Below are 67,492 nucleotides of genomic sequence, written 5' to 3' on the forward strand. Positions count from 1 at the left end.
CCTAGGCTGATGATAACAAATAAATCAATAGATAAATAAATGAATGGGTGATGTGATCGATTGCTCCCTGAGTGCCCAGTATATTCTGACCTTCTTTGCATGTATTCAGTTCTTTAATCCCGAGAGCCAGACACTATTATTTTCCCTTTAGAGCAGAGCAGACGGAGCCACAGAGAGGTTATGTCCCACGGCCGTACGTGGCACAGATGGGACTGGCCCTCCTGCAGGCTGACTGCAGCCCCGCGCCCAACCGGACACCATGTCATCCCACGAAGGGTGAGAACACTGAACACCTGGCACAGAGGCAGCAGTGGGAGAGCCCTGAGCCGGCAGCCAGAACCCTCCGCACAGCTCTGTGACCTCTCTGGGCTTCGGCCTCCCACCTCTGCAGCCAGGAGCACAGCTGGACTGTCTCCGAAGACCCTGCAGCCCTGAAAAAGGAGAGGCCGGATTCAGCCTCCAGTGAGGTCATAACCGGCACCGTGTGGCCGGGAGGTGAGAGACAGCTGCAGTGTAGGTTTAGTCCTCTGAGTATAGGCTGTGTGCCCTTGGGTAGGTTGCTTAACCTCTCTGGAACTGGCACCATCACGCCAGACCATGCAGGTGCACCGAGTCTGTCCAAACGCTGTGGCGGTGACTCGTTCCACGGGGCTTGTTGGAGGACATCCCCACGCCCTCTGGCACTGGATAAGCAAGGTTCCTATCCATCTCTGCCCTCACCATGAGCTTGCTTGCAAACCAGGGAGCCTTTCTCCAGGAGCTTGTCGGGAGCTCAAGGATTCTCTGTGCACAGATGTCAGTGTGGAGAGAGCGATCGTACGGGACACCTTGCGGGAAGCCCGAGCTGGGAGCCAGGCCACTATCTCGCTCATTCCCCCTCATTGAAATTAATCTTTTGTATCGAAAGGAGGAAATGAAATCTCAGAGAGTATCAGTGACTTGCCAGGTCAGGAAGTGGCACGGTGGCTGTGAACCTGAGTGCCTGACGCCGACGCCCACGCACGCAGCACGGGCCGGCTCCCGAAATGCCCTGTGCACTCGGGGCACCTGTGGCCCATCTTGGTCCTGACTTCTGAGCCACGTGTCTCCTCTTTCTCTCGGAGTGCCCATCAAATAGGAGTTCCCTCCCCAGACCGCCAGGGGGCCCAACACCTGAAATAGACTACCCGTTCCCTCAGCACACACTTGTTGCTAATAAACCCCACCAGGCCCCCGCCCCCCCCGCCCCGCCACGCACTGCAGCACCACCATCACTCTGCAGAGGAACACGTGAAGTCCTTCTTCTGAAACCACGTCTCGGGGAAACAGCCGGGAAATTCCCACCAAATCCAAATCACTTTCTTTCGGGGTGTCAGGGAGCCACGGGCTGGTTTTTGAGGGAAGGGAAGATGTCAGCCTGACCTAGGGAGGTACTTGCGAAGATTCAGAGCCAAGCCCCCGCAGGGAGCTGTCACGGGTGGCGAGTGTCCTGTCCGTAGCCCTGGGCAAGCCAAGACTGATGTTCCCTGTGGGGAGGCAGGGGGCAGAGCTGCTCCAGGCGTGTGTGGCCCACACAGTGGGGCATCTGTGAAGTGTTCCCAGGACTCGGGCACACTTTCAACGTACGTGCAGCATATGAGAGCGTCCAGTTTCCAGAATTGCTCCTCCACGTGTGAAGGTGGTTTTACGTGTTGAAGGGAAAACTGGGTGTCACATATCGTGTCCTTTGACGTGTTTTCTTCGCGATCCGTTTTCCTGACCAGGGTGAAAACTGTGGCAGAAAATACAAAGAGGTCTTTCCAGGGTGTTTTAGACGCAAGCCCCGTGCAGAAGTCACACGAGAGGGGTGTGGGATTCCATCCCCTCTGGGTACTTTTCTAGGCTCTCATCACCGAGCGCTGAGTTTGGCAGGGGCCCCCAGAGAAGGAAAATGAGAAATGGGCAACTTTCTCTGCAATCCGTACTCCTAAGGGGAATAGAGGGAGTGTGTCCTCTGTGTGTCCAATGCCCTATGTCATCGGGCGAGGGTATCCTTTGGAGCTGAGAAACGGAAGCTCAAATTAACCTAGGCGGCTAAGACGCTCAGTGTGCGTGTTTTGGGGGTGTGGGGTGTGTGGGGGGGTACTCTTTGGTCCAGAGCCGAGGTCTCTGCACGTCCAGTCCAGTTCCCCACGCCAGCCCTGATGGGCACGGAGTCTCTTTGTCCAAGACACACCAAGGAAGACAGAGCCAGAATAAAGTCAACAGCTTTTATTACAAGTCACAGATTTCATAGAAAAAGGAATGTAGCGTCAGGTCCGGTTGTATGAAAAACGGTAAAATGCAGGTTTGTCCTGGTTGCTCTGTTGACACCCGGGGCAGGCTCTCCGCGACATCAGGCACAGCAGCTGCACTTGTCCGAGGCCCCTTTGCAGACGCAGCCCTGGGCACACTTGGCGCAGCCCACGGGGCAGCAGGAGCAGCAGCCTGGGGAGGCAAGGGCAGCGTGCGGTCGGACCACGCGTTGTCCGGAACCACCCTTCCCAGCAGCAGGCCTGGCCCCAGCCGCCCTCGGGCCCAGACCCTGAGTTTACGATGGTGTCCTCTGTCCTGAGGTAATTGCTCTCAGACACTAGGTTCAGGTTGCCCGGCCCATCTGTGCCCAGGACAGGGCACAGCGCCTTGGAGAGACAGTGAGCAGGGCCTCTGGGGACAGGAGAAAGCCAGCCCCCAGCACCACCAGTGATGTGAGCCAAGTCCTCAGGATCAAAGTGGAGGCAAAGCCCGCACAGAGCAGCTCCCGCTCGGGATAGGGAAGCTCTGGGCTGCTTCGACAGGAAGGGGCTGCACCGGGTCCGAGAAGCCACGCACGGCCACTGGTTCCTGTCCCTAAAGTGCTTCAGTCCCTGAGAGGATTCGGAAGCGGGTCTCAGGAGGCGGGAGGACTAGTTCTAGTGACAGGTCTGAGGTTGTTTGTCGGTGACCCGTCTGGGCCTCAGTCTCCCTGTTCTCTAGTGCGCGCCTGGGTCTCGGTCACGCCGAAGGCGATTCCAGCTCTGACTGTGAATCCCTTCCTGGTGAGGGGGGTGCCGGGAAGTCTGGTCACTGTCCTGCTCCTGCCTGCCTGCTGAGCCCTGGGCCCCCTCCTCGCACTCAGCCCAGACCCCGCATTCCCAGAGAAGGCCCCGCACACTCACTCTTCTTGCAGGAGGCGCATCTGCAGGCTTTGCAGGTGCAGGAGCCAGCGCAGCCGCAGGAGCCGCCTGCCGGGAAGGGAAAGGAGGCCAGCGGTGAGCAGGGACGGGGATGCAGGAGCTACAGCAGACGGTCAGCAATGCCTCCCTGAGCCCTCCTCCTCTGTCAGGACCCAGCCCCGGGAGCTCGTGTCCACTCGGGCGGATAGAGAAGCCCCAGCTCCTCTCTTCTGGTCCAAGGAGAGTAGGTCCCCTCCTGATGGGACTCCACAGGGAAGGTCCCGGGCTCCAGACGCAGCCCAGGCCGACTGGGGCCGGGGGCCGGGGCCCATGGCCTGAACCCCAAAGAGGCAGCGTCCCCTCCTCCCATCAAATCGTGGCAGGTCCGAGGCCTCCTCCAAACGCTGGGTCCCGGTCTAGCAATCCCCTGACCTGCCGGGTGACCTCAAGAAGGACAGCCTGGAGCCTCCGTGCCCTCAGTGTCAACGGAGAGGCAAAGGGAGACTGACGTGCCCTCAGGAGCCTGGCTACCAAGAAAGCCCTGGACCCGTGACAGGAGTCCTCCTGAGCTCAAAACTCAAAGCCCTCCCTTCTCGTCCTGTGCCCGGGAAGGGGGCATCCTAAGGCTCAAAGGCAGGGCTCCCTTACCAGTGGGGCAGGAGCACTTGGGGTCCATCTGGAGGAGGAGTGAGGCCCGAGGTCCAAAGCAAGGGGCGAAGCCGCTTCACGGGTCCGGTGGGGGCCGTGTGGGAGCGAGGAGCCCGGGGGCTCAGTTATAGGCCGAGGAGGCGGCCCGGGCGCAGAGGCCCCGCCCCCGCCTTGCACCCGCCCCGCGGCTCCGCGCCCGCGCCGCCCGCAGCGCCCTGGGCCGGGCTGTGAGCAACAGGCGGGGCCGAGCGCACGATTCCACGTCGGTGCCGGCTGGAGCGGAGGAACCGGGTGCCGTGCGGTAAGCGGTGTCCCAGGCCCCTGGCCGCCCCTTCCCAATGTGCCCGACGGGAGCAGCCACCGTGTTGGCGGCTTGTGCAGGAATCCGGCTCCCGCGTCCTCCGGTCTTCCCCGCCCCAGGCCCCAGGCCCCAGGCCCCAGGCCCCGCGCCGCCGGCCTCCGGGTGGCCGTTTCCTGCAGCCTGAGAACAGCCCCCGCCTCCCGCTCGTGTCCCTGGCTTGGCTGGAGCCGGGGAGCGGTGTCAGAGAGCGCAGGCGGATGTGACCCTCACCACCGTTTGGCCGACCCCATGTGTCCCCGGGCGTTGCCAGCCCCGGTCCCCACCACGGTCCTTTGGAAGCATTTTTCCGGTACCGCCTCCTGTAACCGCAGCGCGGTGAACATTGCCTTCAGCCGCGAGGCGTCACTTGTGTGTTCCTTTCCTGGGGGGATCCTGGCTCATTTGTCCGGGGGCTTCTTTGCCTAAACTTTCCAGGGGCGCTCCTCACTGTAGCCGGTCCACCCCCACGCCAGGGTGGAGGTTCCCTCATCATGGGATGCTTCCCCAGGGGCGGCATCATTGTAGGTGATAGGCAGACCTGGCGGTAAATAACAAAGCGAGACAAGTGGATAGAGTTCCCTTTGAGTAGTCCTGACAGTTACTCACCATGGAGTCCATGCCAAGCCTTGTTAGTCACTTTTGCTCTTTGAGTTGTCACACCAACCGGGAAGGGAGACAGCAGTCAGGAGCCCGCTTCCCAAAGTCCAAAGTCCCTACAGTACAGGGAGGCTACTGAGGCAGGCACACAGGGCTGGGGAGTGGTGCCCTGCTTCTGTGTTTTTGTCGCTTCGCAGCTGAAAGAGGGAGTCAGTGAGCAAGCTCCCCTTTGGCCCAGAGCTGTGTCCTCGGCCCGTCTCTACCATGTCCAGCTCAATCCTGGGGGCGACCAAGGTGACACAGTAGGAATGTATTTATGATTTTGTGGCTACCTTCTGACTCTCTCCTTCAGTAGCGTTCAAGAGGTTTCTTTTGGTATAACGTATTTCAGAAAATCACTGAAAAGAAAATGGTAAGGAAATCCTGATGCAGGTGACAGCAGAAGTGGCAGGACCCTTCTGTGTCTGTGAGGAGGACACCGACTGTGCTCCTCACGGCTTTCTATCTGTAGTGTCGACGGCTCTTTGCGTGAAGGCAGGATAACCCTCTCGGGGGTACTGGTCCCACGCTCACAGGGTCGATGGGGACGGCCCAGAGCACAGAGCTAAACACACCGTCCTTGCTTGCGTGTCTGGAAGGAGAACAGTGTCTCCTAGGCTGATGATAACAAATAAATCAATAGATAAATAAATGAATGGGTGATGTGATCGATTGCTCCCTGAGTGCCCAGTATATTCTGACCTTCTTTGCATGTATTCAGTTCTTTAATCCCGAGAGCCAGACACTATTATTTTCCCTTTAGAGCAGAGCAGACGGAGCCACAGAGAGGTTATGTCCCACGGCCGTACGTGGCACAGATGGGACTGGCCCTCCTGCAGGCTGACTGCAGCCCCGCGCCCAACCGGACACCATGTCATCCCACGAAGGGTGAGAACACTGAACACCTGGCACAGAGGCAGCAGTGGGAGAGCCCTGAGCCGGCAGCCAGAACCCTCCGCACAGCTCTGTGACCTCTCTGGGCTTCGGCCTCCCACCTCTGCAGCCAGGAGCACAGCTGGACTGTCTCCGAAGACCCTGCAGCCCTGAAAAAGGAGAGGCCGGATTCAGCCTCCAGTGAGGTCATAACCGGCACCGTGTGGCCGGGAGGTGAGAGACAGCTGCAGTGTAGGTTTAGTCCTCTGAGTATAGGCTGTGTGCCCTTGGGTAGGTTGCTTAACCTCTCTGGAACTGGCACCATCACGCCAGACCATGCAGGTGCACCGAGTCTGTCCAAACGCTGTGGCGGTGACTCGTTCCACGGGGCTTGTTGGAGGACATCCCCACGCCCTCTGGCACTGGATAAGCAAGGTTCCTATCCATCTCTGCCCTCACCATGAGCTTGCTTGCAAACCAGGGAGCCTTTCTCCAGGAGCTTGTCGGGAGCTCAAGGATTCTCTGTGCACAGATGTCAGTGTGGAGAGAGCGATCGTACGGGACACCTTGCGGGAAGCCCGAGCTGGGAGCCAGGCCACTATCTCGCTCATTCCCCCTCATTGAAATTAATCTTTTGTATCGAAAGGAGGAAATGAAATCTCAGAGAGTATCAGTGACTTGCCAGGTCAGGAAGTGGCACGGTGGCTGTGAACCTGAGTGCCTGACGCCGACGCCCACGCACGCAGCACGGGCCGGCTCCCGAAATGCCCTGTGCACTCGGGGCACCTGTGGCCCATCTTGGTCCTGACTTCTGAGCCACGTGTCTCCTCTTTCTCTCGGAGTGCCCATCAAATAGGAGTTCCCTCCCCAGACCGCCAGGGGGCCCAACACCTGAAATAGACTACCCGTTCCCTCAGCACACACTTGTTGCTAATAAACCCCACCAGGCCCCCGCCCCCCCCGCCCCGCCACGCACTGCAGCACCACCATCACTCTGCAGAGGAACACGTGAAGTCCTTCTTCTGAAACCACGTCTCGGGGAAACAGCCGGGAAATTCCCACCAAATCCAAATCACTTTCTTTCGGGGTGTCAGGGAGCCACGGGCTGGTTTTTGAGGGAAGGGAAGATGTCAGCCTGACCTAGGGAGGTACTTGCGAAGATTCAGAGCCAAGCCCCCGCAGGGAGCTGTCACGGGTGGCGAGTGTCCTGTCCGTAGCCCTGGGCAAGCCAAGACTGATGTTCCCTGTGGGGAGGCAGGGGGCAGAGCTGCTCCAGGCGTGTGTGGCCCACACAGTGGGGCATCTGTGAAGTGTTCCCAGGACTCGGGCACACTTTCAACGTACGTGCAGCATATGAGAGCGTCCAGTTTCCAGAATTGCTCCTCCACGTGTGAAGGTGGTTTTACGTGTTGAAGGGAAAACTGGGTGTCACATATCGTGTCCTTTGACGTGTTTTCTTCGCGATCCGTTTTCCTGACCAGGGTGAAAACTGTGGCAGAAAATACAAAGAGGTCTTTCCAGGGTGTTTTAGACGCAAGCCCCGTGCAGAAGTCACACGAGAGGGGTGTGGGATTCCATCCCCTCTGGGTACTTTTCTAGGCTCTCATCACCGAGCGCTGAGTTTGGCAGGGGCCCCCAGAGAAGGAAAATGAGAAATGGGCAACTTTCTCTGCAATCCGTACTCCTAAGGGGAATAGAGGGAGTGTGTCCTCTGTGTGTCCAATGCCCTATGTCATCGGGCGAGGGTATCCTTTGGAGCTGAGAAACGGAAGCTCAAATTAACCTAGGCGGCTAAGACGCTCAGTGTGCGTGTTTTGGGGGTGTGGGGTGTGTGGGGGGGTACTCTTTGGTCCAGAGCCGAGGTCTCTGCACGTCCAGTCCAGTTCCCCACGCCAGCCCTGATGGGCACGGAGTCTCTTTGTCCAAGACACACCAAGGAAGACAGAGCCAGAATAAAGTCAACAGCTTTTATTACAAGTCACAGATTTCATAGAAAAAGGAATGTAGCGTCAGGTCCGGTTGTATGAAAAACGGTAAAATGCAGGTTTGTCCTGGTTGCTCTGTTGACACCCGGGGCAGGCTCTCCGCGACATCAGGCACAGCAGCTGCACTTGTCCGAGGCCCCTTTGCAGACGCAGCCCTGGGCACACTTGGCGCAGCCCACGGGGCAGCAGGAGCAGCAGCCTGGGGAGGCAAGGGCAGCGTGCGGTCGGACCACGCGTTGTCCGGAACCACCCTTCCCAGCAGCAGGCCTGGCCCCAGCCGCCCTCGGGCCCAGACCCTGAGTTTACGATGGTGTCCTCTGTCCTGAGGTAATTGCTCTCAGACACTAGGTTCAGGTTGCCCGGCCCATCTGTGCCCAGGACAGGGCACAGCGCCTTGGAGAGACAGTGAGCAGGGCCTCTGGGGACAGGAGAAAGCCAGCCCCCAGCACCACCAGTGATGTGAGCCAAGTCCTCAGGATCAAAGTGGAGGCAAAGCCCGCACAGAGCAGCTCCCGCTCGGGATAGGGAAGCTCTGGGCTGCTTCGACAGGAAGGGGCTGCACCGGGTCCGAGAAGCCACGCACGGCCACTGGTTCCTGTCCCTAAAGTGCTTCAGTCCCTGAGAGGATTCGGAAGCGGGTCTCAGGAGGCGGGAGGACTAGTTCTAGTGACAGGTCTGAGGTTGTTTGTCGGTGACCCGTCTGGGCCTCAGTCTCCCTGTTCTCTAGTGCGCGCCTGGGTCTCGGTCACGCCGAAGGCGATTCCAGCTCTGACTGTGAATCCCTTCCTGGTGAGGGGGGTGCCGGGAAGTCTGGTCACTGTCCTGCTCCTGCCTGCCTGCTGAGCCCTGGGCCCCCTCCTCGCACTCAGCCCAGACCCCGCATTCCCAGAGAAGGCCCCGCACACTCACTCTTCTTGCAGGAGGCGCATCTGCAGGCTTTGCAGGTGCAGGAGCCAGCGCAGCCGCAGGAGCCGCCTGCCGGGAAGGGAAAGGAGGCCAGCGGTGAGCAGGGACGGGGATGCAGGAGCTACAGCAGACGGTCAGCAATGCCTCCCTGAGCCCTCCTCCTCTGTCAGGACCCAGCCCCGGGAGCTCGTGTCCACTCGGGCGGATAGAGAAGCCCCAGCTCCTCTCTTCTGGTCCAAGGAGAGTAGGTCCCCTCCTGATGGGACTCCACAGGGAAGGTCCCGGGCTCCAGACGCAGCCCAGGCCGACTGGGGCCGGGGGCCGGGGCCCATGGCCTGAACCCCAAAGAGGCAGCGTCCCCTCCTCCCATCAAATCGTGGCAGGTCCGAGGCCTCCTCCAAACGCTGGGTCCCGGTCTAGCAATCCCCTGACCTGCCGGGTGACCTCAAGAAGGACAGCCTGGAGCCTCCGTGCCCTCAGTGTCAACGGAGAGGCAAAGGGAGACTGACGTGCCCTCAGGAGCCTGGCTACCAAGAAAGCCCTGGACCCGTGACAGGAGTCCTCCTGAGCTCAAAACTCAAAGCCCTCCCTTCTCGTCCTGTGCCCGGGAAGGGGGCATCCTAAGGCTCAAAGGCAGGGCTCCCTTACCAGTGGGGCAGGAGCACTTGGGGTCCATCTGGAGGAGGAGTGAGGCCCGAGGTCCAAAGCAAGGGGCGAAGCCGCTTCACGGGTCCGGTGGGGGCCGTGTGGGAGCGAGGAGCCCGGGGGCTCAGTTATAGGCCGAGGAGGCGGCCCGGGCGCAGAGGCCCCGCCCCCGCCTTGCACCCGCCCCGCGGCTCCGCGCCCGCGCCGCCCGCAGCGCCCTGGGCCGGGCTGTGAGCAACAGGCGGGGCCGAGCGCACGATTCCACGTCGGTGCCGGCTGGAGCGGAGGAACCGGGTGCCGTGCGGTAAGCGGTGTCCCAGGCCCCTGGCCGCCCCTTCCCAATGTGCCCGACGGGAGCAGCCACCGTGTTGGCGGCTTGTGCAGGAATCCGGCTCCCGCGTCCTCCGGTCTTCCCCGCCCCAGGCCCCAGGCCCCAGGCCCCAGGCCCCGCGCCGCCGGCCTCCGGGTGGCCGTTTCCTGCAGCCTGAGAACAGCCCCCGCCTCCCGCTCGTGTCCCTGGCTTGGCTGGAGCCGGGGAGCGGTGTCAGAGAGCGCAGGCGGATGTGACCCTCACCACCGTTTGGCCGACCCCATGTGTCCCCGGGCGTTGCCAGCCCCGGTCCCCACCACGGTCCTTTGGAAGCATTTTTCCGGTACCGCCTCCTGTAACCGCAGCGCGGTGAACATTGCCTTCAGCCGCGAGGCGTCACTTGTGTGTTCCTTTCCTGGGGGGATCCTGGCTCATTTGTCCGGGGGCTTCTTTGCCTAAACTTTCCAGGGGCGCTCCTCACTGTAGCCGGTCCACCCCCACGCCAGGGTGGAGGTTCCCTCATCATGGGATGCTTCCCCAGGGGCGGCATCATTGTAGGTGATAGGCAGACCTGGCGGTAAATAACAAAGCGAGACAAGTGGATAGAGTTCCCTTTGAGTAGTCCTGACAGTTACTCACCATGGAGTCCATGCCAAGCCTTGTTAGTCACTTTTGCTCTTTGAGTTGTCACACCAACCGGGAAGGGAGACAGCAGTCAGGAGCCCGCTTCCCAAAGTCCAAAGTCCCTACAGTACAGGGAGGCTACTGAGGCAGGCACACAGGGCTGGGGAGTGGTGCCCTGCTTCTGTGTTTTTGTCGCTTCGCAGCTGAAAGAGGGAGTCAGTGAGCAAGCTCCCCTTTGGCCCAGAGCTGTGTCCTCGGCCCGTCTCTACCATGTCCAGCTCAATCCTGGGGGCGACCAAGGTGACACAGTAGGAATGTATTTATGATTTTGTGGCTACCTTCTGACTCTCTCCTTCAGTAGCGTTCAAGAGGTTTCTTTTGGTATAACGTATTTCAGAAAATCACTGAAAAGAAAATGGTAAGGAAATCCTGATGCAGGTGACAGCAGAAGTGGCAGGACCCTTCTGTGTCTGTGAGGAGGACACCGACTGTGCTCCTCACGGCTTTCTATCTGTAGTGTCGACGGCTCTTTGCGTGAAGGCAGGATAACCCTCTCGGGGGTACTGGTCCCACGCTCACAGGGTCGATGGGGACGGCCCAGAGCACAGAGCTAAACACACCGTCCTTGCTTGCGTGTCTGGAAGGAGAACAGTGTCTCCTAGGCTGATGATAACAAATAAATCAATAGATAAATAAATGAATGGGTGATGTGATCGATTGCTCCCTGAGTGCCCAGTATATTCTGACCTTCTTTGCATGTATTCAGTTCTTTAATCCCGAGAGCCAGACACTATTATTTTCCCTTTAGAGCAGAGCAGACGGAGCCACAGAGAGGTTATGTCCCACGGCCGTACGTGGCACAGATGGGACTGGCCCTCCTGCAGGCTGACTGCAGCCCCGCGCCCAACCGGACACCATGTCATCCCACGAAGGGTGAGAACACTGAACACCTGGCACAGAGGCAGCAGTGGGAGAGCCCTGAGCCGGCAGCCAGAACCCTCCGCACAGCTCTGTGACCTCTCTGGGCTTCGGCCTCCCACCTCTGCAGCCAGGAGCACAGCTGGACTGTCTCCGAAGACCCTGCAGCCCTGAAAAAGGAGAGGCCGGATTCAGCCTCCAGTGAGGTCATAACCGGCACCGTGTGGCCGGGAGGTGAGAGACAGCTGCAGTGTAGGTTTAGTCCTCTGAGTATAGGCTGTGTGCCCTTGGGTAGGTTGCTTAACCTCTCTGGAACTGGCACCATCACGCCAGACCATGCAGGTGCACCGAGTCTGTCCAAACGCTGTGGCGGTGACTCGTTCCACGGGGCTTGTTGGAGGACATCCCCACGCCCTCTGGCACTGGATAAGCAAGGTTCCTATCCATCTCTGCCCTCACCATGAGCTTGCTTGCAAACCAGGGAGCCTTTCTCCAGGAGCTTGTCGGGAGCTCAAGGATTCTCTGTGCACAGATGTCAGTGTGGAGAGAGCGATCGTACGGGACACCTTGCGGGAAGCCCGAGCTGGGAGCCAGGCCACTATCTCGCTCATTCCCCCTCATTGAAATTAATCTTTTGTATCGAAAGGAGGAAATGAAATCTCAGAGAGTATCAGTGACTTGCCAGGTCAGGAAGTGGCACGGTGGCTGTGAACCTGAGTGCCTGACGCCGACGCCCACGCACGCAGCACGGGCCGGCTCCCGAAATGCCCTGTGCACTCGGGGCACCTGTGGCCCATCTTGGTCCTGACTTCTGAGCCACGTGTCTCCTCTTTCTCTCGGAGTGCCCATCAAATAGGAGTTCCCTCCCCAGACCGCCAGGGGGCCCAACACCTGAAATAGACTACCCGTTCCCTCAGCACACACTTGTTGCTAATAAACCCCACCAGGCCCCCGCCCCCCCCCGCCCCGCCACGCACTGCAGCACCACCATCACTCTGCAGAGGAACACGTGAAGTCCTTCTTCTGAAACCACGTCTCGGGGAAACAACCGGGAAATTCCCACCAAATCCAAATCACTTTCTTTCGGGGTGTCAGGGAGCCACGGGCTGGTTTTTGAGGGAAGGGAAGATGTCAGCCTGACCTAGGGAGGTACTTGCGAAGATTCAGAGCCAAGCCCCCGCAGGGAGCTGTCACGGGTGGCGAGTGTCCTGTCCGTAGCCCTGGGCAAGCCAAGACTGATGTTCCCTGTGGGGAGGCAGGGGGCAGAGCTGCTCCAGGCGTGTGTGGCCCACACAGTGGGGCATCTGTGAAGTGTTCCCAGGACTCGGGCACACTTTCAACGTACGTGCAGCATATGAGAGCGTCCAGTTTCCAGAATTGCTCCTCCACGTGTGAAGGTGGTTTTACGTGTTGAAGGGAAAACTGGGTGTCACATATCGTGTCCTTTGACGTGTTTTCTTCGCGATCCGTTTTCCTGACCAGGGTGAAAACTGTGGCAGAAAATACAAAGAGGTCTTTCCAGGGTGTTTTAGACGCAAGCCCCGTGCAGAAGTCACACGAGAGGGGTGTGGGATTCCATCCCCTCTGGGTACTTTTCTAGGCTCTCATCACCGAGCGCTGAGTTTGGCAGGGGCCCCCAGAGAAGGAAAATGAGAAATGGGCAACTTTCTCTGCAATCCGTACTCCTAAGGGGAATAGAGGGAGTGTGTCCTCTGTGTGTCCAATGCCCTATGTCATCGGGCGAGGGTATCCTTTGGAGCTGAGAAACGGAAGCTCAAATTAACCTAGGCGGCTAAGACGCTCAGTGTGCGTGTTTTGGGGGTGTGGGGTGTGTGGGGGGGTACTCTTTGGTCCAGAGCCGAGGTCTCTGCACGTCCAGTCCAGTTCCCCACGCCAGCCCTGATGGGCACGGAGTCTCTTTGTCCAAGACACACCAAGGAAGACAGAGCCAGAATAAAGTCAACAGCTTTTATTACAAGTCACAGATTTCATAGAAAAAGGAATGTAGCGTCAGGTCCGGTTGTATGAAAAACGGTAAAATGCAGGTTTGTCCTGGTTGCTCTGTTGACACCCGGGGCAGGCTCTCCGCGACATCAGGCACAGCAGCTGCACTTGTCCGAGGCCCCTTTGCAGACGCAGCCCTGGGCACACTTGGCGCAGCCCACGGGGCAGCAGGAGCAGCAGCCTGGGGAGGCAAGGGCAGCGTGCGGTCGGACCACGCGTTGTCCGGAACCACCCTTCCCAGCAGCAGGCCTGGCCCCAGCCGCCCTCGGGCCCAGACCCTGAGTTTACGATGGTGTCCTCTGTCCTGAGGTAATTGCTCTCAGACACTAGGTTCAGGTTGCCCGGCCCATCTGTGCCCAGGACAGGGCACAGCGCCTTGGAGAGACAGTGAGCAGGGCCTCTGGGGACAGGAGAAAGCCAGCCCCCAGCACCACCAGTGATGTGAGCCAAGTCCTCAGGATCAAAGTGGAGGCAAAGCCCGCACAGAGCAGCTCCCGCTCGGGATAGGGAAGCTCTGGGCTGCTTCGACAGGAAGGGGCTGCACCGGGTCCGAGAAGCCACGCACGGCCACTGGTTCCTGTCCCTAAAGTGCTTCAGTCCCTGAGAGGATTCGGAAGCGGGTCTCAGGAGGCGGGAGGACTAGTTCTAGTGACAGGTCTGAGGTTGTTTGTCGGTGACCCGTCTGGGCCTCAGTCTCCCTGTTCTCTAGTGCGCGCCTGGGTCTCGGTCACGCCGAAGGCGATTCCAGCTCTGACTGTGAATCCCTTCCTGGTGAGGGGGGTGCCGGGAAGTCTGGTCACTGTCCTGCTCCTGCCTGCCTGCTGAGCCCTGGGCCCCCTCCTCGCACTCAGCCCAGACCCCGCATTCCCAGAGAAGGCCCCGCACACTCACTCTTCTTGCAGGAGGCGCATCTGCAGGCTTTGCGGGTGCAGGAGCCAGCGCAGCCGCAGGAGCCGCCTGCCGGGAAGGGAAAGGAGGCCAGCGGTGAGCAGGGACGGGGATGCAGGAGCTACAGCAGACGGTCAGCAATGCCTCCCTGAGCCCTCCTCCTCTGTCAGGACCCAGCCCCGGGAGCTCGTGTCCACTCGGGCGGATAGAGAAGCCCCAGCTCCTCTCTTCTGGTCCAAGGAGAGTAGGTCCCCTCCTGATGGGACTCCACAGGGAAGGTCCCGGGCTCCAGACGCAGCCCAGGCCGACTGGGGCCGGGGGCCGGGGCCCATGGCCTGAACCCCAAAGAGGCAGCGTCCCCTCCTCCCATCAAATCGTGGCAGGTCCGAGGCCTCCTCCAAACGCTGGGTCCCGGTCTAGCAATCCCCTGACCTGCCGGGTGACCTCAAGAAGGACAGCCTGGAGCCTCCGTGCCCTCAGTGTCAACGGAGAGGCAAAGGGTGACTGACGTGCCCTCAGGAGCCTGGCTACCAAGAAAGCCCTGGACCCGTGACAGGAGTCCTCCTGAGCTCAAAACTCAAAGCCCTCCCTTCTCGTCCTGTGCCCGGGAAGGGGGCATCCTAAGGCTCAAAGGCAGGGCTCCCTTACCAGTGGGGCAGGAGCACTTGGGGTCCATCTGGAGGAGGAGTGAGGCCCGAGGTCCAAAGCAAGGGGCGAAGCCGCTTCACGGGTCCGGTGGGGGCCGTGTGGGAGCGAGGAGCCCGGGGGCTCAGTTATAGGCCGAGGAGGCGGCCCGGGCGCAGAGGCCCCGCCCCCGCCTTGCACCCGCCCCGCGGCTCCGCGCCCGCGCCGCCCGCAGCGCCCTGGGCCGGGCTGTGAGCAACAGGCGGGGCCGAGCGCACGATTCCACGTCGGTGCCGGCTGGAGCGGAGGAACCGGGTGCCGTGCGGTAAGCGGTGTCCCAGCCCCCTGGCCGCCCCTTCCCAATGTGCCCGACGGGAGCAGCCACCGTGTTGGCGGCTTGTGCAGGAATCCGGCTCCCGCGTCCTCCGGTCTTCCCCGCCCCAGGCCCCAGGCCCCAGGCCCCAGGCCCCGCGCCGCCGGCCTCCGGGTGGCCGTTTCCTGCAGCCTGAGAACAGCCCCCGCCTCCCGCTCGTGTCCCTGGCTTGGCTGGAGCCGGGGAGCGGTGTCAGAGAGCGCAGGCGGATGTGACCCTCACCACCGTTTGGCCGACCCCATGTGTCCCCGGGCGTTGCCAGCCCCGGTCCCCACCACGGTCCTTTGGAAGCATTTTTCCGGTACCGCCTCCTGTAACCGCAGCGCGGTGAACATTGCCTTCAGCCGCGAGGCGTCACTTGTGTGTTCCTTTCCTGGGGGGATCCTGGCTCATTTGTCCGGGGGCTTCTTTGCCTAAACTTTCCAGGGGCGCTCCTCACTGTAGCCGGTCCACCCCCACGCCAGGGTGGAGGTTCCCTCATCATGGGATGCTTCCCCAGGGGCGGCATCATTGTAGGTGATAGGCAGACCTGGCGGTAAATAACAAAGCGAGACAAGTGGATAGAGTTCCCTTTGAGTAGTCCTGACAGTTACTCACCATGGAGTCCATGCCAAGCCTTGTTAGTCACTTTTGCTCTTTGAGTTGTCACACCAACCGGGAAGGGAGACAGCAGTCAGGAGCCCGCTTCCCGAAGTCCAAAGTCCCTACAGTACAGGGAGGCTACTGAGGCAGGCACACAGGGCTGGGGAGTGGTGCCCTGCTTCTGTGTTTTTGTCGCTTCGCAGCTGAAAGAGGGAGTCAGTGAGCAAGCTCCCCTTTGGCCCAGAGCTGTGTCCTCGGCCCGTCTCTACCATGTCCAGCTCAATCCTGGGGGCGACCAAGGTGACACAGTAGGAATGTATTTATGATTTTGTGGCTACCTTCTGACTCTCTCCTTCAGTAGCGTTCAAGAGGTTTCTTTTGGTATAACGTATTTCAGAAAATCACTGAAAAGAAAATGGTAAGGAAATCCTGATGCAGGTGACAGCAGAAGTGGCAGGACCCTTCTGTGTCTGTGAGGAGGACACCGACTGTGCTCCTCACGGCTTTCTATCTGTAGTGTCGACGGCTCTTTGCGTGAAGGCAGGATAACCCTCTCGGGGGTACTGGTCCCACGCTCACAGGGTCGATGGGGACGGCCCAGAGCACAGAGCTAAACACACCGTCCTTGCTTGCGTGTCTGGAAGGAGAACAGTGTCTCCTAGGCTGATGATAACAAATAAATCAATAGATAAATAAATGAATGGGTGATGTGATCGATTGCTCCCTGAGTGCCCAGTATATTCTGACCTTCTTTGCATGTATTCAGTTCTTTAATCCCGAGAGCCAGACACTATTATTTTCCCTTTAGAGCAGAGCAGACGGAGCCACAGAGAGGTTATGTCCCACGGCCGTACGTGGCACAGATGGGACTGGCCCTCCTGCAGGCTGACTGCAGCCCCGCGCCCAACCGGACACCATGTCACCCCACGAAGGGTGAGAACACTGAACACCTGGCACAGAGGCAGCAGTGGGAGAGCCCTGAGCCGGCAGCCAGAACCCTCCGCACAGCTCTGTGACCTCTCTGGGCTTCGGCCTCCCACCTCTGCAGCCAGGAGCACAGCTGGACTGTCTCCGAAGACCCTGCAGCCCTGAAAAAGGAGAGGCCGGATTCAGCCTCCAGTGAGGTCATAACCGGCACCGTGTGGCCGGGAGGTGAGAGACAGCTGCAGTGTAGGTTTAGTCCTCTGAGTATAGGCTGTGTGCCCTTGGGTAGGTTGCTTAACCTCTCTGGAACTGGCACCATCACGCCAGACCATGCAGGTGCACCGAGTCTGTCCAAACGCTGTGGCGGTGACTCGTTCCACGGGGCTTGTTGGAGGACATCCCCACGCCCTCTGGCACTGGATAAGCAAGGTTCCTATCCATCTCTGCCCTCACCATGAGCTTGCTTGCAAACCAGGGAGCCTTTCTCCAGGAGCTTGTCGGGAGCTCAAGGATTCTCTGTGCACAGATGTCAGTGTGGAGAGAGCGATCGTACGGGACACCTTGCGGGAAGCCCGAGCTGGGAGCCAGGCCACTATCTCGCTCATTCCCCCTCATTGAAATTAATCTTTTGTATCGAAAGGAGGAAATGAAATCTCAGAGAGTATCAGTGACTTGCCAGGTCAGGAAGTGGCACGGTGGCTGTGAACCTGAGTGCCTGACGCCGACGCCCACGCACGCAGCACGGGCCGGCTCCCGAAATGCCCTGTGCACAATGCCCTGTGCACTCGGGGCACCTGTGGCCCATCTTGGTCCTGACTTCTGAGCCACGTGTCTCCTCTTTCTCTCGGAGTGCCCATCAAATAGGAGTTCCCTCCCCAGACCGCCAGGGGGCCCAACACCTGAAATAGACTACCCGTTCCCTCAGCACACACTTGTTGCTAATAAACCCCACCAGGCCCCCGCCCCCCCCGCCCCGCCACGCACTGCAGCACCACCATCACTCTGCAGAGGAACACGTGAAGTCCTTCTTCTGAAACCACGTCTCGGGGAAACAGCCGGGAAATTCCCACCAAATCCAAATCACTTTCTTTCGGGGTGTCAGGGAGCCACGGGCTGGTTTTTGAGGGAAGGGAAGATGTCAGCCTGACCTAGGGAGGTACTTGCGAAGATTCAGAGCCAAGCCCCCGCAGGGAGCTGTCACGGGTGGCGAGTGTCCTGTCCGTAGCCCTGGGCAAGCCAAGACTGATGTTCCCTGTGGGGAGGCAGGGGGCAGAGCTGCTCCAGGCGTGTGTGGCCCACACAGTGGGGCATCTGTGAAGTGTTCCCAGGACTCGGGCACACTTTCAACGTACGTGCAGCATATGAGAGCGTCCAGTTTCCAGAATTGCTCCTCCACGTGTGAAGGTGGTTTTACGTGTTGAAGGGAAAACTGGGTGTCACATATCGTGTCCTTTGACGTGTTTTCTTCGCGATCCGTTTTCCTGACCAGGGTGAAAACTGTGGCAGAAAATACAAAGAGGTCTTTCCAGGGTGTTTTAGACGCAAGCCCCGTGCAGAAGTCACACGAGAGGGGTGTGGGATTCCATCCCCTCTGGGTACTTTTCTAGGCTCTCATCACCGAGCGCTGAGTTTGGCAGGGGCCCCCAGAGAAGGAAAATGAGAAATGGGCAACTTTCTCTGCAATCCGTACTCCTAAGGGGAATAGAGGGAGTGTGTCCTCTGTGTGTCCAATGCCCTATGTCATCGGGCGAGGGTATCCTTTGGAGCTGAGAAACGGAAGCTCAAATTAACCTAGGCGGCTAAGACGCTCAGTGTGCGTGTTTTGGGGGTGTGGGGTGTGTGGGGGGGTACTCTTTGGTCCAGAGCCGAGGTCTCTGCACGTCCAGTCCAGTTCCCCACGCCAGCCCTGATGGGCACGGAGTCTCTTTGTCCAAGACAGACCAAGGAAGACAGAGCCAGAATAAAGTCAACAGCTTTTATTACAAGTCACAGATTTCATAGAAAAAGGAATGTAGCGTCAGGTCCGGTTGTATGAAAAACGGTAAAATGCAGGTTTGTCCTGGTTGCTCTGTTGACACCCGGGGCAGGCTCTCCGCGACATCAGGCACAGCAGCTGCACTTGTCCGAGGCCCCTTTGCAGACGCAGCCCTGGGCACACTTGGCGCAGCCCACGGGGCAGCAGGAGCAGCAGCCTGGGGAGGCAAGGGCAGCGTGCGGTCGGACCACGCGTTGTCCGGAACCACCCTTCCCAGCAGCAGGCCTGGCCCCAGCCGCCCTCGGGCCCAGACCCTGAGTTTACGATGGTGTCCTCTGTCCTGAGGTAATTGCTCTCAGACACTAGGTTCAGGTTGCCCGGCCCATCTGTGCCCAGGACAGGGCACAGCGCCTTGGAGAGACAGTGAGCAGGGCCTCTGGGGACAGGAGAAAGCCAGCCCCCAGCACCACCAGTGATGTGAGCCAAGTCCTCAGGATCAAAGTGGAGGCAAAGCCCGCACAGAGCAGCTCCCGCTCGGGATAGGGAAGCTCTGGGCTGCTTCGACAGGAAGGGGCTGCACCGGGTCCGAGAAGCCACGCACGGCCACTGGTTCCTGTCCCTAAAGTGCTTCAGTCCCTGAGAGGATTCGGAAGCGGGTCTCAGGAGGCGGGAGGACTAGTTCTAGTGACAGGTCTGAGGTTGTTTGTCGGTGACCCGTCTGGGCCTCAGTCTCCCTGTTCTCTAGTGCGCGCCTGGGTCTCGGTCACGCCGAAGGCGATTCCAGCTCTGACTGTGAATCCCTTCCTGGTGAGGGGGGTGCCGGGAAGTCTGGTCACTGTCCTGCTCCTGCCTGCCTGCTGAGCCCTGGGCCCCCTCCTCGCACTCAGCCCAGACCCCGCATTCCCAGAGAAGGCCCCGCACACTCACTCTTCTTGCAGGAGGCGCATCTGCAGGCTTTGCAGGTGCAGGAGCCAGCGCAGCCGCAGGAGCCGCCTGCCGGGAAGGGAAAGGAGGCCAGCGGTGAGCAGGGACGGGGATGCAGGAGCTACAGCAGACGGTCAGCAATGCCTCCCTGAGCCCTCCTCCTCTGTCAGGACCCAGCCCCGGGAGCTCGTGTCCACTCGGGCGGATAGAGAAGCCCCAGCTCCTCTCTTCTGGTCCAAGGAGAGTAGGTCCCCTCCTGATGGGACTCCACAGGGAAGGTCCCGGGCTCCAGACGCAGCCCAGGCCGACTGGGGCCGGGGGCCGGGGCCCATGGCCTGAACCCCAAAGAGGCAGCGTCCCCTCCTCCCATCAAATCGTGGCAGGTCCGAGGCCTCCTCCAAACGCTGGGTCCCGGTCTAGCAATCCCCTGACCTGCCGGGTGACCTCAAGAAGGACAGCCTGGAGCCTCCGTGCCCTCAGTGTCAACGGAGAGGCAAAGGGTGACTGACGTGCCCTCAGGAGCCTGGCTACCAAGAAAGCCCTGGACCCGTGACAGGAGTCCTCCTGAGCTCAAAACTCAAAGCCCTCCCTTCTCGTCCTGTGCCCGGGAAGGGGGCATCCTAAGGCTCAAAGGCAGGGCTCCCTTACCAGTGGGGCAGGAGCACTTGGGGTCCATCTGGAGGAGGAGTGAGGCCCGAGGTCCAAAGCAAGGGGCGAAGCCGCTTCACGGGTCCGGTGGGGGCCGTGTGGGAGCGAGGAGCCCGGGGGCTCAGTTATAGGCCGAGGAGGCGGCCCGGGCGCAGAGGCCCCGCCCCCGCCTTGCACCGCCCCGCGGCTCCGCGCCCGCGGCTCCGCGCCACGCGCCGCCCGCAGCGCCCTGGGCCGGGCTGTGAGCAACAGGCGGGGCCGAGCGCACGATTCCACGTCGGTGCCGGCTGGAGCGGAGGAACCGGGTGCCGTGCGGTAAGCGGTGTCCCAGCCCCCTGGCCGCCCCTTCCCAATGTGCCCGACGGGAGCAGCCACCGTGTTGGCGGCTTGTGCAGGAATCCGGCTCCCGCGTCCTCCGGTCTTCCCCGCCCCAGGCCCCGCGCCGCCGGCCTCCGGGTGGCCGTTTCCTGCAGCCTGAGAACAGCCCCCGCCCTGGCTTGGCTGGAGCCGGGGAGCGGTGTCAGAGAGCGCAGGCGGATGTGACCCTCACCACCGTTTGGCCGACCCCATGTGTCCCCGGGCGTTGCCAGCCCCGGTCCCCACCACGGTCCTTTGGAAGCATTTTTCCGGTACCGCCTCCTGTAACCGCAGCGCGGTGAACATTGCCTTCAGCCGCGAGGCGTCACTTGTGTGTTCCTTTCCTGGGGGGATCCTGGCTCATTTGTCCGGGGGCTTCTTTGCCTAAACTTTCCAGGGGCGCTCCTCACTGTAGCCGGTCCACCCCCACGCCAGGGTGGAGGTTCCCTCATCATGGGATGCTTCCCCAGGGGCGGCATCATTGTAGGTGATAGGCAGACCTGGCGGTAAATAACAAAGCGAGACAAGTGGATAGAGTTCCCTTTGAGTAGTCCTGACAGTTACTCACCATGGAGTCCATGCCAAGCCTTGTTAGTCACTTTTGCTCTTTGAGTTGTCACACCAACCGGGAAGGGAGACAGCAGTCAGGAGCCCGCTTCCCAAAGTCCAAAGTCCCTACAGTACAGGGAGGCTACTGAGGCAGGCACACAGGGCTGGGGAGTGGTGCCCTGCTTCTGTGTTTTTGTCGCTTCGCAGCTGAAAGAGGGAGTCAGTGAGCAAGCTCCCCTTTGGCCCAGAGCTGTGTCCTCGGCCCGTCTCTACCATGTCCAGCTCAATCCTGGGGGCGACCAAGGTGACACAGTAGGAATGTATTTATGATTTTGTGGCTACCTTCTGACTCTCTCCTTCAGTAGCGTTCAAGAGGTTTCTTTTGGTATAACGTATTTCAGAAAATCACTGAAAAGAAAATGGTAAGGAAATCCTGATGCAGGTGACAGCAGAAGTGGCAGGACCCTTCTGTGTCTGTGAGGAGGACACCGACTGTGCTCCTCACGGCTTTCTATCTGTAGTGTCGACGGCTCTTTGCGTGAAGGCAGGATAACCCTCTCGGGGGTACTGGTCCCACGCTCACAGGGTCGATGGGGACGGCCCAGAGCACAGAGCTAAACACACCGTCCTTGCTTGCGTGTCTGGAAGGAGAACAGTGTCTCCTAGGCTGATGATAACAAATAAATCAATAGATAAATAAATGAATGGGTGATGTGATCGATTGCTCCCTGAGTGCCCAGTATATTCTGACCTTCTTTGCATGTATTCAGTTCTTTAATCCCGAGAGCCAGACACTATTATTTTCCCTTTAGAGCAGAGCAGACGGAGCCACAGAGAGGTTATGTCCCACGGCCGTACGTGGCACAGATGGGACTGGCCCTCCTGCAGGCTGACTGCAGCCCCGCGCCCAACCGGACACCATGTCATCCCACGAAGGGTGAGAACACTGAACACCTGGCACAGAGGCAGCAGTGGGAGAGCCCTGAGCCGGCAGCCAGAACCCTCCGCACAGCTCTGTGACCTCTCTGGGCTTCGGCCTCCCACCTCTGCAGCCAGGAGCACAGCTGGACTGTCTCCGAAGACCCTGCAGCCCTGAAAAAGGAGAGGCCGGATTCAGCCTCCAGTGAGGTCATAACCGGCACCGTGTGGCCGGGAGGTGAGAGACAGCTGCAGTGTAGGTTTAGTCCTCTGAGTATAGGCTGTGTGCCCTTGGGTAGGTTGCTTAACCTCTCTGGAACTGGCACCATCACGCCAGACCATGCAGGTGCACCGAGTCTGTCCAAACGCTGTGGCGGTGACTCGTTCCACGGGGCTTGTTGGAGGACATCCCCACGCCCTCTGGCACTGGATAAGCAAGGTTCCTATCCATCTCTGCCCTCACCATGAGCTTGCTTGCAAACCAGGGAGCCTTTCTCCAGGAGCTTGTCGGGAGCTCAAGGATTCTCTGTGCACAGATGTCAGTGTGGAGAGAGCGATCGTACGGGACACCTTGCGGGAAGCCCGAGCTGGGAGCCAGGCCACTATCTCGCTCATTCCCCCTCATTGAAATTAATCTTTTGTATCGAAAGGAGGAAATGAAATCTCAGAGAGTATCAGTGACTTGCCAGGTCAGGAAGTGGCACGGTGGCTGTGAACCTGAGTGCCTGACGCCGACGCCCACGCACGCAGCACGGGCCGGCTCCCGAAATGCCCTGTGCACTCGGGGCACCTGTGGCCCATCTTGGTCCTGACTTCTGAGCCACGTGTCTCCTCTTTCTCTCGGAGTGCCCATCAAATAGGAGTTCCCTCCCCAGACCGCCAGGGGGCCCAACACCTGAAATAGACTACCCGTTCCCTCAGCACACACTTGTTGCTAATAAACCCCACCAGGCCCCCGCCCCCCCCGCCCCGCCACGCACTGCAGCACCACCATCACTCTGCAGAGGAACACGTGAAGTCCTTCTTCTGAAACCAGGTCTCGGGGAAACAGCCGGGAAATTCCCACCAAATCCAAATCACTTTCTTTCGGGGTGTCAGGGAGCCACGGGCTGGTTTTTGAGGGAAGGGAAGATGTCAGCCTGACCTAGGGAGGTACTTGCGAAGATTCAGAGCCAAGCCCCCGCAGGGAGCTGTCACGGGTGGCGAGTGTCCTGTCCGTAGCCCTGGGCAAGCCAAGACTGATGTTCCCTGTGGGGAGGCAGGGGGCAGAGCTGCTCCAGGCGTGTGTGGCCCACACAGTGGGGCATCTGTGAAGTGTTCCCAGGACTCGGGCACACTTTCAACGTACGTGCAGCATATGAGAGCGTCCAGTTTCCAGAATTGCTCCTCCACGTGTGAAGGTGGTTTTACGTGTTGAAGGGAAAACTGGGTGTCACATATCGTGTCCTTTGACGTGTTTTCTTCGCGATCCGTTTTCCTGACCAGGGTGAAAACTGTGGCAGAAAATACAAAGAGGTCTTTCCAGGGTGTTTTAGACGCAAGCCCCGTGCAGAAGTCACACGAGAGGGGTGTGGGATTCCATCCCCTCTGGGTACTTTTCTAGGCTCTCATCACCGAGCGCTGAGTTTGGCAGGGGCCCCCAGAGAAGGAAAATGAGAAATGGGCAACTTTCTCTGCAATCCGTACTCCTAAGGGGAATAGAGGGAGTGTGTCCTCTGTGTGTCCAATGCCCTATGTCATCGGGCGAGGGTATCCTTTGGAGCTGAGAAACGGAAGCTCAAATTAACCTAGGCGGCTAAGACGCTCAGTGTGCGTGTTTTGGGGGTGTGGGGTGTGTGGGGGGGTACTCTTTGGTCCAGAGCCGAGGTCTCTGCACGTCCAGTCCAGTTCCCCACGCCAGCCCTGATGGGCACGGAGTCTCTTTGTCCAAGACAGACCAAGGAAGACAGAGCCAGAATAAAGTCAACAGCTTTTATTACAAGTCACAGATTTCATAGAAAAAGGAATGTAGCGTCAGGTCCGGTTGTATGAAAAACGGTAAAATGCAGGTTTGTCCTGGTTGCTCTGTTGACACCCGGGGCAGGCTCTCCGCGACATCAGGCACAGCAGCTGCACTTGTCCGAGGCCCCTTTGCAGACGCAGCCCTGGGCACACTTGGCGCAGCCCACGGGGCAGCAGGAGCAGCAGCCTGGGGAGGCAAGGGCAGCGTGCGGTCGGACCACGCGTTGTCCGGAACCACCCTTCCCAGCAGCAGGCCTGGCCCCAGCCGCCCTCGGGCCCAGACCCTGAGTTTACGATGGTGTCCTCTGTCCTGAGGTAATTGCTCTCAGACACTAGGTTCAGGTTGCCCGGCCCATCTGTGCCCAGGACAGGGCACAGCGCCTTGGAGAGACAGTGAGCAGGGCCTCTGGGGACAGGAGAAAGCCAGCCCCCAGCACCACCAGTGATGTGAGCCAAGTCCTCAGGATCAAAGTGGAGGCAAAGCCCGCACAGAGCAGCTCCCGCTCGGGATAGGGAAGCTCTGGGCTGCTTCGACAGGAAGGGGCTGCACCGGGTCCGAGAAGCCACGCACGGCCACTGGTTCCTGTCCCTAAAGTGCTTCAGTCCCTGAGAGGATTCGGAAGCGGGTCTCAGGAGGCGGGAGGACTAGTTCTAGTGACAGGTCTGAGGTTGTTTGTCGGTGACCCGTCTGGGCCTCAGTCTCCCTGTTCTCTAGTGCGCGCCTGGGTCTCGGTCACGCCGAAGGCGATTCCAGCTCTGACTGTGAATCCCTTCCTGGTGAGGGGGGTGCCGGGAAGTCTGGTCACTGTCCTGCTCCTGCCTGCCTGCTGAGCCCTGGGCCCCCTCCTCGCACTCAGCCCAGACCCCGCATTCCCAGAGAAGGCCCCGCACACTCACTCTTCTTGCAGGAGGCGCATCTGCAGGCTTTGCAGGTGCAGGAGCCAGCGCAGCCGCAGGAGCCGCCTGCCGGGAAGGGAAAGGAGGCCAGCGGTGAGCAGGGACGGGGATGCAGGAGCTACAGCAGACGGTCAGCAATGCCTCCCTGAGCCCTCCTCCTCTGTCAGGACCCAGCCCCGGGAGCTCGTGTCCACTCGGGCGGATAGAGAAGCCCCAGCTCCTCTCTTCTGGTCCAAGGAGAGTAGGTCCCCTCCTGATGGGACTCCACAGGGAAGGTCCCGGGCTCCAGACGCAGCCCAGGCCGACTGGGGCCGGGGGCCGGGGCCCATGGCCTGAACCCCAAAGAGGCAGCGTCCCCTCCTCCCATCAAATCGTGGCAGGTCCGAGGCCTCCTCCAAACGCTGGGTCCCGGTCTAGCAATCCCCTGACCTGCCGGGTGACCTCAAGAAGGACAGCCTGGAGCCTCCGTGCCCTCAGTGTCAACGGAGAGGCAAAGGGAGACTGACGTGCCCTCAGGAGCCTGGCTACCAAGAAAGCCCTGGACCCGTGACAGGAGTCCTCCTGAGCTCAAAACTCAAAGCCCTCCCTTCTCGTCCTGTGCCCGGGAAGGGGGCATCCTAAGGCTCAAAGGCAGGGCTCCCTTACCAGTGGGGCAGGAGCACTTGGGGTCCATCTGGAGGAGGAGTGAGGCCCGAGGTCCAAAGCAAGGGGCGAAGCCGCTTCACGGGTCCGGTGGGGGCCGTGTGGGAGCGAGGAGCCCGGGGGCTCAGTTATAGGCCGAGGAGGCGGCCCGGGCGCAGAGGCCCCGCCCCCGCCTTGCACCCGCCCCGCGGCTCCGCGCCCGCGCCGCCCGCAGCGCCCTGGGCCGGGCTGTGAGCAACAGGCGGGGCCGAGCGCACGATTCCACGTCGGTGCCGGCTGGAGCGGAGGAACCGGGTGCCGTGCGGTAAGCGGTGTCCCAGGCCCCTGGCCGCCCCTTCCCAATGTGCCCGACGGGAGCAGCCACCGTGTTGGCGGCTTGTGCAGGAATCCGGCTCCCGCGTCCTCCGGTCTTCCCCGCCCCAGGCCCCAGGCCCCAGGCCCCAGGCCCCGCGCCGCCGGCCTCCGGGTGGCCGTTTCCTGCAGCCTGAGAACAGCCCCCGCCTCCCGCTCGTGTCCCTGGCTTGGCTGGAGCCGGGGAGCGGTGTCAGAGAGCGCAGGCGGATGTGACCCTCACCACCGTTTGGCCGACCCCATGTGTCCCCGGGCGTTGCCAGCCCCGGTCCCCACCACGGTCCTTTGGAAGCATTTTTCCGGTACCGCCTCCTGTAACCGCAGCGCGGTGAACATTGCCTTCAGCCGCGAGGCGTCACTTGTGTGTTCCTTTCCTGGGGGGATCCTGGCTCATTTGTCCGGGGGCTTCTTTGCCTAAACTTTCCAGGGGCGCTCCTCACTGTAGCCGGTCCACCCCCACGCCAGGGTGGAGGTTCCCTCATCATGGGATGCTTCCCCAGGGGCGGCATCATTGTAGGTGATAGGCAGACCTGGCGGTAAATAACAAAGCGAGACAAGTGGATAGAGTTCCCTTTGAGTAGTCCTGACAGTTACTCACCATGGAGTCCATGCCAAGCCTTGTTAGTCACTTTTGCTCTTTGAGTTGTCACACCAACCGGGAAGGGAGACAGCAGTCAGGAGCCCGCTTCCCAAAGTCCAAAGTCCCTACAGTACAGGGAGGCTACTGAGGCAGGCACACAGGGCTGGGGAGTGGTGCCCTGCTTCTGTGTTTTTGTCGCTTCGCAGCTGAAAGAGGGAGTCAGTGAGCAAGCTCCCCTTTGGCCCAGAGCTGTGTCCTCGGCCCGTCTCTACCATGTCCAGCTCAATCCTGGGGGCGACCAAGGTGACACAGTAGGAATGTATTTATGATTTTGTGGCTACCTTCTGACTCTCTCCTTCAGTAGCGTTCAAGAGGTTTCTTTTGGTATAACGTATTTCAGAAAATCACTGAAAAGAAAATGGTAAGGAAATCCTGATGCAGGTGACAGCAGAAGTGGCAGGACCCTTCTGTGTCTGTGAGGAGGACACCGACTGTGCTCCTCACGGCTTTCTATCTGTAGTGTCGACGGCTCTTTGCGTGAAGGCAGGATAACCCTCTCGGGGGTACTGGTCCCACGCTCACAGGGTCGATGGGGACGGCCCAGAGCACAGAGCTAAACACACCGTCCTTGCTTGCGTGTCTGGAAGGAGAACAGTGTCTCCTAGGCTGATGATAACAAATAAATCAATAGATAAATAAATGAATGGGTGATGTGATCGATTGCTCCCTGAGTGCCCAGTATATTCTGACCTTCTTTGCATGTATTCAGTTCTTTAATCCCGAGAGCCAGACACTATTATTTTCCCTTTAGAGCAGAGCAGACGGAGCCACAGAGAGGTTATGTCCCACGGCCGTACGTGGCACAGATGGGACTGGCCCTCCTGCAGGCTGACTGCAGCCCCGCGCCCAACCGGACACCATGTCATCCCACGAAGGGTGAGAACACTGAACACCTGGCACAGAGGCAGCAGTGGGAGAGCCCTGAGCCGGCAGCCAGAACCCTCCGCACAGCTCTGTGACCTCTCTGGGCTTCGGCCTCCCACCTCTGCAGCCAGGAGCACAGCTGGACTGTCTCCGAAGACCCTGCAGCCCTGAAAAAGGAGAGGCCGGATTCAGCCTCCAGTGAGGTCATAACCGGCACCGTGTGGCCGGGAGGTGAGAGACAGCTGCAGTGTAGGTTTAGTCCTCTGAGTATAGGCTGTGTGCCCTTGGGTAGGTTGCTTAACCTCTCTGGAACTGGCACCATCACGCCAGACCATGCAGGTGCACCGAGTCTGTCCAAACGCTGTGGCGGTGACTCGTTCCACGGGGCTTGTTGGAGGACATCCCCACGCCCTCTGGCACTGGATAAGCAAGGTTCCTATCCATCTCTGCCCTCACCATGAGCTTGCTTGCAAACCAGGGAGCCTTTCTCCAGGAGCTTGTCGGGAGCTCAAGGATTCTCTGTGCACAGATGTCAGTGTGGAGAGAGCGATCGTACGGGACACCTTGCGGGAAGCCCGAGCTGGGAGCCAGGCCACTATCTCGCTCATTCCCCCTCATTGAAATTAATCTTTTGTATCGAAAGGAGGAAATGAAATCTCAGAGAGTATCAGTGACTTGCCAGGTCAGGAAGTGGCACGGTGGCTGTGAACCTGAGTGCCTGACGCCGACGCCCACGCACGCAGCACGGGCCGGCTCCCGAAATGCCCTGTGCACTCGGGGCACCTGTGGCCCATCTTGGTCCTGACTTCTGAGCCACGTGTCTCCTCTTTCTCTCGGAGTGCCCATCAAATAGGAGTTCCCTCCCCAGACCGCCAGGGGGCCCAACACCTGAAATAGACTACCCGTTCCCTCAGCACACACTTGTTGCTAATAAACCCCACCAGGCCCCCGCCCCCCCCGCCCCGCCACGCACTGCAGCACCACCATCACTCTGCAGAGGAACACGTGAAGTCCTTCTTCTGAAACCACGTCTCGGGGAAACAGCCGGGAAATTCCCACCAAATCCAAATCACTTTCTTTCGGGGTGTCAGGGAGCCACGGGCTGGTTTTTGAGGGAAGGGAAGATGTCAGCCTGACCTAGGGAGGTACTTGCGAAGATTCAGAGCCAAGCCCCCGCAGGGAGCTGTCACGGGTGGCGAGTGTCCTGTCCGTAGCCCTGGGCAAGCCAAGACTGATGTTCCCTGTGGGGAGGCAGGGGGCAGAGCTGCTCCAGGCGTGTGTGGCCCACACAGTGGGGCATCTGTGAAGTGTTCCCAGGACTCGGGCACACTTTCAACGTACGTGCAGCATATGAGAGCGTCCAGTTTCCAGAATTGCTCCTCCACGTGTGAAGGTGGTTTTACGTGTTGAAGGGAAAACTGGGTGTCACATATCGTGTCCTTTGACGTGTTTTCTTCGCGATCCGTTTTCCTGACCAGGGTGAAAACTGTGGCAGAAAATACAAAGAGGTCTTTCCAGGGTGTTTTAGACGCAAGCCCCGTGCAGAAGTCACACGAGAGGGGTGTGGGATTCCATCCCCTCTGGGTACTTTTCTAGGCTCTCATCACCGAGCGCTGAGTTTGGCAGGGGCCCCCAGAGAAGGAAAATGAGAAATGGGCAACTTTCTCTGCAATCCGTACTCCTAAGGGGAATAGAGGGAGTGTGTCCTCTGTGTGTCCAATGCCCTATGTCATCGGGCGAGGGTATCCTTTGGAGCTGAGAAACGGAAGCTCAAATTAACCTAGGCGGCTAAGACGCTCAGTGTGCGTGTTTTGGGGGTGTGGGGTGTGTGGGGGGGTACTCTTTGGTCCAGAGCCGAGGTCTCTGCACGTCCAGTCCAGTTCCCCACGCCAGCCCTGATGGGCACGGAGTCTCTTTGTCCAAGACACACCAAGGAAGACAGAGCCAGAATAAAGTCAACAGCTTTTATTACAAGTCACAGATTTCATAGAAAAAGGAATGTAGCGTCAGGTCCGGTTGTATGAAAAACGGTAAAATGCAGGTTTGTCCTGGTTGCTCTGTTGACACCCGGGGCAGGCTCTCCGCGACATCAGGCACAGCAGCTGCACTTGTCCGAGGCCCCTTTGCAGACGCAGCCCTGGGCACACTTGGCGCAGCCCACGGGGCAGCAGGAGCAGCAGCCTGGGGAGGCAAGGGCAGCGTGCGGTCGGACCACGCGTTGTCCGGAACCACCCTTCCCAGCAGCAGGCCTGGCCCCAGCCGCCCTCGGGCCCAGACCCTGAGTTTACGATGGTGTCCTCTGTCCTGAGGTAATTGCTCTCAGACACTAGGTTCAGGTTGCCCGGCCCATCTGTGCCCAGGACAGGGCACAGCGCCTTGGAGAGACAGTGAGCAGGGCCTCTGGGGACAGGAGAAAGCCAGCCCCCAGCACCACCAGTGATGTGAGCCAAGTCCTCAGGATCAAAGTGGAGGCAAAGCCCGCACAGAGCAGCTCCCGCTCGGGATAGGGAAGCTCTGGGCTGCTTCGACAGGAAGGGGCTGCACCGGGTCCGAGAAGCCACGCACGGCCACTGGTTCCTGTCCCTAAAGTGCTTCAGTCCCTGAGAGGATTCGGAAGCGGGTCTCAGGAGGCGGGAGGACTAGTTCTAGTGACAGGTCTGAGGTTGTTTGTCGGTGACCCGTCTGGGCCTCAGTCTCCCTGTTCTCTAGTGCGCGCCTGGGTCTCGGTCACGCCGAAGGCGATTCCAGCTCTGACTGTGAATCCCTTCCTGGTGAGGGGGGTGCCGGGAAGTCTGGTCACTGTCCTGCTCCTGCCTGCCTGCTGAGCCCTGGGCCCCCTCCTCGCACTCAGCCCAGACCCCGCATTCCCAGAGAAGGCCCCGCACACTCACTCTTCTTGCAGGAGGCGCATCTGCAGGCTTTGCGGGTGCAGGAGCCAGCGCAGCCGCAGGAGCCGCCTGCCGGGAAGGGAAAGGAGGCCAGCGGTGAGCAGGGACGGGGATGCAGGAGCTACAGCAGACGGTCAGCAATGCCTCCCTGAGCCCTCCTCCTCTGTCAGGACCCAGCCCCGGGAGCTCGTGTCCACTCGGGCGGATAGAGAAGCCCCAGCTCCTCTCTTCTGGTCCAAGGAGAGTAGGTCCCCTCCTGATGGGACTCCACAGGGAAGGTCCCGGGCTCCAGACGCAGCCCAGGCCGACTGGGGCCGGGGGCCGGGGCCCATGGCCTGAACCCCAAAGAGGCAGCGTCCCCTCCTCCCATCAAATCGTGGCAGGTCCGAGGCCTCCTCCAAACGCTGGGTCCCGGTCTAGCAATCCCCTGACCTGCCGGGTGACCTCAAGAAGGACAGCCTGGAGCCTCCGTGCCCTCAGTGTCAACGGAGAGGCAAAGGGTGACTGACGTGCCCTCAGGAGCCTGGCTACTAAGAAAGCCCTGGACCCGTGACAGGAGTCCTCCTGAGCTCAAAACTCAAAGCCCTCCCTTCTCGTCCTGTGCCCGGGAAGGGGGCATCCTAAGGCTCAAAGGCAGGGCTCCCTTACCAGTGGGGCAGGAGCACTTGGGGTCCATCTGGAGGAGGAGTGAGGCCCGAGGTCCAAAGCAAGGGGCGAAGCCGCTTCACGGGTCCGGTGGGGGCCGTGTGGGAGCGAGGAGCCCGGGGGCTCAGTTATAGGCCGAGGAGGCGGCCCGGGCGCAGAGGCCCCGCCCCCGCCTTGCACCCGCCCCGCGGCTCCGCGCCCGCGCCGCCCGCAGCGCCCTGGGCCGGGCTGTGAGCAACAGGCGGGGCCGAGCGCACGATTCCACGTCGGTGCCGGCTGGAGCGGAGGAACCGGGTGCCGTGCGGTAAGCGGTGTCCCAGCCCCCTGGCCGCCCCTTCCCAATGTGCCCGACGGGAGCAGCCACCGTGTTGGCGGCTTGTGCAGGAATCCGGCTCCCGCGTCCTCCGGTCTTCCCCGCCCCAGGCCCCAGGCCCCAGGCCCCAGGCCCCGCGCCGCCGGCCTCCGGGTGGCCGTTTCCTGCAGCCTGAGAACAGCCCCCGCCTCCCGCTCGTGTCCCTGGCTTGGCTGGAGCCGGGGAGCGGTGTCAGAGAGCGCAGGCGGATGTGACCCTCACCACCGTTTGGCCGACCCCATGTGTCCCCGGGCGTTGCCAGCCCCGGTCCCCACCACGGTCCTTTGGAAGCATTTTTCCGGTACCGCCTCCTGTAACCGCAGCGCGGTGAACATTGCCTTCAGCCGCGAGGCGTCACTTGTGTGTTCCTTTCCTGGGGGGATCCTGGCTCATTTGTCCGGGGGCTTCTTTGCCTAAACTTTCCAGGGGCGCTCCTCACTGTAGCCGGTCCACCCCCACGCCAGGGTGGAGGTTCCCTCATCATGGGATGCTTCCCCAGGGGCGGCATCATTGTAGGTGATAGGCAGACCTGGCGGTAAATAACAAAGCGAGACAAGTGGATAGAGTTCCCTTTGAGTAGTCCTGACAGTTACTCACCATGGAGTCCATGCCAAGCCTTGTTAGTCACTTTTGCTCTTTGAGTTGTCACACCAACCGGGAAGGGAGACAGCAGTCAGGAGCCCGCTTCCCGAAGTCCAAAGTCCCTACAGTACAGGGAGGCTACTGAGGCAGGCACACAGGGCTGGGGAGTGGTGCCCTGCTTCTGTGTTTTTGTCGCTTCGCAGCTGAAAGAGGGAGTCAGTGAGCAAGCTCCCCTTTGGCCCAGAGCTGTGTCCTCGGCCCGTCTCTACCATGTCCAGCTCAATCCTGGGGGCGACCAAGGTGACACAGTAGGAATGTATTTATGATTTTGTGGCTACCTTCTGACTCTCTCCTTCAGTAGCGTTCAAGAGGTTTCTTTTGGTATAACGTATTTCAGAAAATCACTGAAAAGAAAATGGTAAGGAAATCCTGATGCAGGTGACAGCAGAAGTGGCAGGACCCTTCTGTGTCTGTGAGGAGGACACCGACTGTGCTCCTCACGGCTTTCTATCTGTAGTGTCGACGGCTCTTTGCGTGAAGGCAGGATAACCCTCTCGGGGGTACTGGTCCCACGCTCACAGGGTCGATGGGGACGGCCCAGAGCACAGAGCTAAACACACCGTCCTTGCTTGCGTGTCTGGAAGGAGAACAGTGTCTCCTAGGCTGATGATAACAAATAAATCAATAGATAAATAAATGAATGGGTGATGTGATCGATTGCTCCCTGAGTGCCCAGTATATTCTGACCTTCTTTGCATGTATTCAGTTCTTTAATCCCGAGAGCCAGACACTATTATTTTCCCTTTAGAGCAGAGCAGACGGAGCCACAGAGAGGTTATGTCCCACGGCCGTACGTGGCACAGATGGGACTGGCCCTCCTGCAGGCTGACTGCAGCCCCGCGCCCAACCGGACACCATGTCACCCCACGAAGGGTGAGAACACTGAACACCTGGCACAGAGGCAGCAGTGGGAGAGCCCTGAGCCGGCAGCCAGAACCCTCCGCACAGCTCTGTGACCTCTCTGGGCTTCGGCCTCCCACCTCTGCAGCCAGGAGCACAGCTGGACTGTCTCCGAAGACCCTGCAGCCCTGAAAAAGGAGAGGCCGGATTCAGCCTCCAGTGAGGTCATAACCGGCACCGTGTGGCCGGGAGGTGAGAGACAGCTGCAGTGTAGGTTTAGTCCTCTGAGTATAGGCTGTGTGCCCTTGGGTAGGTTGCTTAACCTCTCTGGAACTGGCACCATCACGCCAGACCATGCAGGTGCACCGAGTCTGTCCAAACGCTGTGGCGGTGACTCGTTCCACGGGGCTTGTTGGAGGACATCCCCACGCCCTCTGGCACTGGATAAGCAAGGTTCCTATCCATCTCTGCCCTCACCATGAGCTTGCTTGCAAACCAGGGAGCCTTTCTCCAGGAGCTTGTCGGGAGCTCAAGGATTCTCTGTGCACAGATGTCAGTGTGGAGAGAGCGATCGTACGGGACACCTTGCGGGAAGCCCGAGCTGGGAGCCAGGCCACTATCTCGCTCATTCCCCCTCATTGAAATTAATCTTTTGTATCGAAAGGAGGAAATGAAATCTCAGAGAGTATCAGTGACTTGCCAGGTCAGGAAGTGGCACGGTGGCTGTGAACCTGAGTGCCTGACGCCGACGCCCACGCACGCAGCACGGGCCGGCTCCCGAAATGCCCTGTGCACAATGCCCTGTGCACTCGGGGCACCTGTGGCCCATCTTGGTCCTGACTTCTGAGCCACGTGTCTCCTCTTTCTCTCGGAGTGCCCATCAAATAGGAGTTCCCTCCCCAGACCGCCAGGGGGCCCAACACCTGAAATAGACTACCCGTTCCCTCAGCACACACTTGTTGCTAATAAACCCCACCAGGCCCCCGCCCCCCCCGCCCCGCCACGCACTGCAGCACCACCATCACTCTGCAGAGGAACACGTGAAGTCCTTCTTCTGAAACCAGGTCTCGGGGAAACAGCCGGGAAATTCCCACCAAATCCAAATCACTTTCTTTCGGGGTGTCAGGGAGCCACGGGCTGGTTTTTGAGGGAAGGGAAGATGTCAGCCTGACCTAGGGAGGTACTTGCGAAGATTCAGAGCCAAGCCCCCGCAGGGAGCTGTCACGGGTGGCGAGTGTCCTGTCCGTAGCCCTGGGCAAACCAAGACTGATGTTCCCTGTGGGGAGGCAGGGGGCAGAGCTGCTCCAGGCGTGTGTGGCCCACACAGTGGGGCATCTGTGAAGTGTTCCCAGGACTCGGGCACACTTTCAACGTACGTGCAGCATATGAGAGCGTCCAGTTTCCAGAATTGCTCCTCCACGTGTGAAGGTGGTTTTACGTGTTGAAGGGAAAACTGGGTGTCACATATCGTGTCCTTTGACGTGTTTTCTTCGCGATCCGTTTTCCTGACCAGGGTGAAAACTGTGGCAGAAAATACAAAGAGGTCTTTCCAGGGTGTTTTAGACGCAAGCCCCGTGCAGAAGTCACACGAGAGGGGTGTGGGATTCCATCCCCTCTGGGTACTTTTCTAGGCTCTCATCACCGAGCGCTGAGTTTGGCAGGGGCCCCCAGAGAAGGAAAATGAGAAATGGGCAACTTTCTCTGCAATCCGTACTCCTAAGGGGAATAGAGGGAGTGTGTCCTCTGTGTGTCCAATGCCCTATGTCATCGGGCGAGGGTATCCTTTGGAGCTGAGAAACGGAAGCTCAAATTAACCTAGGCGGCTAAGACGCTCAGTGTGCGTGTTTTGGGGGTGTGGGGTGTGTGGGGGGGTACTCTTTGGTCCAGAGCCGAGGTCTCTGCACGTCCAGTCCAGTTCCCCACGCCAGCCCTGATGGGCACGGAGTCTCTTTGTCCAAGACACACCAAGGAAGACAGAGCCAGAATAAAGTCAACAGCTTTTATTACAAGTCACAGATTTCATAGAAAAAGGAATGTAGCGTCAGGTCCGGTTGTATGAAAAACGGTAAAATGCAGGTTTGTCCTGGTTGCTCTGTTGACACCCGGGGCAGGCTCTCCGCGACATCAGGCACAGCAGCTGCACTTGTCCGAGGCCCCTTTGCAGACGCAGCCCTGGGCACACTTGGCGCAGCCCACGGGGCAGCAGGAGCAGCAGCCTGGGGAGGCAAGGGCAGCGTGCGGTCGGACCACGCGTTGTCCGGAACCACCCTTCCCAGCAGCAGGCCTGGCCCCAGCCGCCCTCGGGCCCAGACCCTGAGTTTACGATGGTGTCCTCTGTCCTGAGGTAATTGCTCTCAGACACTAGGTTCAGGTTGCCCGGCCCATCTGTGCCCAGGACAGGGCACAGCGCCTTGGAGAGACAGTGAGCAGGGCCTCTGGGGACAGGAGAAAGCCAGCCCCCAGCACCACCAGTGATGTGAGCCAAGTCCTCAGGATCAAAGTGGAGGCAAAGCCCGCACAGAGCAGCTCCCGCTCGGGATAGGGAAGCTCTGGGCTGCTTCGACAGGAAGGGGCTGCACCGGGTCCGAGAAGCCACGCACGGCCACTGGTTCCTGTCCCTAAAGTGCTTCAGTCCCTGAGAGGATTCGGAAGCGGGTCTCAGGAGGCGGGAGGACTAGTTCTAGTGACAGGTCTGAGGTTGTTTGTCGGTGACCCGTCTGGGCCTCAGTCTCCCTGTTCTCTAGTGCGCGCCTGGGTCTCGGTCACGCCGAAGGCGATTCCAGCTCTGACTGTGAATCCCTTCCTGGTGAGGGGGGTGCCGGGAAGTCTGGTCACTGTCCTGCTCCTGCCTGCCTGCTGAGCCCTGGGCCCCCTCCTCGCACTCAGCCCAGACCCCGCATTCCCAGAGAAGGCCCCGCACACTCACTCTTCTTGCAGGAGGCGCATCTGCAGGCTTTGCAGGTGCAGGAGCCAGCGCAGCCGCAGGAGCCGCCTGCCGGGAAGGGAAAGGAGGCCAGCGGTGAGCAGGGACGGGGATGCAGGAGCTACAGCAGACGGTCAGCAATGCCTCCCTGAGCCCTCCTCCTCTGTCAGGACCCAGCCCCGGGAGCTCGTGTCCACTCGGGCGGATAGAGAAGCCCCAGCTCCTCTCTTCTGGTCCAAGGAGAGTAGGTCCCCTCCTGATGGGACTCCACAGGGAAGGTCCCGGGCTCCAGACGCAGCCCAGGCCGACTGGGGCCGGGGGCCGGGGCCCATGGCCTGAACCCCAAAGAGGCAGCGTCCCCTCCTCCCATCAAATCGTGGCAGGTCCGAGGCCTCCTCCAAACGCTGGGTCCCGGTCTAGCAATCCCCTGACCTGCCGGGTGACCTCAAGAAGGACAGCCTGGAGCCTCCGTGCCCTCAGTGTCAACGGAGAGGCAAAGGGAGACTGACGTGCCCTCAGGAGCCTGGCTACCAAGAAAGCCCTGGACCCGTGACAGGAGTCCTCCTGAGCTCAAAACTCAAAGCCCTCCCTTCTCGTCCTGTGCCCGGGAAGGGGGCATCCTAAGGCTCAAAGGCAGGGCTCCCTTACCAGTGGGGCAGGAGCACTTGGGGTCCATCTGGAGGAGGAGTGAGGCCCGAGGTCCAAAGCAAGGGGCGAAGCCGCTTCACGGGTCCGGTGGGGGCCGTGTGGGAGCGAGGAGCCCGGGGGCTCAGTTATAGGCCGAGGAGGCGGCCCGGGCGCAGAGGCCCCGCCCCCGCCTTGCACCCGCCCCGCGGCTCCGCGCCCGCGCCGCCCGCAGCGCCCTGGGCCGGGCTGTGAGCAACAGGCGGGGCCGAGCGCACGATTCCACGTCGGTGCCGGCTGGAGCGGAGGAACCGGGTGCCGTGCGGTAAGCGGTGTCCCAGGCCCCTGGCCGCCCCTTCCCAATGTGCCCGACGGGAGCAGCCACCGTGTTGGCGGCTTGTGCAGGAATCCGGCTCCCGCGTCCTCCGGTCTTCCCCGCCCCAGGCCCCAGGCCCCAGGCCCCAGGCCCCAGGCCCCAGGCCCCGCGCCGCCGGCCTCCGGGTGGCCGTTTCCTGCAGCCTGAGAACAGCCCCCGCCTCCCGCTCGTGTCCCTGGCTTGGCTGGAGCCGGGGAGCGGTGTCAGAGAGCGCAGGCGGATGTGACCCTCACCACCGTTTGGCCGACCCCATGTGTCCCCGGGCGTTGCCAGCCCCGGTCCCCACCACGGTCCTTTGGAAGCATTTTTCCGGTACCGCCTCCTGTAACCGCAGCGCGGTGAACATTGCCTTCAGCCGCGAGGCGTCACTTGTGTGTTCCTTTCCTGGGGGGATCCTGGCTCATTTGTCCGGGGGCTTCTTTGCCTAAACTTTCCAGGGGCGCTCCTCACTGTAGCCGGTCCACCCCCACGCCAGGGTGGAGGTTCCCTCATCATGGGATGCTTCCCCAGGGGCGGCATCATTGTAGGTGATAGGCAGACCTGGCGGTAAATAACAAAGCGAGACAAGTGGATAGAGTTCCCTTTGAGTAGTCCTGACAGTTACTCACCATGGAGTCCATGCCAAGCCTTGTTAGTCACTTTTGCTCTTTGAGTTGTCACACCAACCGGGAAGGGAGACAGCAGTCAGGAGCCCGCTTCCCAAAGTCCAAAGTCCCTACAGTACAGGGAGGCTACTGAGGCAGGCACACAGGGCTGGGGAGTGGTGCCCTGCTTCTGTGTTTTTGTCGCTTCGCAGCTGAAAGAGGGAGTCAGTGAGCAAGCTCCCCTTTGGCCCAGAGCTGTGTCCTCGGCCCGTCTCTACCATGTCCAGCTCAATCCTGGGGGCGACCAAGGTGACACAGTAGGAATGTATTTATGATTTTGTGGCTACCTTCTGACTCTCTCCTTCAGTAGCGTTCAAGAGGTTTCTTTTGGTATAACGTATTTCAGAAAATCACTGAAAAGAAAATGGTAAGGAAATCCTGATGCAGGTGACAGCAGAAGTGGCAGGACCCTTCTGTGTCTGTGAGGAGGACACCGACTGTGCTCCTCACGGCTTTCTATCTGTAGTGTCGACGGCTCTTTGCGTGAAGGCAGGATAACCCTCTCGGGGGTACTGGTCCCACGCTCACAGGGTCGATGGGGACGGCCCAGAGCACAGAGCTAAACACACCGTCCTTGCTTGCGTGTCTGGAAGGAGAACAGTGTCTCCTAGGCTGATGATAACAAATAAATCAATAGATAAATAAATGAATGGGTGATGTGATCGATTGCTCCCTGAGTGCCCAGTATATTCTGACCTTCTTTGCATGTATTCAGTTCTTTAATCCCGAGAGCCAGACACTATTATTTTCCCTTTAGAGCAGAGCAGACGGAGCCACAGAGAGGTTATGTCCCACGGCCGTACGTGGCACAGATGGGACTGGCCCTCCTGCAGGCTGACTGCAGCCCCGCGCCCAACCGGACACCATGTCATCCCACGAAGGGTGAGAACACTGAACACCTGGCACAGAGGCAGCAGTGGGAGAGCCCTGAGCCGGCAGCCAGAACCCTCCGCACAGCTCTGTGACCTCTCTGGGCTTCGGCCTCCCACCTCTGCAGCCAGGAGCACAGCTGGACTGTCTCCGAAGACCCTGCAGCCCTGAAAAAGGAGAGGCCGGATTCAGCCTCCAGTGAGGTCATAACCGGCACCGTGTGGCCGGGAGGTGAGAGACAGCTGCAGTGTAGGTTTAGTCCTCTGAGTATAGGCTGTGTGCCCTTGGGTAGGTTGCTTAACCTCTCTGGAACTGGCACCATCACGCCAGACCATGCAGGTGCACCGAGTCTGTCCAAACGCTGTGGCGGTGACTCGTTCCACGGGGCTTGTTGGAGGACATCCCCACGCCCTCTGGCACTGGATAAGCAAGGTTCCTATCCATCTCTGCCCTCACCATGAGCTTGCTTGCAAACCAGGGAGCCTTTCTCCAGGAGCTTGTCGGGAGCTCAAGGATTCTCTGTGCACAGATGTCAGTGTGGAGAGAGCGATCGTACGGGACACCTTGCGGGAAGCCCGAGCTGGGAGCCAGGCCACTATCTCGCTCATTCCCCCTCATTGAAATTAATCTTTTGTATCGAAAGGAGGAAATGAAATCTCAGAGAGTATCAGTGACTTGCCAGGTCAGGAAGTGGCACGGTGGCTGTGAACCTGAGTGCCTGACGCCGACGCCCACGCACGCAGCACGGGCCGGCTCCCGAAATGCCCTGTGCACTCGGGGCACCTGTGGCCCATCTTGGTCCTGACTTCTGAGCCACGTGTCTCCTCTTTCTCTCGGAGTGCCCATCAAATAGGAGTTCCCTCCCCAGACCGCCAGGGGGCCCAACACCTGAAATAGACTACCCGTTCCCTCAGCACACACTTGTTGCTAATAAACCCCACCAGGCCCCCGCCCCCCCCGCCCCGCCACGCACTGCAGCACCACCATCACTCTGCAGAGGAACACGTGAAGTCCTTCTTCTGAAACCAGGTCTCGGGGAAACAGCCGGGAAATTCCCACCAAATCCAAATCACTTTCTTTCGGGGTGTCAGGGAGCCACGGGCTGGTTTTTGAGGGAAGGGAAGATGTCAGCCTGACCTAGGGAGGTACTTGCGAAGATTCAGAGCCAAGCCCCCGCAGGGAGCTGTCACGGGTGGCGAGTGTCCTGTCCGTAGCCCTGGGCAAGCCAAGACTGATGTTCCCTGTGGGGAGGCAGGGGGCAGAGCTGCTCCAGGCGTGTGTGGCCCACACAGTGGGGCATCTGTGAAGTGTTCCCAGGACTCGGGCACACTTTCAACGTACGTGCAGCATATGAGAGCGTCCAGTTTCCAGAATTGCTCCTCCACGTGTGAAGGTGGTTTTACGTGTTGAAGGGAAAACTGGGTGTCACATATCGTGTCCTTTGACGTGTTTTCTTCGCGATCCGTTTTCCTGACCAGGGTGAAAACTGTGGCAGAAAATACAAAGAGGTCTTTCCAGGGTGTTTTAGACGCAAGCCCCGTGCAGAAGTCACACGAGAGGGGTGTGGGATTCCATCCCCTCTGGGTACTTTTCTAGGCTCTCATCACCGAGCGCTGAGTTTGGCAGGGGCCCCCAGAGAAGGAAAATGAGAAATGGGCAACTTTCTCTGCAATCCGTACTCCTAAGGGGAATAGAGGGAGTGTGTCCTCTGTGTGTCCAATGCCCTATGTCATCGGGCGAGGGTATCCTTTGGAGCTGAGAAACGGAAGCTCAAATTAACCTAGGCGGCTAAGACGCTCAGTGTGCGTGTTTTGGGGGTGTGGGGTGTGTGGGGGGGTACTCTTTGGTCCAGAGCCGAGGTCTCTGCACGTCCAGTCCAGTTCCCCACGCCAGCCCTGATGGGCACGGAGTCTCTTTGTCCAAGACACACCAAGGAAGACAGAGCCAGAATAAAGTCAACAGCTTTTATTACAAGTCACAGATTTCATAGAAAAAGGAATGTAGCGTCAGGTCCGGTTGTATGAAAAACGGTAAAATGCAGGTTTGTCCTGGTTGCTCTGTTGACACCCGGGGCAGGCTCTCCGCGACATCAGGCACAGCAGCTGCACTTGTCCGAGGCCCCTTTGCAGACGCAGCCCTGGGCACACTTGGCGCAGCCCACGGGGCAGCAGGAGCAGCAGCCTGGGGAGGCAAGGGCAGCGTGCGGTCGGACCACGCGTTGTCCGGAACCACCCTTCCCAGCAGCAGGCCTGGCCCCAGCCGCCCTCGGGCCCAGACCCTGAGTTTACGATGGTGTCCTCTGTCCTGAGGTAATTGCTCTCAGACACTAGGTTCAGGTTGCCCGGCCCATCTGTGCCCAGGACAGGGCACAGCGCCTTGGAGAGACAGTGAGCAGGGCCTCTGGGGACAGGAGAAAGCCAGCCCCCAGCACCACCAGTGATGTGAGCCAAGTCCTCAGGATCAAAGTGGAGGCAAAGCCCGCACAGAGCAGCTCCCGCTCGGGATAGGGAAGCTCTGGGCTGCTTCGACAGGAAGGGGCTGCACCGGGTCCGAGAAGCCACGCACGGCCACTGGTTCCTGTCCCTAAAGTGCTTCAGTCCCTGAGAGGATTCGGAAGCGGGTCTCAGGAGGCGGGAGGACTAGTTCTAGTGACAGGTCTGAGGTTGTTTGTCGGTGACCCGTCTGGGCCTCAGTCTCCCTGTTCTCTAGTGCGCGCCTGGGTCTCGGTCACGCCGAAGGCGATTCCAGCTCTGACTGTGAATCCCTTCCTGGTGAGGGGGGTGCCGGGAAGTCTGGTCACTGTCCTGCTCCTGCCTGCCTGCTGAGCCCTGGGCCCCCTCCTCGCACTCAGCCCAGACCCCGCATTCCCAGAGAAGGCCCCGCACACTCACTCTTCTTGCAGGAGGCGCATCTGCAGGCTTTGCAGGTGCAGGAGCCAGCGCAGCCGCAGGAGCCGCCTGCCGGGAAGGGAAAGGAGGCCAGCGGTGAGCAGGGACGGGGATGCAGGAGCTACAGCAGACGGTCAGCAATGCCTCCCTGAGCCCTCCTCCTCTGTCAGGACCCAGCCCCGGGAGCTCGTGTCCACTCGGGCGGATAGAGAAGCCCCAGCTCCTCTCTTCTGGTCCAAGGAGAGTAGGTCCCCTCCTGATGGGACTCCACAGGGAAGGTCCCGGGCTCCAGACGCAGCCCAGGCCGACTGGGGCCGGGGGCCGGGGCCCATGGCCTGAACCCCAAAGAGGCAGCGTCCCCTCCTCCCATCAAATCGTGGCAGGTCCGAGGCCTCCTCCAAACGCTGGGTCCCGGTCTAGCAATCCCCTGACCTGCCGGGTGACCTCAAGAAGGACAGCCTGGAGCCTCCGTGCCCTCAGTGTCAACGGAGAGGCAAAGGGAGACTGACGTGCCCTCAGGAGCCTGGCTACCAAGAAAGCCCTGGACCCGTGACAGGAGTCCTCCTGAGCTCAAAACTCAAAGCCCTCCCTTCTCGTCCTGTGCCCGGGAAGGGGGCATCCTAAGGCTCAAAGGCAGGGCTCCCTTACCAGTGGGGCAGGAGCACTTGGGGTCCATCTGGAGGAGGAGTGAGGCCCGAGGTCCAAAGCAAGGGGCGAAGCCGCTTCACGGGTCCGGTGGGGGCCGTGTGGGAGCGAGGAGCCCGGGGGCTCAGTTATAGGCCGAGGAGGCGGCCCGGGCGCAGAGGCCCCGCCCCCGCCTTGCACCCGCCCCGCGGCTCCGCGCCCGCGCCGCCCGCAGCGCCCTGGGCCGGGCTGTGAGCAACAGGCGGGGCCGAGCGCACGATTCCACGTCGGTGCCGGCTGGAGCGGAGGAACCGGGTGCCGTGCGGTAAGCGGTGTCCCAGGCCCCTGGCCGCCCCTTCCCAATGTGCCCGACGGGAGCAGCCACCGTGTTGGCGGCTTGTGCAGGAATCCGGCTCCCGCGTCCTCCGGTCTTCCCCGCCCCAGGCCCCAGGCCCCAGGCCCCAGGCCCCAGGCCCCAGGCCCCGCGCCGCCGGCCTCCGGGTGGCCGTTTCCTGCAGCCTGAGAACAGCCCCCGCCTCCCGCTCGTGTCCCTGGCTTGGCTGGAGCCGGGGAGCGGTGTCAGAGAGCGCAGGCGGATGTGACCCTCACCACCGTTTGGCCGACCCCATGTGTCCCCGGGCGTTGCCAGCCCCGGTCCCCACCACGGTCCTTTGGAAGCATTTTTCCGGTACCGCCTCCTGTAACCGCAGCGCGGTGAACATTGCCTTCAGCCGCGAGGCGTCACTTGTGTGTTCCTTTCCTGGGGGGATCCTGGCTCATTTGTCCGGGGGCTTCTTTGCCTAAACTTTCCAGGGGCGCTCCTCACTGTAGCCGGTCCACCCCCACGCCAGGGTGGAGGTTCCCTCATCATGGGATGCTTCCCCAGGGGCGGCATCATTGTAGGTGATAGGCAGACCTGGCGGTAAATAACAAAGCGAGACAAGTGGATAGAGTTCCCTTTGAGTAGTCCTGACAGTTACTCACCATGGAGTCCATGCCAAGCCTTGTTAGTCACTTTTGCTCTTTGAGTTGTCACACCAACCGGGAAGGGAGACAGCAGTCAGGAGCCCGCTTCCCAAAGTCCAAAGTCCCTACAGTACAGGGAGGCTACTGAGGCAGGCACACAGGGCTGGGGAGTGGTGCCCTGCTTCTGTGTTTTTGTCGCTTCGCAGCTGAAAGAGGGAGTCAGTGAGCAAGCTCCCCTTTGGCCCAGAGCTGTGTCCTCGGCCCGTCTCTACCATGTCCAGCTCAATCCTGGGGGCGACCAAGGTGACACAGTAGGAATGTATTTATGATTTTGTGGCTACCTTCTGACTCTCTCCTTCAGTAGCGTTCAAGAGGTTTCTTTTGGTATAACGTATTTCAGAAAATCACTGAAAAGAAAATGGTAAGGAAATCCTGATGCAGGTGACAGCAGAAGTGGCAGGACCCTTCTGTGTCTGTGAGGAGGACACCGACTGTGCTCCTCACGGCTTTCTATCTGTAGTGTCGACGGCTCTTTGCGTGAAGGCAGGATAACCCTCTCGGGGGTACTGGTCCCACGCTCACAGGGTCGATGGGGACGGCCCAGAGCACAGAGCTAAACACACCGTCCTTGCTTGCGTGTCTGGAAGGAGAACAGTGTCTCCTAGGCTGATGATAACAAATAAATCAATAGATAAATAAATGAATGGGTGATGTGATCGATTGCTCCCTGAGTGCCCAGTATATTCTGACCTTCTTTGCATGTATTCAGTTCTTTAATCCCGAGAGCCAGACACTATTATTTTCCCTTTAGAGCAGAGCAGACGGAGCCACAGAGAGGTTATGTCCCACGGCCGTACGTGGCACAGATGGGACTGGCCCTCCTGCAGGCTGACTGCAGCCCCGCGCCCAACCGGACACCATGTCACCCCACGAAGGGTGAGAACACTGAACACCTGGCACAGAGGCAGCAGTGGGAGAGCCCTGAGCCGGCAGCCAGAACCCTCCGCACAGCTCTGTGACCTCTCTGGGCTTCGGCCTCCCACCTCTGCAGCCAGGAGCACAGCTGGACTGTCTCCGAAGACCCTGCAGCCCTGAAAAAGGAGAGGCCGGATTCAGCCTCCAGTGAGGTCATAACCGGCACCGTGTGGCCGGGAGGTGAGAGACAGCTGCAGTGTAGGTTTAGTCCTCTGAGTATAGGCTGTGTGCCCTTGGGTAGGTTGCTTAACCTCTCTGGAACTGGCACCATCACGCCAGACCATGCAGGTGCACCGAGTCTGTCCAAACGCTGTGGCGGTGACTCGTTCCACGGGGCTTGTTGGAGGACATCCCCACGCCCTCTGGCACTGGATAAGCAAGGTTCCTATCCATCTCTGCCCTCACCATGAGCTTGCTTGCAAACCAGGGAGCCTTTCTCCAGGAGCTTGTCGGGAGCTCAAGGATTCTCTGTGCACAGATGTCAGTGTGGAGAGAGCGATCGTACGGGACACCTTGCGGGAAGCCCGAGCTGGGAGCCAGGCCACTATCTCGCTCATTCCCCCTCATTGAAATTAATCTTTTGTATCGAAAGGAGGAAATGAAATCTCAGAGAGTATCAGTGACTTGCCAGGTCAGGAAGTGGCACGGTGGCTGTGAACCTGAGTGCCTGACGCCGACGCCCACGCACGCAGCACGGGCCGGCTCCCGAAATGCCCTGTGCACAATGCCCTGTGCACTCGGGGCACCTGTGGCCCATCTTGGTCCTGACTTCTGAGCCACGTGTCTCCTCTTTCTCTCGGAGTGCCCATCAAATAGGAGTTCCCTCCCCAGACCGCCGCGGGGGCCCAACACCTGAAATAGACTACCCGTTCCCTCAGCACACACTTGTTGCTAATAAACCCCACCAGGCCCCCGCCCCCCCCCGCCCCGCCACGCACTGCAGCACCACCATCACTCTGCAGAGGAACACGTGAAGTCCTTCTTCTGAAACCAGGTCTCGGGGAAACAGCCGGGAAATTCCCACCAAATCCAAATCACTTTCTTTCGGGGTGTCAGGGAGCCACGGGCTGGTTTTTGAGGGAAGGGAAGATGTCAGCCTGACCTAGGGAGGTACTTGCGAAGATTCAGAGCCAAGCCCCCGCAGGGAGCTGTCACGGGTGGCGAGTGTCCTGTCCGTAGCCCTGGGCAAGCCAAGACTGATGTTCCCTGTGGGGAGGCAGGGGGCAGAGCTGCTCCAGGCGTGTGTGGCCCACACAGTGGGGCATCTGTGAAGTGTTCCCAGGACTCGGGCACACTTTCAACGTACGTGCAGCATATGAGAGCGTCCAGTTTCCAGAATTGCTCCTCCACGTGTGAAGGTGGTTTTACGTGTTGAAGGGAAAACTGGGTGTCACATATCGTGTCCTTTGACGTGTTTTCTTCGCGATCCGTTTTCCTGACCAGGGTGAAAACTGTGGCAGAAAATACAAAGAGGTCTTTCCAGGGTGTTTTAGACGCAAGCCCCGTGCAGAAGTCACACGAGAGGGGTGTGGGATTCCATCCCCTCTGGGTACTTTTCTAGGCTCTCATCACCGAGCGCTGAGTTTGGCAGGGGCCCCCAGAGAAGGAAAATGAGAAATGGGCAACTTTCTCTGCAATCCGTACTCCTAAGGGGAATAGAGGGAGTGTGTCCTCTGTGTGTCCAATGCCCTATGTCATCGGGCGAGGGTATCCTTTGGAGCTGAGAAACGGAAGCTCAAATTAACCTAGGCGGCTAAGACGCTCAGTGTGCGTGTTTTGGGGGTGTGGGGTGTGTGGGGGGGTACTCTTTGGTCCAGAGCCGAGGTCTCTGCACGTCCAGTCCAGTTCCCCACGCCAGCCCTGATGGGCACGGAGTCTCTTTGTCCAAGACACACCAAGGAAGACAGAGCCAGAATAAAGTCAACAGCTTTTATTACAAGTCACAGATTTCATAGAAAAAGGAATGTAGCGTCAGGTCCGGTTGTATGAAAAACGGTAAAATGCAGGTTTGTCCTGGTTGCTCTGTTGACACCCGGGGCAGGCTCTCCGCGACATCAGGCACAGCAGCTGCACTTGTCCGAGGCCCCTTTGCAGACGCAGCCCTGGGCACACTTGGCGCAGCCCACGGGGCAGCAGGAGCAGCAGCCTGGGGAGGCAAGGGCAGCGTGCGGTCGGACCACGCGTTGTCCGGAACCACCCTTCCCAGCAGCAGGCCTGGCCCCAGCCGCCCTCGGGCCCAGACCCTGAGTTTACGATGGTGTCCTCTGTCCTGAGGTAATTGCTCTCAGACACTAGGTTCAGGTTGCCCGGCCCATCTGTGCCCAGGACAGGGCACAGCGCCTTGGAGAGACAGTGAGCAGGGCCTCTGGGGACAGGAGAAAGCCAGCCCCCAGCACCACCAGTGATGTGAGCCAAGTCCTCAGGATCAAAGTGGAGGCAAAGCCCGCACAGAGCAGCTCCCGCTCGGGATAGGGAAGCTCTGGGCTGCTTCGACAGGAAGGGGCTGCACCGGGTCCGAGAAGCCACGCACGGCCACTGGTTCCTGTCCCTAAAGTGCTTCAGTCCCTGAGAGGATTCGGAAGCGGGTCTCAGGAGGCGGGAGGACTAGTTCTAGTGACAGGTCTGAGGTTGTTTGTCGGTGACCCGTCTGGGCCTCAGTCTCCCTGTTCTCTAGTGCGCGCCTGGGTCTCGGTCACGCCGAAGGCGATTCCAGCTCTGACTGTGAATCCCTTCCTGGTGAGGGGGGTGCCGGGAAGTCTGGTCACTGTCCTGCTCCTGCCTGCCTGCTGAGCCCTGGGCCCCCTCCTCGCACTCAGCCCAGACCCCGCATTCCCAGAGAAGGCCCCGCACACTCACTCTTCTTGCAGGAGGCGCATCTGCAGGCTTTGCGGGTGCAGGAGCCAGCGCAGCCGCAGGAGCCGCCTGCCGGGAAGGGAAAGGAGGCCAGCGGTGAGCAGGGACGGGGATGCAGGAGCTACAGCAGACGGTCAGCAATGCCTCCCTGAGCCCTCCTCCTCTGTCAGGACCCAGCCCCGGGAGCTCGTGTCCACTCGGGCGGATAGAGAAGCCCCAGCTCCTCTCTTCTGGTCCAAGGAGAGTAGGTCCCCTCCTGATGGGACTCCACAGGGAAGGTCCCGGGCTCCAGACGCAGCCCAGGCCGACTGGGGCCGGGGGCCGGGGCCCATGGCCTGAACCCCAAAGAGGCAGCGTCCCCTCCTCCCATCAAATCGTGGCAGGTCCGAGGCCTCCTCCAAACGCTGGGTCCCGGTCTAGCAATCCCCTGACCTGCCGGGTGACCTCAAGAAGGACAGCCTGGAGCCTCCGTGCCCTCAGTGTCAACGGAGAGGCAAAGGGAGACTGACGTGCCCTCAGGAGCCTGGCTACCAAGAAAGCCCTGGACCCGTGACAGGAGTCCTCCTGAGCTCAAAACTCAAAGCCCTCCCTTCTCGTCCTGTGCCCGGGAAGGGGGCATCCTAAGGCTCAAAGGCAGGGCTCCCTTACCAGTGGGGCAGGAGCACTTGGGGTCCATCTGGAGGAGGAGTGAGGCCCGAGGTCCAAAGCAAGGGGCGAAGCCGCTTCACGGGTCCGGTGGGGGCCGTGTGGGAGCGAGGAGCCCGGGGGCTCAGTTATAGGCCGAGGAGGCGGCCCGGGCGCAGAGGCCCCGCCCCCGCCTTGCACCCGCCCCGCGGCTCCGCGCCCGCGCCGCCCGCAGCGCCCTGGGCCGGGCTGTGAGCAACAGGCGGGGCCGAGCGCACGATTCCACGTCGGTGCCGGCTGGAGCGGAGGAACCGGGTGCCGTGCGGTAAGCGGTGTCCCAGGCCCCTGGCCGCCCCTTCCCAATGTGCCCGACGGGAGCAGCCACCGTGTTGGCGGCTTGTGCAGGAATCCGGCTCCCGCGTCCTCCGGTCTTCCCCGCCCCAGGCCCCAGGCCCCAGGCCCCAGGCCCCGCGCCGCCGGCCTCCGGGTGGCCGTTTCCCGCAGCCTGAGAACAGCCCCCGCCTCCCGCTCGTGTCCCTGGCTTGGCTGGAGCCGGGGAGCGGTGTCAGAGAGCGCAGGCGGATGTGACCCTCACCACCGTTTGGCCGACCCCATGTGTCCCCGGGCGTTGCCAGCCCCGGTCCCCACCACGGTCCTTTGGAAGCATTTTTCCGGTACCGCCTCCTGTAACCGCAGCGCGGTGAACATTGCCTTCAGCCGCGAGGCGTCACTTGTGTGTTCCTTTCCTGGGGGGATCCTGGCTCATTTGTCCGGGGGCTTCTTTGCCTAAACTTTCCAGGGGCGCTCCTCACTGTAGCCGGTCCACCCCCACGCCAGGGTGGAGGTTCCCTCATCATGGGATGCTTCCCCAGGGGCGGCATCATTGTAGGTGATAGGCAGACCTGGCGGTAAATAACAAAGCGAGACAAGTGGATAGAGTTCCCTTTGAGTAGTCCTGACAGTTACTCACCATGGAGTCCATGCCAAGCCTTGTTAGTCACTTTTGCTCTTTGAGTTGTCACACCAACCGGGAAGGGAGACAGCAGTCAGGAGCCCGCTTCCCAAAGTCCAAAGTCCCTACAGTACAGGGAGGCTACTGAGGCAGGCACACAGGGCTGGGGAGTGGTGCCCTGCTTCTGTGTTTTTGTCGCTTCGCAGCTGAAAGAGGGAGTCAGTGAGCAAGCTCCCCTTTGGCCCAGAGCTGTGTCCTCGGCCCGTCTCTACCATGTCCAGCTCAATCCTGGGGGCGACCAAGGTGACACAGTAGGAATGTATTTATGATTTTGTGGCTACCTTCTGACTCTCTCCTTCAGTAGCGTTCAAGAGGTTTCTTTTGGTATAACGTATTTCAGAAAATCACTGAAAAGAAAATGGTAAGGAAATCCTGATGCAGGTGACAGCAGAAGTGGCAGGACCCTTCTGTGTCTGTGAGGAGGACACCGACTGTGCTCCTCACGGCTTTCTATCTGTAGTGTCGACGGCTCTTTGCGTGAAGGCAGGATAACCCTCTCGGGGGTACTGGTCCCACGCTCACAGGGTCGATGGGGACGGCCCAGAGCACAGAGCTAAACACACCGTCCTTGCTTGCGTGTCTGGAAGGAGAACAGTGTCTCCTAGGCTGATGATAACAAATAAATCAATAGATAAATAAATGAATGGGTGATGTGATCGATTGCTCCCTGAGTGCCCAGTATATTCTGACCTTCTTTGCATGTATTCAGTTCTTTAATCCCGAGAGCCAGACACTATTATTTTCCCTTTAGAGCAGAGCAGACGGAGCCACAGAGAGGTTATGTCCCACGGCCGTACGTGGCACAGATGGGACTGGCCCTCCTGCAGGCTGACTGCAGCCCCGCGCCCAACCGGACACCATGTCATCCCACGAAGGGTGAGAACACTGAACACCTGGCACAGAGGCAGCAGTGGGAGAGCCCTGAGCCGGCAGCCAGAACCCTCCGCACAGCTCTGTGACCTCTCTGGGCTTCGGCCTCCCACCTCTGCAGCCAGGAGCACAGCTGGACTGTCTCCGAAGACCCTGCAGCCCTGAAAAAGGAGAGGCCGGATTCAGCCTCCAGTGAGGTCATAACCGGCACCGTGTGGCCGGGAGGTGAGAGACAGCTGCAGTGTAGGTTTAGTCCTCTGAGTATAGGCTGTGTGCCCTTGGGTAGGTTGCTTAACCTCTCTGGAACTGGCACCATCACGCCAGACCATGCAGGTGCACCGAGTCTGTCCAAACGCTGTGGCGGTGACTCGTTCCACGGGGCTTGTTGGAGGACATCCCCACGCCCTCTGGCACTGGATAAGCAAGGTTCCTATCCATCTCTGCCCTCACCATGAGCTTGCTTGCAAACCAGGGAGCCTTTCTCCAGGAGCTTGTCGGGAGCTCAAGGATTCTCTGTGCACAGATGTCAGTGTGGAGAGAGCGATCGTACGGGACACCTTGCGGGAAGCCCGAGCTGGGAGCCAGGCCACTATCTCGCTCATTCCCCCTCATTGAAATTAATCTTTTGTATCGAAAGGAGGAAATGAAATCTCAGAGAGTATCAGTGACTTGCCAGGTCAGGAAGTGGCACGGTGGCTGTGAACCTGAGTGCCTGACGCCGACGCCCACGCACGCAGCACGGGCCGGCTCCCGAAATGCCCTGTGCACAATGCCCTGTGCACTCGGGGCACCTGTGGCCCATCTTGGTCCTGACTTCTGAGCCACGTGTCTCCTCTTTCTCTCGGAGTGCCCATCAAATAGGAGTTCCCTCCCCAGACCGCCAGGGGGCCCAACACCTGAAATAGACTACCCGTTCCCTCAGCACACACTTGTTGCTAATAAACCCCACCAGGCCCCCGCCCCCCCCGCCCCGCCACGCACTGCAGCACCACCATCACTCTGCAGAGGAACACGTGAAGTCCTTCTTCTGAAACCAGGTCTCGGGGAAACAGCCGGGAAATTCCCACCAAATCCAAATCACTTTCTTTCGGGGTGTCAGGGAGCCACGGGCTGGTTTTTGAGGGAAGGGAAGATGTCAGCCTGACCTAGGGAGGTACTTGCGAAGATTCAGAGCCAAGCCCCCGCAGGGAGCTGTCACGGGTGGCGAGTGTCCTGTCCGTAGCCCTGGGCAAGCCAAGACTGATGTTCCCTGTGGGGAGGCAGGGGGCAGAGCTGCTCCAGGCGTGTGTGGCCCACACAGTGGGGCATCTGTGAAGTGTTCCCAGGACTCGGGCACACTTTCAACGTACGTGCAGCATATGAGAGCGTCCAGTTTCCAGAATTGCTCCTCCACGTGTGAAGGTGGTTTTACGTGTTGAAGGGAAAACTGGGTGTCACATATCGTGTCCTTTGACGTGTTTTCTTCGCGATCCGTTTTCCTGACCAGGGTGAAAACTGTGGCAGAAAATACAAAGAGGTCTTTCCAGGGTGTTTTAGACGCAAGCCCCGTGCAGAAGTCACACGAGAGGGGTGTGGGATTCCATCCCCTCTGGGTACTTTTCTAGGCTCTCATCACCGAGCGCTGAGTTTGGCAGGGGCCCCCAGAGAAGGAAAATGAGAAATGGGCAACTTTCTCTGCAATCCGTACTCCTAAGGGGAATAGAGGGAGTGTGTCCTCTGTGTGTCCAATGCCCTATGTCATCGGGCGAGGGTATCCTTTGGAGCTGAGAAACGGAAGCTCAAATTAACCTAGGCGGCTAAGACGCTCAGTGTGCGTGTTTTGGGGGTGTGGGGTGTGTGGGGGGGTACTCTTTGGTCCAGAGCCGAGGTCTCTGCACGTCCAGTCCAGTTCCCCACGCCAGCCCTGATGGGCACGGAGTCTCTTTGTCCAAGACACACCAAGGAAGACAGAGCCAGAATAAAGTCAACAGCTTTTATTACAAGTCACAGATTTCATAGAAAAAGGAATGTAGCGTCAGGTCCGGTTGTATGAAAAACGGTAAAATGCAGGTTTGTCCTGGTTGCTCTGTTGACACCCGGGGCAGGCTCTCCGCGACATCAGGCACAGCAGCTGCACTTGTCCGAGGCCCCTTTGCAGACGCAGCCCTGGGCACACTTGGCGCAGCCCACGGGGCAGCAGGAGCAGCAGCCTGGGGAGGCAAGGGCAGCGTGCGGTCGGACCACGCGTTGTCCGGAACCACCCTTCCCAGCAGCAGGCCTGGCCCCAGCCGCCCTCGGGCCCAGACCCTGAGTTTACGATGGTGTCCTCTGTCCTGAGGTAATTGCTCTCAGACACTAGGTTCAGGTTGCCCGGCCCATCTGTGCCCAGGACAGGGCACAGCGCCTTGGAGAGACAGTGAGCAGGGCCTCTGGGGACAGGAGAAAGCCAGCCCCCAGCACCACCAGTGATGTGAGCCAAGTCCTCAGGATCAAAGTGGAGGCAAAGCCCGCACAGAGCAGCTCCCGCTCGGGATAGGGAAGCTCTGGGCTGCTTCGACAGGAAGGGGCTGCACCGGGTCCGAGAAGCCACGCACGGCCACTGGTTCCTGTCCCTAAAGTGCTTCAGTCCCTGAGAGGATTCGGAAGCGGGTCTCAGGAGGCGGGAGGACTAGTTCTAGTGACAGGTCTGAGGTTGTTTGTCGGTGACCCGTCTGGGCCTCAGTCTCCCTGTTCTCTAGTGCGCGCCTGGGTCTCGGTCACGCCGAAGGCGATTCCAGCTCTGACTGTGAATCCCTTCCTGGTGAGGGGGGTGCCGGGAAGTCTGGTCACTGTCCTGCTCCTGCCTGCCTGCTGAGCCCTGGGCCCCCTCCTCGCACTCAGCCCAGACCCCGCATTCCCAGAGAAGGCCCCGCACACTCACTCTTCTTGCAGGAGGCGCATCTGCAGGCTTTGCAGGTGCAGGAGCCAGCGCAGCCGCAGGAGCCGCCTGCCGGGAAGGGAAAGGAGGCCAGCGGTGAGCAGGGACGGGGATGCAGGAGCTACAGCAGACGGTCAGCAATGCCTCCCTGAGCCCTCCTCCTCTGTCAGGACCCAGCCCCGGGAGCTCGTGTCCACTCGGGCGGATAGAGAAGCCCCAGCTCCTCTCTTCTGGTCCAAGGAGAGTAGGTCCCCTCCTGATGGGACTCCACAGGGAAGGTCCCGGGCTCCAGACGCAGCCCAGGCCGACTGGGGCCGGGGGCCGGGGCCCATGGCCTGAACCCCAAAGAGGCAGCGTCCCCTCCTCCCATCAAATCGTGGCAGGTCCGAGGCCTCCTCCAAACGCTGGGTCCCGGTCTAGCAATCCCCTGACCTGCCGGGTGACCTCAAGAAGGACAGCCTGGAGCCTCCGTGCCCTCAGTGTCAACGGAGAGGCAAAGGGAGACTGACGTGCCCTCAGGAGCCTGGCTACCAAGAAAGCCCTGGACCCGTGACAGGAGTCCTCCTGAGCTCAAAACTCAAAGCCCTCCCTTCTCGTCCTGTGCCCGGGAAGGGGGCATCCTAAGGCTCAAAGGCAGGGCTCCCTTACCAGTGGGGCAGGAGCACTTGGGGTCCATCTGGAGGAGGAGTGAGGCCCGAGGTCCAAAGCAAGGGGCGAAGCCGCTTCACGGGTCCGGTGGGGGCCGTGTGGGAGCGAGGAGCCCGGGGGCTCAGTTATAGGCCGAGGAGGCGGCCCGGGCGCAGAGGCCCCGCCCCCGCCTTGCACCCGCCCCGCGGCTCCGCGCCCGCGCCGCCCGTGCCGCCCGTGCCGCCCGCGCCGCCCGCAGCGCCCTGGGCCGGGCTGTGAGCAACAGGCGGGGCCGAGCGCACGATTCCACGTCGGTGCCGGCTGGAGCGGAGGAACCGGGTGCCGTGCGGTAAGCGGTGTCCCAGCCCCCTGGCCGCCCCTTCCCAATGTGCCCGACGGGAGCAGCCACCGTGTTGGCGGCTTGTGCAGGAATCCGGCTCCCGCGTCCTCCGGTCTTCCCCGCCCCAGGCCCCGCGCCGCCGGCCTCCGGGTGGCCGTTTCCCGCAGCCTGAGAACAGCCCCCGCCTCCCGCTCGTGTCCCTGGCTTGGCTGGAGCCGGGGAGCGGTGTCAGAGAGCGCAGGCGGATGTGACCCTCACCACCGTTTGGCCGACCCCATGTGTCCCCGGGCGTTGCCAGCCCCGGTCCCCACCACGGTCCTTTGGAAGCATTTTTCCGGTACCGCCTCCTGTAACCGCAGCGCGGTGAACATTGCCTTCAGCCGCGAGGCGTCACTTGTGTGTTCCTTTCCTGGGGGGATCCTGGCTCATTTGTCCGGGGGCTTCTTTGCCTAAACTTTCCAGGGGCGCTCCTCACTGTAGCCGGTCCACCCCCACGCCAGGGTGGAGGTTCCCTCATCATGGGATGCTTCCCCAGGGGCGGCATCATTGTAGGTGATAGGCAGACCTGGCGGTAAATAACAAAGCGAGACAAGTGGATAGAGTTCCCTTTGAGTAGTCCTGACAGTTACTCACCATGGAGTCCATGCCAAGCCTTGTTAGTCACTTTTGCTCTTTGAGTTGTCACACCAACCGGGAAGGGAGACAGCAGTCAGGAGCCCGCTTCCCAAAGTCCAAAGTCCCTACAGTACAGGGAGGCTACTGAGGCAGGCACACAGGGCTGGGGAGTGGTGCCCTGCTTCTGTGTTTTTGTCGCTTCGCAGCTGAAAGAGGGAGTCAGTGAGCAAGCTCCCCTTTGGCCCAGAGCTGTGTCCTCGGCCCGTCTCTACCATGTCCAGCTCAATCCTGGGGGCGACCAAGGTGACACAGTAGGAATGTATTTATGATTTTGTGGCTACCTTCTGACTCTCTCCTTCAGTAGCGTTCAAGAGGTTTCTTTTGGTATAACGTATTTCAGAAAATCACTGAAAAGAAAATGGTAAGGAAATCCTGATGCAGGTGACAGCAGAAGTGGCAGGACCCTTCTGTGTCTGTGAGGAGGACACCGACTGTGCTCCTCACGGCTTTCTATCTGTAGTGTCGACGGCTCTTTGCGTGAAGGCAGGATAACCCTCTCGGGGGTACTGGTCCCACGCTCACAGGGTCGATGGGGACGGCCCAGAGCACAGAGCTAAACACACCGTCCTTGCTTGCGTGTCTGGAAGGAGAACAGTGTCTCCTAGGCTGATGATAACAAATAAATCAATAGATAAATAAATGAATGGGTGATGTGATCGATTGCTCCCTGAGTGCCCAGTATATTCTGACCTTCTTTGCATGTATTCAGTTCTTTAATCCCGAGAGCCAGACACTATTATTTTCCCTTTAGAGCAGAGCAGACGGAGCCACAGAGAGGTTATGTCCCACGGCCGTACGTGGCACAGATGGGACTGGCCCTCCTGCAGGCTGACTGCAGCCCCGCGCCCAACCGGACACCATGTCATCCCACGAAGGGTGAGAACACTGAACACCTGGCACAGAGGCAGCAGTGGGAGAGCCCTGAGCCGGCAGCCAGAACCCTCCGCACAGCTCTGTGACCTCTCTGGGCTTCGGCCTCCCACCTCTGCAGCCAGGAGCACAGCTGGACTGTCTCCGAAGACCCTGCAGCCCTGAAAAAGGAGAGGCCGGATTCAGCCTCCAGTGAGGTCATAACCGGCACCGTGTGGCCGGGAGGTGAGAGACAGCTGCAGTGTAGGTTTAGTCCTCTGAGTATAGGCTGTGTGCCCTTGGGTAGGTTGCTTAACCTCTCTGGAACTGGCACCATCACGCCAGACCATGCAGGTGCACCGAGTCTGTCCAAACGCTGTGGCGGTGACTCGTTCCACGGGGCTTGTTGGAGGACATCCCCACGCCCTCTGGCACTGGATAAGCAAGGTTCCTATCCATCTCTGCCCTCACCATGAGCTTGCTTGCAAACCAGGGAGCCTTTCTCCAGGAGCTTGTCGGGAGCTCAAGGATTCTCTGTGCACAGATGTCAGTGTGGAGAGAGCGATCGTACGGGACACCTTGCGGGAAGCCCGAGCTGGGAGCCAGGCCACTATCTCGCTCATTCCCCCTCATTGAAATTAATCTTTTGTATCGAAAGGAGGAAATGAAATCTCAGAGAGTATCAGTGACTTGCCAGGTCAGGAAGTGGCACGGTGGCTGTGAACCTGAGTGCCTGACGCCGACGCCCACGCACGCAGCACGGGCCGGCTCCCGAAATGCCCTGTGCACAATGCCCTGTGCACTCGGGGCACCTGTGGCCCATCTTGGTCCTGACTTCTGAGCCACGTGTCTCCTCTTTCTCTCGGAGTGCCCATCAAATAGGAGTTCCCTCCCCAGACCGCCAGGGGGCCCAACACCTGAAATAGACTACCCGTTCCCTCAGCACACACTTGTTGCTAATAAACCCCACCAGGCCCCCGCCCCCCCCCGCCCCGCCACGCACTGCAGCACCACCATCACTCTGCAGAGGAACACGTGAAGTCCTTCTTCTGAAACCAGGTCTCGGGGAAACAGCCGGGAAATTCCCACCAAATCCAAATCACTTTCTTTCGGGGTGTCAGGGAGCCACGGGCTGGTTTTTGAGGGAAGGGAAGATGTCAGCCTGACCTAGGGAGGTACTTGCGAAGATTCAGAGCCAAGCCCCCGCAGGGAGCTGTCACGGGTGGCGAGTGTCCTGTCCGTAGCCCTGGGCAAGCCAAGACTGATGTTCCCTGTGGGGAGGCAGGGGGCAGAGCTGCTCCAGGCGTGTGTGGCCCACACAGTGGGGCATCTGTGAAGTGTTCCCAGGACTCGGGCACACTTTCAACGTACGTGCAGCATATGAGAGCGTCCAGTTTCCAGAATTGCTCCTCCACGTGTGAAGGTGGTTTTACGTGTTGAAGGGAAAACTGGGTGTCACATATCGTGTCCTTTGACGTGTTTTCTTCGCGATCCGTTTTCCTGACCAGGGTGAAAACTGTGGCAGAAAATACAAAGAGGTCTTTCCAGGGTGTTTTAGACGCAAGCCCCGTGCAGAAGTCACACGAGAGGGGTGTGGGATTCCATCCCCTCTGGGTACTTTTCTAGGCTCTCATCACCGAGCGCTGAGTTTGGCAGGGGCCCCCAGAGAAGGAAAATGAGAAATGGGCAACTTTCTCTGCAATCCGTACTCCTAAGGGGAATAGAGGGAGTGTGTCCTCTGTGTGTCCAATGCCCTATGTCATCGGGCGAGGGTATCCTTTGGAGCTGAGAAACGGAAGCTCAAATTAACCTAGGCGGCTAAGACGCTCAGTGTGCGTGTTTTGGGGGTGTGGGGTGTGTGGGGGGGTACTCTTTGGTCCAGAGCCGAGGTCTCTGCACGTCCAGTCCAGTTCCCCACGCCAGCCCTGATGGGCACGGAGTCTCTTTGTCCAAGACACACCAAGGAAGACAGAGCCAGAATAAAGTCAACAGCTTTTATTACAAGTCACAGATTTCATAGAAAAAGGAATGTAGCGTCAGGTCCGGTTGTATGAAAAACGGTAAAATGCAGGTTTGTCCTGGTTGCTCTGTTGACACCCGGGGCAGGCTCTCCGCGACATCAGGCACAGCAGCTGCACTTGTCCGAGGCCCCTTTGCAGACGCAGCCCTGGGCACACTTGGCGCAGCCCACGGGGCAGCAGGAGCAGCAGCCTGGGGAGGCAAGGGCAGCGTGCGGTCGGACCACGCGTTGTCCGGAACCACCCTTCCCAGCAGCAGGCCTGGCCCCAGCCGCCCTCGGGCCCAGACCCTGAGTTTACGATGGTGTCCTCTGTCCTGAGGTAATTGCTCTCAGACACTAGGTTCAGGTTGCCCGGCCCATCTGTGCCCAGGACAGGGCACAGCGCCTTGGAGAGACAGTGAGCAGGGCCTCTGGGGACAGGAGAAAGCCAGCCCCCAGCACCACCAGTGATGTGAGCCAAGTCCTCAGGATCAAAGTGGAGGCAAAGCCCGCACAGAGCAGCTCCCGCTCGGGATAGGGAAGCTCTGGGCTGCTTCGACAGGAAGGGGCTGCACCGGGTCCGAGAAGCCACGCACGGCCACTGGTTCCTGTCCCTAAAGTGCTTCAGTCCCTGAGAGGATTCGGAAGCGGGTCTCAGGAGGCGGGAGGACTAGTTCTAGTGACAGGTCTGAGGTTGTTTGTCGGTGACCCGTCTGGGCCTCAGTCTCCCTGTTCTCTAGTGCGCGCCTGGGTCTCGGTCACGCCGAAGGCGATTCCAGCTCTGACTGTGAATCCCTTCCTGGTGAGGGGGGTGCCGGGAAGTCTGGTCACTGTCCTGCTCCTGCCTGCCTGCTGAGCCCTGGGCCCCCTCCTCGCACTCAGCCCAGACCCCGCATTCCCAGAGAAGGCCCCGCACACTCACTCTTCTTGCAGGAGGCGCATCTGCAGGCTTTGCAGGTGCAGGAGCCAGCGCAGCCGCAGGAGCCGCCTGCCGGGAAGGGAAAGGAGGCCAGCGGTGAGCAGGGACGGGGATGCAGGAGCTACAGCAGACGGTCAGCAATGCCTCCCTGAGCCCTCCTCCTCTGTCAGGACCCAGCCCCGGGAGCTCGTGTCCACTCGGGCGGATAGAGAAGCCCCAGCTCCTCTCTTCTGGTCCAAGGAGAGTAGGTCCCCTCCTGATGGGACTCCACAGGGAAGGTCCCGGGCTCCAGACGCAGCCCAGGCCGACTGGGGCCGGGGGCCGGGGCCCATGGCCTGAACCCCAAAGAGGCAGCGTCCCCTCCTCCCATCAAATCGTGGCAGGTCCGAGGCCTCCTCCAAACGCTGGGTCCCGGTCTAGCAATCCCCTGACCTGCCGGGTGACCTCAAGAAGGACAGCCTGGAGCCTCCGTGCCCTCAGTGTCAACGGAGAGGCAAAGGGAGACTGACGTGCCCTCAGGAGCCTGGCTACCAAGAAAGCCCTGGACCCGTGACAGGAGTCCTCCTGAGCTCAAAACTCAAAGCCCTCCCTTCTCGTCCTGTGCCCGGGAAGGGGGCATCCTAAGGCTCAAAGGCAGGGCTCCCTTACCAGTGGGGCAGGAGCACTTGGGGTCCATCTGGAGGAGGAGTGAGGCCCGAGGTCCAAAGCAAGGGGCGAAGCCGCTTCACGGGTCCGGTGGGGGCCGTGTGGGAGCGAGGAGCCCGGGGGCTCAGTTATAGGCCGAGGAGGCGGCCCGGGCGCAGAGGCCCCGCCCCCGCCTTGCACCCGCCCCGCGGCTCCGCGCCCGCGCCGCCCGCAGCGCCCTGGGCCGGGCTGTGAGCAACAGGCGGGGCCGAGCGCACGATTCCACGTCGGTGCCGGCTGGAGCGGAGGAACCGGGTGCCGTGCGGTAAGCGGTGTCCCAGGCCCCTGGCCGCCCCTTCCCAATGTGCCCGACGGGAGCAGCCACCGTGTTGGCGGCTTGTGCAGGAATCCGGCTCCCGCGTCCTCCGGTCTTCCCCGCCCCAGGCCCCAGGCCCCAGGCCCCAGGCCCCGCGCCGCCGGCCTCCGGGTGGCCGTTTCCCGCAGCCTGAGAACAGCCCCCGCCTCCCGCTCGTGTCCCTGGCTTGGCTGGAGCCGGGGAGCGGTGTCAGAGAGCGCAGGCGGATGTGACCCTCACCACCGTTTGGCCGACCCCATGTGTCCCCGGGCGTTGCCAGCCCCGGTCCCCACCACGGTCCTTTGGAAGCATTTTTCCGGTACCGCCTCCTGTAACCGCAGCGCGGTGAACATTGCCTTCAGCCGCGAGGCGTCACTTGTGTGTTCCTTTCCTGGGGGGATCCTGGCTCATTTGTCCGGGGGCTTCTTTGCCTAAACTTTCCAGGGGCGCTCCTCACTGTAGCCGGTCCACCCCCACGCCAGGGTGGAGGTTCCCTCATCATGGGATGCTTCCCCAGGGGCGGCATCATTGTAGGTGATAGGCAGACCTGGCGGTAAATAACAAAGCGAGACAAGTGGATAGAGTTCCCTTTGAGTAGTCCTGACAGTTACTCACCATGGAGTCCATGCCAAGCCTTGTTAGTCACTTTTGCTCTTTGAGTTGTCACACCAACCGGGAAGGGAGACAGCAGTCAGGAGCCCGCTTCCCAAAGTCCAAAGTCCCTACAGTACAGGGAGGCTACTGAGGCAGGCACACAGGGCTGGGGAGTGGTGCCCTGCTTCTGTGTTTTTGTCGCTTCGCAGCTGAAAGAGGGAGTCAGTGAGCAAGCTCCCCTTTGGCCCAGAGCTGTGTCCTCGGCCCGTCTCTACCATGTCCAGCTCAATCCTGGGGGCGACCAAGGTGACACAGTAGGAATGTATTTATGATTTTGTGGCTACCTTCTGACTCTCTCCTTCAGTAGCGTTCAAGAGGTTTCTTTTGGTATAACGTATTTCAGAAAATCACTGAAAAGAAAATGGTAAGGAAATCCTGATGCAGGTGACAGCAGAAGTGGCAGGACCCTTCTGTGTCTGTGAGGAGGACACCGACTGTGCTCCTCACGGCTTTCTATCTGTAGTGTCGACGGCTCTTTGCGTGAAGGCAGGATAACCCTCTCGGGGGTACTGGTCCCACGCTCACAGGGTCGATGGGGACGGCCCAGAGCACAGAGCTAAACACACCGTCCTTGCTTGCGTGTCTGGAAGGAGAACAGTGTCTCCTAGGCTGATGATAACAAATAAATCAATAGATAAATAAATGAATGGGTGATGTGATCGATTGCTCCCTGAGTGCCCAGTATATTCTGACCTTCTTTGCATGTATTCAGTTCTTTAATCCCGAGAGCCAGACACTATTATTTTCCCTTTAGAGCAGAGCAGACGGAGCCACAGAGAGGTTATGTCCCACGGCCGTACGTGGCACAGATGGGACTGGCCCTCCTGCAGGCTGACTGCAGCCCCGCGCCCAACCGGACACCATGTCACCCCACGAAGGGTGAGAACACTGAACACCTGGCACAGAGGCAGCAGTGGGAGAGCCCTGAGCCGGCAGCCAGAACCCTCCGCACAGCTCTGTGACCTCTCTGGGCTTCGGCCTCCCACCTCTGCAGCCAGGAGCACAGCTGGACTGTCTCCGAAGACCCTGCAGCCCTGAAAAAGGAGAGGCCGGATTCAGCCTCCAGTGAGGTCATAACCGGCACCGTGTGGCCGGGAGGTGAGAGACAGCTGCAGTGTAGGTTTAGTCCTCTGAGTATAGGCTGTGTGCCCTTGGGTAGGTTGCTTAACCTCTCTGGAACTGGCACCATCACGCCAGACCATGCAGGTGCACCGAGTCTGTCCAAACGCTGTGGCGGTGACTCGTTCCACGGGGCTTGTTGGAGGACATCCCCACGCCCTCTGGCACTGGATAAGCAAGGTTCCTATCCATCTCTGCCCTCACCATGAGCTTGCTTGCAAACCAGGGAGCCTTTCTCCAGGAGCTTGTCGGGAGCTCAAGGATTCTCTGTGCACAGATGTCAGTGTGGAGAGAGCGATCGTACGGGACACCTTGCGGGAAGCCCGAGCTGGGAGCCAGGCCACTATCTCGCTCATTCCCCCTCATTGAAATTAATCTTTTGTATCGAAAGGAGGAAATGAAATCTCAGAGAGTATCAGTGACTTGCCAGGTCAGGAAGTGGCACGGTGGCTGTGAACCTGAGTGCCTGACGCCGACGCCCACGCACGCAGCACGGGCCGGCTCCCGAAATGCCCTGTGCACAATGCCCTGTGCACTCGGGGCACCTGTGGCCCATCTTGGTCCTGACTTCTGAGCCACGTGTCTCCTCTTTCTCTCGGAGTGCCCATCAAATAGGAGTTCCCTCCCCAGACCGCCGCGGGGGCCCAACACCTGAAATAGACTACCCGTTCCCTCAGCACACACTTGTTGCTAATAAACCCCACCAGGCCCCCGCCCCCCCCGCCCCGCCACGCACTGCAGCACCACCATCACTCTGCAGAGGAACACGTGAAGTCCTTCTTCTGAAACCAGGTCTCGGGGAAACAGCCGGGAAATTCCCACCAAATCCAAATCACTTTCTTTCGGGGTGTCAGGGAGCCACGGGCTGGTTTTTGAGGGAAGGGAAGATGTCAGCCTGACCTAGGGAGGTACTTGCGAAGATTCAGAGCCAAGCCCCCGCAGGGAGCTGTCACGGGTGGCGAGTGTCCTGTCCGTAGCCCTGGGCAAGCCAAGACTGATGTTCCCTGTGGGGAGGCAGGGGGCAGAGCTGCTCCAGGCGTGTGTGGCCCACACAGTGGGGCATCTGTGAAGTGTTCCCAGGACTCGGGCACACTTTCAACGTACGTGCAGCATATGAGAGCGTCCAGTTTCCAGAATTGCTCCTCCACGTGTGAAGGTGGTTTTACGTGTTGAAGGGAAAACTGGGTGTCACATATCGTGTCCTTTGACGTGTTTTCTTCGCGATCCGTTTTCCTGACCAGGGTGAAAACTGTGGCAGAAAATACAAAGAGGTCTTTCCAGGGTGTTTTAGACGCAAGCCCCGTGCAGAAGTCACACGAGAGGGGTGTGGGATTCCATCCCCTCTGGGTACTTTTCTAGGCTCTCATCACCGAGCGCTGAGTTTGGCAGGGGCCCCCAGAGAAGGAAAATGAGAAATGGGCAACTTTCTCTGCAATCCGTACTCCTAAGGGGAATAGAGGGAGTGTGTCCTCTGTGTGTCCAATGCCCTATGTCATCGGGCGAGGGTATCCTTTGGAGCTGAGAAACGGAAGCTCAAATTAACCTAGGCGGCTAAGACGCTCAGTGTGCGTGTTTTGGGGGTGTGGGGTGTGTGGGGGGGTACTCTTTGGTCCAGAGCCGAGGTCTCTGCACGTCCAGTCCAGTTCCCCACGCCAGCCCTGATGGGCACGGAGTCTCTTTGTCCAAGACAGACCAAGGAAGACAGAGCCAGAATAAAGTCAACAGCTTTTATTACAAGTCACAGATTTCATAGAAAAAGGAATGTAGCGTCAGGTCCGGTTGTATGAAAAACGGTAAAATGCAGGTTTGTCCTGGTTGCTCTGTTGACACCCGGGGCAGGCTCTCCGCGACATCAGGCACAGCAGCTGCACTTGTCCGAGGCCCCTTTGCAGACGCAGCCCTGGGCACACTTGGCGCAGCCCACGGGGCAGCAGGAGCAGCAGCCTGGGGAGGCAAGGGCAGCGTGCGGTCGGACCACGCGTTGTCCGGAACCACCCTTCCCAGCAGCAGGCCTGGCCCCAGCCGCCCTCGGGCCCAGACCCTGAGTTTACGATGGTGTCCTCTGTCCTGAGGTAATTGCTCTCAGACACTAGGTTCAGGTTGCCCGGCCCATCTGTGCCCAGGACAGGGCACAGCGCCTTGGAGAGACAGTGAGCAGGGCCTCTGGGGACAGGAGAAAGCCAGCCCCCAGCACCACCAGTGATGTGAGCCAAGTCCTCAGGATCAAAGTGGAGGCAAAGCCCGCACAGAGCAGCTCCCGCTCGGGATAGGGAAGCTCTGGGCTGCTTCGACAGGAAGGGGCTGCACCGGGTCCGAGAAGCCACGCACGGCCACTGGTTCCTGTCCCTAAAGTGCTTCAGTCCCTGAGAGGATTCGGAAGCGGGTCTCAGGAGGCGGGAGGACTAGTTCTAGTGACAGGTCTGAGGTTGTTTGTCGGTGACCCGTCTGGGCCTCAGTCTCCCTGTTCTCTAGTGCGCGCCTGGGTCTCGGTCACGCCGAAGGCGATTCCAGCTCTGACTGTGAATCCCTTCCTGGTGAGGGGGGTGCCGGGAAGTCTGGTCACTGTCCTGCTCCTGCCTGCCTGCTGAGCCCTGGGCCCCCTCCTCGCACTCAGCCCAGACCCCGCATTCCCAGAGAAGGCCCCGCACACTCACTCTTCTTGCAGGAGGCGCATCTGCAGGCTTTGCAGGTGCAGGAGCCAGCGCAGCCGCAGGAGCCGCCTGCCGGGAAGGGAAAGGAGGCCAGCGGTGAGCAGGGACGGGGATGCAGGAGCTACAGCAGACGGTCAGCAATGCCTCCCTGAGCCCTCCTCCTCTGTCAGGACCCAGCCCCGGGAGCTCGTGTCCACTCGGGCGGATAGAGAAGCCCCAGCTCCTCTCTTCTGGTCCAAGGAGAGTAGGTCCCCTCCTGATGGGACTCCACAGGGAAGGTCCCGGGCTCCAGACGCAGCCCAGGCCGACTGGGGCCGGGGGCCGGGGCCCATGGCCTGAACCCCAAAGAGGCAGCGTCCCCTCCTCCCATCAAATCGTGGCAGGTCCGAGGCCTCCTCCAAACGCTGGGTCCCGGTCTAGCAATCCCCTGACCTGCCGGGTGACCTCAAGAAGGACAGCCTGGAGCCTCCGTGCCCTCAGTGTCAACGGAGAGGCAAAGGGAGACTGACGTGCCCTCAGGAGCCTGGCTACCAAGAAAGCCCTGGACCCGTGACAGGAGTCCTCCTGAGCTCAAAACTCAAAGCCCTCCCTTCTCGTCCTGTGCCCGGGAAGGGGGCATCCTAAGGCTCAAAGGCAGGGCTCCCTTACCAGTGGGGCAGGAGCACTTGGGGTCCATCTGGAGGAGGAGTGAGGCCCGAGGTCCAAAGCAAGGGGCGAAGCCGCTTCACGGGTCCGGTGGGGGCCGTGTGGGAGCGAGGAGCCCGGGGGCTCAGTTATAGGCCGAGGAGGCGGCCCGGGCGCAGAGGCCCCGCCCCCGCCTTGCACCCGCCCCGCGGCTCCGCGCCCGCGCCGCCCGCAGCGCCCTGGGCCGGGCTGTGAGCAACAGGCGGGGCCGAGCGCACGATTCCACGTCGGTGCCGGCTGGAGCGGAGGAACCGGGTGCCGTGCGGTAAGCGGTGTCCCAGGCCCCTGGCCGCCCCTTCCCAATGTGCCCGACGGGAGCAGCCACCGTGTTGGCGGCTTGTGCAGGAATCCGGCTCCCGCGTCCTCCGGTCTTCCCCGCCCCAGGCCCCAGGCCCCAGGCCCCAGGCCCCGCGCCGCCGGCCTCCGGGTGGCCGTTTCCCGCAGCCTGAGAACAGCCCCCGCCTCCCGCTCGTGTCCCTGGCTTGGCTGGAGCCGGGGAGCGGTGTCAGAGAGCGCAGGCGGATGTGACCCTCACCACCGTTTGGCCGACCCCATGTGTCCCCGGGCGTTGCCAGCCCCGGTCCCCACCACGGTCCTTTGGAAGCATTTTTCCGGTACCGCCTCCTGTAACCGCAGCGCGGTGAACATTGCCTTCAGCCGCGAGGCGTCACTTGTGTGTTCCTTTCCTGGGGGGATCCTGGCTCATTTGTCCGGGGGCTTCTTTGCCTAAACTTTCCAGGGGCGCTCCTCACTGTAGCCGGTCCACCCCCACGCCAGGGTGGAGGTTCCCTCATCATGGGATGCTTCCCCAGGGGCGGCATCATTGTAGGTGATAGGCAGACCTGGCGGTAAATAACAAAGCGAGACAAGTGGATAGAGTTCCCTTTGAGTAGTCCTGACAGTTACTCACCATGGAGTCCATGCCAAGCCTTGTTAGTCACTTTTGCTCTTTGAGTTGTCACACCAACCGGGAAGGGAGACAGCAGTCAGGAGCCCGCTTCCCAAAGTCCAAAGTCCCTACAGTACAGGGAGGCTACTGAGGCAGGCACACAGGGCTGGGGAGTGGTGCCCTGCTTCTGTGTTTTTGTCGCTTCGCAGCTGAAAGAGGGAGTCAGTGAGCAAGCTCCCCTTTGGCCCAGAGCTGTGTCCTCGGCCCGTCTCTACCATGTCCAGCTCAATCCTGGGGGCGACCAAGGTGACACAGTAGGAATGTATTTATGATTTTGTGGCTACCTTCTGACTCTCTCCTTCAGTAGCGTTCAAGAGGTTTCTTTTGGTATAACGTATTTCAGAAAATCACTGAAAAGAAAATGGTAAGGAAATCCTGATGCAGGTGACAGCAGAAGTGGCAGGACCCTTCTGTGTCTGTGAGGAGGACACCGACTGTGCTCCTCACGGCTTTCTATCTGTAGTGTCGACGGCTCTTTGCGTGAAGGCAGGATAACCCTCTCGGGGGTACTGGTCCCACGCTCACAGGGTCGATGGGGACGGCCCAGAGCACAGAGCTAAACACACCGTCCTTGCTTGCGTGTCTGGAAGGAGAACAGTGTCTCCTAGGCTGATGATAACAAATAAATCAATAGATAAATAAATGAATGGGTGATGTGATCGATTGCTCCCTGAGTGCCCAGTATATTCTGACCTTCTTTGCATGTATTCAGTTCTTTAATCCCGAGAGCCAGACACTATTATTTTCCCTTTAGAGCAGAGCAGACGGAGCCACAGAGAGGTTATGTCCCACGGCCGTACGTGGCACAGATGGGACTGGCCCTCCTGCAGGCTGACTGCAGCCCCGCGCCCAACCGGACACCATGTCACCCCACGAAGGGTGAGAACACTGAACACCTGGCACAGAGGCAGCAGTGGGAGAGCCCTGAGCCGGCAGCCAGAACCCTCCGCACAGCTCTGTGACCTCTCTGGGCTTCGGCCTCCCACCTCTGCAGCCAGGAGCACAGCTGGACTGTCTCCGAAGACCCTGCAGCCCTGAAAAAGGAGAGGCCGGATTCAGCCTCCAGTGAGGTCATAACCGGCACCGTGTGGCCGGGAGGTGAGAGACAGCTGCAGTGTAGGTTTAGTCCTCTGAGTATAGGCTGTGTGCCCTTGGGTAGGTTGCTTAACCTCTCTGGAACTGGCACCATCACGCCAGACCATGCAGGTGCACCGAGTCTGTCCAAACGCTGTGGCGGTGACTCGTTCCACGGGGCTTGTTGGAGGACATCCCCACGCCCTCTGGCACTGGATAAGCAAGGTTCCTATCCATCTCTGCCCTCACCATGAGCTTGCTTGCAAACCAGGGAGCCTTTCTCCAGGAGCTTGTCGGGAGCTCAAGGATTCTCTGTGCACAGATGTCAGTGTGGAGAGAGCGATCGTACGGGACACCTTGCGGGAAGCCCGAGCTGGGAGCCAGGCCACTATCTCGCTCATTCCCCCTCATTGAAATTAATCTTTTGTATCGAAAGGAGGAAATGAAATCTCAGAGAGTATCAGTGACTTGCCAGGTCAGGAAGTGGCACGGTGGCTGTGAACCTGAGTGCCTGACGCCGACGCCCACGCACGCAGCACGGGCCGGCTCCCGAAATGCCCTGTGCACAATGCCCTGTGCACTCGGGGCACCTGTGGCCCATCTTGGTCCTGACTTCTGAGCCACGTGTCTCCTCTTTCTCTCGGAGTGCCCATCAAATAGGAGTTCCCTCCCCAGACCGCCAGGGGGCCCAACACCTGAAATAGACTACCCGTTCCCTCAGCACACACTTGTTGCTAATAAACCCCACCAGGCCCCCGCCCCCCCCCGCCCCGCCACGCACTGCAGCACCACCATCACTCTGCAGAGGAACACGTGAAGTCCTTCTTCTGAAACCAGGTCTCGGGGAAACAGCCGGGAAATTCCCACCAAATCCAAATCACTTTCTTTCGGGGTGTCAGGGAGCCACGGGCTGGTTTTTGAGGGAAGGGAAGATGTCAGCCTGACCTAGGGAGGTACTTGCGAAGATTCAGAGCCAAGCCCCCGCAGGGAGCTGTCACGGGTGGCGAGTGTCCTGTCCGTAGCCCTGGGCAAGCCAAGACTGATGTTCCCTGTGGGGAGGCAGGGGGCAGAGCTGCTCCAGGCGTGTGTGGCCCACACAGTGGGGCATCTGTGAAGTGTTCCCAGGACTCGGGCACACTTTCAACGTACGTGCAGCATATGAGAGCGTCCAGTTTCCAGAATTGCTCCTCCACGTGTGAAGGTGGTTTTACGTGTTGAAGGGAAAACTGGGTGTCACATATCGTGTCCTTTGACGTGTTTTCTTCGCGATCCGTTTTCCTGACCAGGGTGAAAACTGTGGCAGAAAATACAAAGAGGTCTTTCCAGGGTGTTTTAGACGCAAGCCCCGTGCAGAAGTCACACGAGAGGGGTGTGGGATTCCATCCCCTCTGGGTACTTTTCTAGGCTCTCATCACCGAGCGCTGAGTTTGGCAGGGGCCCCCAGAGAAGGAAAATGAGAAATGGGCAACTTTCTCTGCAATCCGTACTCCTAAGGGGAATAGAGGGAGTGTGTCCTCTGTGTGTCCAATGCCCTATGTCATCGGGCGAGGGTATCCTTTGGAGCTGAGAAACGGAAGCTCAAATTAACCTAGGCGGCTAAGACGCTCAGTGTGCGTGTTTTGGGGGTGTGGGGTGTGTGGGGGGGTACTCTTTGGTCCAGAGCCGAGGTCTCTGCACGTCCAGTCCAGTTCCCCACGCCAGCCCTGATGGGCACGGAGTCTCTTTGTCCAAGACACACCAAGGAAGACAGAGCCAGAATAAAGTCAACAGCTTTTATTACAAGTCACAGATTTCATAGAAAAAGGAATGTAGCGTCAGGTCCGGTTGTATGAAAAACGGTAAAATGCAGGTTTGTCCTGGTTGCTCTGTTGACACCCGGGGCAGGCTCTCCGCGACATCAGGCACAGCAGCTGCACTTGTCCGAGGCCCCTTTGCAGACGCAGCCCTGGGCACACTTGGCGCAGCCCACGGGGCAGCAGGAGCAGCAGCCTGGGGAGGCAAGGGCAGCGTGCGGTCGGACCACGCGTTGTCCGGAACCACCCTTCCCAGCAGCAGGCCTGGCCCCAGCCGCCCTCGGGCCCAGACCCTGAGTTTACGATGGTGTCCTCTGTCCTGAGGTAATTGCTCTCAGACACTAGGTTCAGGTTGCCCGGCCCATCTGTGCCCAGGACAGGGCACAGCGCCTTGGAGAGACAGTGAGCAGGGCCTCTGGGGACAGGAGAAAGCCAGCCCCCAGCACCACCAGTGATGTGAGCCAAGTCCT

At 60.0% G+C, this 67,492-nt stretch overlaps 4 protein-coding genes across 4 annotated transcripts; all 4 read right to left on the minus strand.

Moving 5' to 3' along the window:
- Nucleotides 1–2,214: 2,214 nt before the first annotated feature.
- On the minus strand, nt 2,215–3,252 carry LOC132514378 (metallothionein-1E-like; the record flags this gene model as incomplete). Its single annotated transcript, XM_060138986.1, has 2 exons — nt 2,215–2,445; nt 3,156–3,252. Coding segments are annotated over 2 exons (189 nt in total), but the record flags the coding sequence as incomplete, so codon positions are not given.
- A 9,739-nt stretch (nt 3,253–12,991) lies between these two features.
- Nucleotides 12,992–14,909, minus strand: LOC132514376 (metallothionein-1E-like). The gene is made up of 3 exons (XM_060138984.1): nt 14,578–14,909; nt 13,933–13,998; nt 12,992–13,222 (listed from the first exon to the last, which is right to left on the minus strand). Exons 1-3 carry the CDS (start codon nt 14,603–14,605, stop codon nt 13,131–13,133), a joined length of 186 nt encoding a protein of 61 aa, XP_059994967.1. The 5' UTR covers nt 14,606–14,909; the 3' UTR covers nt 12,992–13,130.
- Nucleotides 14,910–29,148: 14,239 nt separating this feature from the next.
- LOC132514377 (metallothionein-1E-like) lies at nt 29,149–31,067 on the minus strand. Its single transcript, XM_060138985.1, has 3 exons — nt 30,735–31,067; nt 30,090–30,155; nt 29,149–29,379 (listed from the first exon to the last, which is right to left on the minus strand). Exons 1-3 carry the CDS (start codon nt 30,760–30,762, stop codon nt 29,288–29,290), a joined length of 186 nt encoding a protein of 61 aa, XP_059994968.1. The 5' UTR covers nt 30,763–31,067; the 3' UTR covers nt 29,149–29,287.
- Nucleotides 31,068–45,370: 14,303 nt separating this feature from the next.
- On the minus strand, nt 45,371–47,158 carry LOC132514375 (metallothionein-1E-like). The gene is made up of 3 exons (XM_060138983.1): nt 46,957–47,158; nt 46,312–46,377; nt 45,371–45,601 (listed from the first exon to the last, which is right to left on the minus strand). Exons 1-3 carry the CDS (start codon nt 46,982–46,984, stop codon nt 45,510–45,512), a joined length of 186 nt encoding a protein of 61 aa, XP_059994966.1. The 5' UTR covers nt 46,985–47,158; the 3' UTR covers nt 45,371–45,509.
- Between the last annotated feature and the right edge of the window lie 20,334 nt (nt 47,159–67,492).

This window comes from Lagenorhynchus albirostris, unplaced genomic scaffold, assembly GCF_949774975.1.
Source record: "Lagenorhynchus albirostris unplaced genomic scaffold, mLagAlb1.1 scaffold_330, whole genome shotgun sequence".
NCBI classification, from domain to species: domain Eukaryota; kingdom Metazoa; phylum Chordata; class Mammalia; order Artiodactyla; family Delphinidae; genus Lagenorhynchus; species Lagenorhynchus albirostris.

Bases quoted from the DNA above. Each gene is read 5' to 3' on its own strand.
- LOC132514376 (XM_060138984.1), bottom strand. From the start codon at position 14,605: ATGGACCCCAAGTGCTCCTGCCCCACTG. The intron at 13,999-14,577 runs GTAAGGGAGCCC...CCTTCCCGGCAG, and splicing joins CAAGTGCTCCTGCCCCACTG to GCGGCTCCTGCGGCTGCGCT. The intron at 13,223-13,932 runs GTGAGTGTGCGG...TTGCCTCCCCAG, and splicing joins ATGCGCCTCCTGCAAGAAGA to GCTGCTGCTCCTGCTGCCCC.
- LOC132514377 (XM_060138985.1), bottom strand. From the start codon at position 30,762: ATGGACCCCAAGTGCTCCTGCCCCACTG. The intron at 30,156-30,734 runs GTAAGGGAGCCC...CCTTCCCGGCAG, and splicing joins CAAGTGCTCCTGCCCCACTG to GCGGCTCCTGCGGCTGCGCT. The intron at 29,380-30,089 runs GTGAGTGTGCGG...TTGCCTCCCCAG, and splicing joins ATGCGCCTCCTGCAAGAAGA to GCTGCTGCTCCTGCTGCCCC.
- LOC132514375 (XM_060138983.1), bottom strand. From the start codon at position 46,984: ATGGACCCCAAGTGCTCCTGCCCCACTG. The intron at 46,378-46,956 runs GTAAGGGAGCCC...CCTTCCCGGCAG, and splicing joins CAAGTGCTCCTGCCCCACTG to GCGGCTCCTGCGGCTGCGCT. The intron at 45,602-46,311 runs GTGAGTGTGCGG...TTGCCTCCCCAG, and splicing joins ATGCGCCTCCTGCAAGAAGA to GCTGCTGCTCCTGCTGCCCC.